Here is a 60,948-nt window from a genome sequence, read left to right on the forward strand (position 1 = left end):
ATGTGCTAGGAATTTTGAAATGCCCTCTGCGTAATTCTGTGATCTTAACCTAATAATTTCATTTGGATTTACCAGGTTTAGCAGCTGTTGTTTTCACCGACTATTGCTAAATTGCATTAATGTCTCAAATTGAAAAACTCTTTTTTTTTCCTACCTTGGCCCAAATTATTTGGTTTTATAAAATCTAAGCCTTTTCCCCAACCATTGTAATTTTCACGTATTTGCAAGAAAACTCACAATATTAAAATTCCAATGGACGGCTCAGCTAGGCTGCACATCTCTCCCAGGACACTAGTGCAGCTTGTAGTGTGGTGTGTAGAACAGTGTTTTCTTGATAAAGCCATCTATCCTCTTTTCTTCTGGGAGAACACAAGACCTCAGTTCCATTGTAATTTAAGTAGTCTTTGGTGTGATATGATAAATGCTTGCAGTTTGATATTAATGGTTATTCTTTGGCAAAGCAGACTGCAAAATTGAGAAGCCAGAGGCTTTGAAAATGTCCTCGGAGAGCATAAGCTTAGAATGACAACAACTTTGTTGGATAATTCTGCAGTTTCGTTTGGAGGGAATCAGATGGTGAATTTTGCCTTTCCATTTAATTATTTCATGTAACAGGATTTTTTTTTTTAATAGTTGACAATATATCTTGCTTCCTTTGCAATCTGTTTCTAGGGCTCCTTCAGTTTTTGTGGTTTAATTGCAAGGCAGTGGTTTCTGAAGTCTCAGAAAGAAAAGATATGCTCTTATATTCTTCCCAGGGTTAATTTTGTTGGTTCTGAATCCCATCTGATCTCTATGCTATCATATTCTCACTTTCCCTGTTTGGAGTGTAAATTTTCCTCCTGCATTCAGGATGTGAAGCAATAGTTTTCCTTGTTGTTGGGTCATATGGCCAAACATTTCTGTATCTACAGGTAATGATATGTATCAACAACATGGTCTATCAATTACAAAGGTATTTTTTACATGTGTAACAGCATCTGATTCTGACAATCTGGTGAGGGAAAAGGGGAGGTTGGCTGCAGTTAATTCCTATTATATGGATGGGCTCTGAAAAGTCACTCAAACCCAAAATAACACACAAACAGAAGGGCAAGGACAAGGACTCGGGCCTTTTAACACCATGTCCAGTGTTATTTCTGCCCTGTCATACTGTGCCAACATACCCTGGTCTGTGCATGACACATTTCTCATGTAAGGAATTTGGTCAATATACTATGTAAAATTGTTGGGCCAAATTTTCACACCCTTTATAAAACCAAAATATTATTCTTTAGTTCTTTCCCTACTCAGCATTTATTATTGCTCTATATGTGTAGTGAGAGAAGCTTCCTGCTTCCCAGGCTAAGGACATTGTAAGTGAACCATTTAATAAGGAACAACAGGATAGCAGTAAGAGCGATGTCCCAAGGTGACATGACTAAGTGACAAGTTCAGTGGAAGCAACGTAGGAGGTGAGACCTGAGCTGAGCCTTGCAGAATGACATAGAATTTAGAAAGATGGGTGGGGAGGAAATGTCTGAGCAGAGGTGTGCAGGAAAGAATGCATGTAATTCTGAAATAATTGTGGATGAAAGGGTATGTCCAGGATGCCTCAAGATAATCCTGAGCGTGGGTGTGACATGAATTGAGAATTGTTGAAACTGGGTGAAGGATACATGGAGCTTCCATATACTATTATTTATGCTTTTGTGTGTGTTTGGAATTGTGCTCCTGGAATAAAAGGGTTTGTTCAAAGGCATAGTGTGAAATGTTGTTGGAAAGGAGGTGGGGATGAGATTTGGTTAAGAGAGGGTGTTGGAGACTGTACCCTGTAGAGCCTGGGTGAGTACTGGTAGACACTGGTTCATTGACTGGACTACAGTCTTACTTACCGTGAGGCTAAGGCAGAGTTGGAGTGCAGTCTGGCATCCTTATCAGAGATGGAAGGATGGCCACAACCGCACTTACATCCGGGTAGGCACCACCACATCCGATGTGGCATATTGCGTTCTGGGAAGCACATTTAAAGAGGACTTTTTACAAACCCAAGTTTCCGTGGTGGGACGTCTCAGGCGCAGAAAAGCATCTCACATCTTCTTGGGAATCTTCCTGGCAGAACACTTCATTAACTTAAGGTTGTCTACCTGGTTAGGGACTTACTTTCCCTTCTGCCAAGTCCCTCTCCTCCTTCCCAAACTCTGTCTCTTGTGGGCCTAAGAATGGGCAGTTGAAGGGAAATAAAATCGTTACCATGATTCCCCAGTAATATGAAGGGACTTGTGTGTGACAGAAACTAACTTAATCTCCTGGAAACAGATTTTAACAGCCAAGTGGGTTATACACAGTGGCTCTGAACCATTTGGAAATCCAGACACTTTAGTGTAGCTTTCTGAAGCAAAGTTCCTCCTTCCTTCCTGTTTAAAATATTACTCTACTGCTGAGGAAAAAGAGGAAGGACATATCATAGAAATTTGGATAGTTGGTAGTATTAAGGAATTGTTAATTATTTGGATGTGATTCACTGGCATGCTAGAGTGGACAAGAGCTAATTGTTGTATTTTCAGGAACTTTCCAAGCCAACTGTTAAACACATCCATTAAATAATTAAATTATACAAACTTAAAGTATTAAAATAAAAGTGATACTCAAAACTGATCACTTCCTAATTATTTTACTATAATTTGCTATTATCCATGCTCCTAAGGTTACTTATGTGTCAGGTGTCTGCATAGTGGAAGTACTATATAACGGTGGCTACACATTTCTTCTCAGTCCCACGTTCAGCACCATCATGTTAGTAGCTTGAAATTGGCCATGGTGGAAACAGTTTTGCCATGCAAGTTAGCAAAGACTGTAAATCAGGACCTTTTTTCCCTCCTCGGAGAACTGGTTGTTGAATATCTACCTGCACACCATTGGGTATGATTATAGTATTCTGGTCTGTGTTTTAAAGATTTTTAAAGACTTTAAACCTTTTAGAGATATGTTCTAAAATAGGTCAGATAAAATATGATATCTAGAATTTATTTTAGGTAATCCAGTGGGGCTGGGTATTTTGATTGTTGTATCAGAGTGATGGGCACATGGGCTTCCTTACACTCCTCTCTTTCTTTTATGTATGTTTAAAATTTCCCATAACAAAAAGTTAACAATTAAGGAATGCTACAATGAAAATAAATAAGTTGCCTATACCCAGTAGATAGTCTGGTACCTGTAGGTACTTCAAACTTTGATGCCAACATCAAACATATAGAGTATTATACTCTATAGAGCCCTATTTGTAACCGGTTCACATAGACCATTGACTTTTTTTTTTTTATGTTTATTTATTTTTGAGAGACAGAGAGAGACAGAGCACAAGCGGGAGAAGAGCAGAGAGAGAGGAAGACCCAGAATCCGAAGCAGGCTCCAGGCTCTGAGCACAGGGCCCAATACAGGGCTCGAACTCACGAACCGTGAGATTATGACCTGAGTTGAAGTCAGAAGCTTAACCCACTGAGCCACCCAGGCACCCTTACACCATTGACTTTAAATGTCTGTTTCTTGTTAAATAAAATCAAGAGATCACTATGTGCGGTTTGCCATACCCATAAGGACGGAGGAATCCAGAAGAACCCTCCCTAGGACACTGAAAAGCTCTCTCTTCAAAGTGGGAGAAAAATGCATTTGTTGGATTGCAATCCTGTTTGCAGAACCAGTTGTACAAATAGGGAAAAAATGAATCAAGTTATTGCTCAGAGGGCTACTTCAGATTACATGACAGCTGTGTACCCTTTAGATTTATTTTCAGTCTAGCTGATTTGAGTCATTGCTCAAGAAAGGAGTGCTGTCAAGTGAATTGTCTTCTGTGCAGATGATGAGAGCCTTTCTAAACATTGCCTTGCTGATACAAGTGATGTGTTTAGAATTGTTGGCCTATGAATTAAATTAGATCCAATCCAGTGGCTTAAGAAGCAGAGAGTGTAGGTTATGTACTGACTGCATTTCACGAAGAGTACACAAACACGGTATTTTTTCCTAACACGTATCTAGACACCAAATGGAAAATGTATAGCACAAATTACATAGAATAGATCTCTCTTTCCCTATGTTTGAAGTCCCTTTCATTTCATTCTTTTTTTGTTGTTAATTTTTGAGAGAGAAAGACAGAATGCAAGCAGGGGAGGGGCAGAGAGAGAGGGAGGCACAGAATCTGAAGCAAGCTCCATGCTGTCAGCACAGAGCCCGATGCGGGACTCACACCCATGAACTGTGAAATCATGATCCGGGCTGAAGTTGGGCACTTAACTGACTGAGCCACTGACGCGCCCCCCCCCCCCCATTTCATTCTTAATAGGAACTTAGATTATGGTGATAGTTTCTTCTTGTCTTTGTGTAATAATTCATCCTAACTAAATCCAGTTGCCCAGAAAAAAAAAAAATTATGTTGAATAAGGGAATGCAAGTGGTCACTTTGATTGTCCCATCATCAGCATGGTGAGGATATTATTTGGCTTTATAATGGGGACAGGAAAGGACAGTAAGAACCTTGAGAAAGTAGTCTATAATATCTGTTTTGTAATTTTAACTTATGTGAGTCTCTGGTCTGTGTAGAAATACAAACTTAGACTGTTCTGTAGGTTTAACCACAAAAAAAAAAAAAAAATCAAAGTGTCAAGCAATGAAAACAACAGATGTCAAACTCAGGTAACCTGGGTCAGAATACCAGAAGGAAACCTAGACTGAAACAGGAATTGAGAGCAGGAAACCAGAAGTGAGAGTTGCACGGGTAGAACAAGAATCAGGACTCACCCTCCTAAGACGGAGCTAGACAGAGGAAACCCAGGAGAACCTGGGAGAAATTGAGACCTGGCTGCAATTTTCCCCATGTTAATTCCTTTGCAACCATAACGTTCCATGCCCTGCGTGGTCCCATCACAGTATAGGTCCTGAAAGAATTTCTTCAGAGTCTATAAATGGAAACCATGGTTCAAGATTAAGTTGAAGCATGCAGATGAGACATGATTACTAAGGAAAAACACATGTGAAATTCTTGAAGTATCACGATCACAGGACTATGACTGATTCACTCAGCTATTATTTATTAAGCTCTACTATCTGTGCTAAGTGCTGGGCATACATCGGTGCACCCTACAGGTAAAAGCCCTGTGTTCTCAGAGCTTACTGCCTAGTGGGTAGATCCAGACAATAGACTAAATAATTATATAGCACATCAAACAGAGATAAATTAGAGAAAAACAAACAGGAAATATTCTCCAGAATTAGATTCCCCAAGGATACATTTTCCAACTCTATCAAAGCTAGCAAAGAGAAGATTGAGAGTTATAAAAATACAAAACACATCACATCTGAAATTCCTTCATGTTACTATTAATTCTGTTGACAAACCAAATGTATTCACTGTTTTACAACCAGTAAGTTTAAAGCACAAATGTGAGTTGAAGTACCATGGGAGAGGTAGCAGCTTTTTTTTTTTTTTTAAACTAAAGTAAAATGAAATAGATACACTTACATATTTTGTGAGAGAGTTAGTAGTTCATGATCAGGAAGACAATGGGACACCTCCAACAATGAGGCTTTGATGGTGCCCAGGCATCTTTATGTCCTTCATCTCACCTTCATCAGCTTTCCTACTGGGTTCACTCTTGAGAGCAATACTGAGTCAAAACTTAGCTATGCCAAACACTTTATAAAGGTATGAAACCTTAGGTTAGCAAATTATCCTTGATTTAAAGCTAAAGAGCAAAATTCACGAGATTGCTCACTGGTCTTCCAGTGAATGTTGGCATATTAACTAACACTTTATGATAAAGCCTTTTAGCAGTCGAGCTTTATTCTTTCTTTTCCCCGTCTCTCCCAACAGCCAGTACTTACCAGGTTTTCCCTCATAATGCTACTTAAATTGCCTCATCCCTGGTCATTTTCACTGACACTCTCCTATTTGGGTCTTTGCTACTTAATTATTAAATTACTACTATAGGGGGAGCCTGGGTGGCTCAGTCGGTTGAGTGTCCAACTTCAGCTCAGGTCATGATCTCCCGGTCTGTGAGTTCGAGGCCACCTCGGGCTCTGTGCTGACAACACAGAGCCTGGACCCTGCTTCGGATTCTGTGTCTCCCACTCTCTCTGCCCCTCCCCCGCTCATGCGCGCGCTCTCTCTCTCTCTCTCTCTCTCTGTCAAAAATAAATAAACATTAAAAAAAATTTTTTTTAAATTACTACTGTAGGATCCTACCTGGTTCTCTTGCCTTCATTCCGTCTCTCTTCTCCTGCCCCATTTATCTCCCATGCCCCACCAGGTTAGTCTTCCTGAAACATGGCTGGCATTCTGTTTTAGAATCTCTCATGGTTCTCTTTTGTGAGTCAGGTGAAGCCATCCTCTTCATTCTGGAATCTTAACACTAAAAGTCTCACTAGGTCACTTATTTGTGAAGTCATCTCCCTCTGACTAGGAATAGTCTCTCCTCAGGGGACCTGCTACCTCATTGCTCTTCTTATCTCAAGACCTTTCTGTTCTTGCTCTACTGTGACTAGAGTGCTTTCTGATCCAGCTCCTGCATATCCCTACGGGCCCAGGCTGCTTTCTTTAGTCCCTGAACTATGACTTTGTTGACCTTTGTATGAGGCAAAGCTTTGTACAAGTTTTGGATGGTGAGAGGAACACGATGTTTGGTATCAGTTATGGGATCAAGCTCTTGTTCACAAAATGTGGCTGAGACTGCTTGTTTTTTCCTCTCTGGGCTGCTATAAAGCCAAGCAAATGATTTGAATGACTTATGGGGAAAAAATGCTCCCTAAACTTTAAAGCATTATGCAGCTGTATCTCATTTCAATCATACTGTGTTTCAACTGTATTGTTTAATTCTTGATAATATATTTTCTTGTTGCCTGATCACTTAGTGTATATTTCCCATCTTCCTAACTTTTATGTGTGTTTTAAGGGTAGATATAAGATGAAATACAAAATAAAATGAATTCTCATTGACAGATTATTATTCCTTTTTGTCTTGTTCATCTCACACCATAGCAAATGTTTAGTAAAATTTCCTGTGTCGGGAGAATCCAATGAATAAAAGTGTAAAGTTCCAGGTGCTAAAGGAAAGGATAGTATTTGATACAGGGAATGAGAGAGTAACAGGAAGAAAACAAGGTGACCAGAGAGAAAGAGCCCATCTAGGGAACTGGCCTGCCTCAATACTGACTTCTTTCATGGGTCCACTGACAAACTCAGGATTCAACTCCCAGGCAGTCTCTGCAACCTTTTCATACCACAACAGTAGAATTGCCTCGCTTTCTTTTTTTCCCACTTTCTAAAGTTTTTATTTAAATTCCAGTTAACATACAGTGCAATATTAGTTTCAAGTGTACAGTATAGTGAGTCATCAATTCTGTACATCACCCAGTGTTCATCACAACATGTGCACTCCTTAATTTCCATCACCTGTTTAACCAATCCCCCCAACCACCTCCCTTCTTGTAACCATCAATTTGTTCTCTATAGTTAAGAGTGGCTTTCTTGGTTTGCCTTTCTCTTTTTTCCCCCTATGACTGTTAGTTTTATTTCTTCAGTTCCACGTATGAGTGAAATCATGCGGTATTTGTCTTTCTCAGGCTGACTTATTTCACTTAGCCTATAGTCTCTAGCTCTAGTCACGGTTCCAAATGGCAAGATTTAATTCTTTTTCATGAATCTGTAAAAAATCTGTCCATCAGTTGATGGACACTTGGGCTGTTTCCATAATTTTTCTATTGTAGATAATGCCACTCTTAAGTATTGAGGTGCATGGATCCCTTTGAATTAGTATTTCTATATTCTTTGGGTAAATACCTAATAGAGTTGCCTCACTTTCTTAAGAATAACAGTTCTTGCACTGAGTAGGCTGTCAAATGTTTATTGAGTTCACCATGCACATAATTTTCCTACTGTTATGCATGTATACACACACAGTATGTTTATATGCCCACATATACATGCCAGTGGATTTGTCTGTCACTGCTTGTAATTATCCACATTTTTCTTCCCTTTTAAATTTCATTCTGACATGTAGCAGGAGTGTGTCTGCTTTGTCTGCAGAGTAGCACTGGTACATTTGAAAGGTGTTTGTGTGGTGATGGGGGTGCCTGATCACTTGATAAAGTCATAGGTATTTCCAGGAACTACCTGATGTATTTAAATCGCTAAAAAGTGTCCATAATAATATTGCATTATAATATTATAATTTACTCAAATCCTACTTAAAACTAATAAGAATAAATAATAATCAGCAAACCAGAATTCATTTTTGCATGGCTATCTTCTAACCCATCTCCCACAGGCAATTTCCTAGGAACAAGAGATACGGTAGTGGTGCGAGGAGTTATGATTCTGCTTAGTGTCCACCACTCAAAGAAAAATACAAACTGTGACAACTCTTGTTGGAAAACACTATCCTTGGACAATAAGAAGAACCATTAGATACTTATAACTCTTACTATGTCTGGGTCACTGAGTCTTAGTACTCATTTAAAAAACAAACTGATCAAGGGGTGCCTGGGTGGCTCAGTCTGTTGAACACCTGACTCTTGATTTTGGCTTAGGTTGTGATCCCAGGGTCATGAGATTGAGTTCCGTGTCAGGCTCCACACTGAGAATGGAACTTGCCTGAGATTCTCTCTCTCTCTCCCTACCTCTCTCCCTTCCTCACATGCTCTCTCTCTTTCTAAATTAAAAAATGTTTTAAACTAAAAAGAAAATGAATCAAACAGTAAAATATAGTCCCTATTTTCAGGGAATTCCTAATTTACAGCAGGATAAAGGGAACGATAGTGACCCCAGCAAAACAATTAAGAGAAGTGGGATTTGCTTGTCACATTAGAACCAAATGGCACATTTCTCCAAAGCAAGTCATTAAGGATTTGTGATTGTTTTGTTTCAGAGTAGGTTTAGTGACATGGAAAATGCTAGCTTAACCGTGTTCTCCACTCACCAGGCGGGCTGAGTGAGTGCTCACATTTCAGATGATCTAGCCTGGCTACAGGACAAGACATTTGCATAGCAGTTTGGGAAAATTGCCAAACAACAAAATGAAGACTTATGCTTTTGAAATTCCTCTTATTACTGCTTTAATTAAATTGAAGTTTCCAGAGGGATGGACTTTTAAATGAAATTTTAATAGTGCCTCAGCTAATTCCAGTATATTCTTTCATTTTACTCGGCTTTCACAATGTGATCATACTTGGTTTCACTTCCTGGTTTGTCCACACCAGTCTGTTGTTGCTGGGAAATATTTAAATAAAGCGTTTATGGGAGAAGCATATTGTTTTGCAATGGATGAAAGCATTTGGGTTTGATTTTGATTTAGTTCATGTAGTAGTTTTATAGAACTAAGATTTCTGACGCCTGAACTGGTAAATCGGTTGCCCAAAGAAAACTGTAGGAAAAAAAAAAAAAAAAAGAAAAACCTTTGGTGCTGAAGTTAATTAAGTTACCTTGTGGTGAAGTCGTCTACAGAACTGTTTGATTAGACACCAGTTGAGAAACAAATGAAATGTTGGCCCATAATTAGAGTAATTGTAACTTGATTTTAAGCAGAGGCTTGATTGCGTGGTGAGTGACATAATGCCTAAGGATTTTTCCAGAAGAGCCTGGTATATTCTTAAACTGATGGCCTGCTTATGGCGTGTTAAACATGGCCACTGGTCCATCTGGCACAATTTTGTGTTGTGTTTTTAAAAAGGCTGTGTGTGTTACAGCATTGCATCAAGTAGTGGGCTATTAATTCTAAAAGTGATATTTTTACCCCAAAACTTCTAATTTCATCAAAGTATTCAGGTACTGTCTAGTATAAAACAAAACAAAACAAAAAACTAATCAAATCAATTTCTCTTTTGAAAACACCAATTAAGCAGAAAAGGCTGCTCCCTCAAAATCGAATTGTTCTGTCCAGGTGTACCATTTGACTGGCTAATCTGAAAATTTAATTTTTTTAAGCATAACTATTTTTCTGCTTGAGATTTTAGTTTTGCAGCCCATTTATGTTTAATGAGGTGATCTGATATATACCTTAATATAGAATTAGGGCTCCTGCTCTTGTTGTCAAACCCCCTGCAATGAATTCTCCTGATGCTTTCAGATTAATTTCTCTAATATATACTAACATGCCCTTAAATGTATTTTTTCCATCATTCCCCTATTCAGACACCATCAGTGGTTCCCTACTGGTTATATGATCAAATGTAAATTACTTTCTGCTCTCATAAAAATATTTTGTTATTAATTCTAAAAGTAAAATTAAACTAATATAAAGTGATCCTAAAACAATAATTTCTCAGGCCTGAGCTGTGTCTTGAAAAGTTCTTAGCCTGACATTGGAGACTTTCTTTACTATCTGACCCTAATATACTTATGTCTGTTATTTCTGTCTCAAAAATTCTATTCCATCTGTATATGTCTCTTCACTAACTCCTAAAATTCACCTCAGAATCCTCCTACCTTCTTTGTTTGTTCCTTCATTCCTCCATATAAAATATGTGCTCTATTATTCTTACCCCTTCTACCTCTATCCCGAAGGATAAGATTTATGCATACATAAATCCTATGCATCTTTCGTGATCCACTCATAACTCCTCTGCCGTAAGTATTATTCCTTTGGTGTATATTGCCCTAAGATGCCACTAAGATGTCCTAAGATGTAATCCAGTTGAGCTTTCTTGTATTCATGCTTTATTTCACTAAAGCATGAGCTCCTCTCAAAGGTCAGGTCTGTGTTCGACACCCTTCTATTCCCTTCAACATTTGGGCTGATGCTTTGCACCTTTGTCGAAAATAGGTCACGATTGTTGAGGACACCTAGTGTGAGAGTGGATGCAGGATAGGACATCCTATCACACTCTCTGTTGAGGTCCCATCTCTGGCCATGACACAAGTTGGTGGTATATAGGGTCCTCTTTACTTCTACATCTGTTCAGCTAGCAGCAGCTAAGTTGTTGGCTTCCTTGAATGGGTAAGACTTTCCACAATCAAAACAGATGGTGTTGTCAAATATAAATGGAAAAATATTATTTCTTGTGGGTGGTAAGGGGGGAAAAAAAGGACACGGGAAAAAAAACCACACCATTAGCTTTCTTGGCACAGTCTTTCTGCCTTTCAAGTTTGGTTGCTAAGAAATGACCGAAGATTCATTTGCTGTGTACAAAGGAGAAACTTAGGTCACTAACCCGGAGATTATGCTTCTTGTGCAGCTGAATTTGTCACTGAGCCAGACAAAGCCCCACCCTGATTTAGAAGTCATGTGTTAAACTTCCAGATGGGGAATGTGACTTCTGTCTCCTGAGAAGCCATCAAAACTCTAAAATTCCCAGGTTCCTCTCCTTTGCTAACATCAAATGAAGCCTCAGAATCCTGCTGGCCTCTGAAGCCCAAAGCCAAACCTGTGTGCAGAAACTCCGCCTGTCACCTTTGCAATGTGGGGCATTCTCCCTGATTCCTAGTAGTTATATGTGGGTTCCTTTAGAAGCCTGACCTTGCTTTATCACTTCAGTATGCCCTGAGCTGCCTGAAATTATACTTAATGCCATGGCTGAGCTACACCTCTCTTCTCTGCCGATAGGTCTTGAATCTGCTAAATGTCTCAGGGGCTTCTGCATGTCAAGTGGAATTTGGAGAATTGAAGATGATGCGGTGGTTGTAGGAAGTTGTTGTGGTCTTTGCTCCAAGCAAGGAAGTCTAATTTTAACTCTTTTCTCCATTCACTTAATGTTTAATAGCAGCTTCTGCCTGTACGAATACAGGGCCATACAGTGATGAGCATGATACATGTAGACCAGACCTCATAGACCTTATAGTTTAGTGGGAGAGAAATAAACTTTTTTATTTTGAACAATTTTATTTGAACAATTGCATGAAGATGTGTGACCAGCACTATGAAAGCAAGGGAGAGAAAACTAAAAGAGCTCGTTGTGACAGGCCTGGTCAGAGTGGGCAGGGAAGGCTTCCCTTAGGAAGAAAGTCTGTAAGTCATTGACTCAGGAAGTCCGTGGCTTAATGACTGCTATTTGGGCCTTGAAGGTGAATTTGACCTTCTAAGTGTGCTGCTTTGCACTCTTCCAAATTGCAACTATTTTGAATAGGAATTAGCCCTCCTGTGACACTGTTCTTAGGCAGTGCTGTGCTACCAGTGGTACCATATGTATTTGGTCTTTGCTCCCGGCACAGAGCTAAAACCCTTGAAATTTCCTGATAGGAGCGCCTTTTGTTACTCATAATGAGCCCTTCTTAGCCACCTGAGTTTATGCTAATGAGGTGACTCTGGGCCCCTGGAGAATTTCAGGTTGGGGGCTGGTCACCAGGGGAACCAGCCTTGTGATTAGAGGGTTGGAACTTTTTTTTTTTAACGTTTTTTTTGTTTTTTGTTTTTTGTTTTTTTTGAGAGGGAGAGGGAGACAGAGCATGAGCAGGGGAGGGGCAGAGAGAGAGAGGGAGACACAGAATCTGAAGCAGGCTCCAGGCTCTGAGCTGTCAGCACAGAGCCCGATGTGGGGCTGGAACTCCAGAGCGAAAAGGTCATGACCTGAGCCAAAGTCGTACACAGACTGAGCCACCCTGGAGCCCCAAGGATTGGAACTTTAAATCCGACCTTGAGGGAGCAGGGAGGGGAGAGGGGTTGGAGATGTTTCATTGCCAGTGACCAGTGATTTACACAGGTCAACCATGTCTATGTCATGAAACGTCCATAAACACCCCTAAATGACAGGGTTTGGGGAGCTTCCCGATTGGTTCTTGGGAGGGTGGCACCTTCAGATTGGGCATAGAAGCTCCACACCCACCTCCCCTTCCCCCACCAAGACTACCACCAAATACCATGCGGTGTGCATCTCTTCCGTTTGATGTTCCTGAGTTGTATCCTTTAATAATAAACCTACTGCTTTGTGTTTTCCTGATTTCTGTGAGTCATTCAAATGAATTGCCAAACTTAAGGAGCGGGTTACAGGAACCCTTGGATCTATTACAAAGTCAGACAGAAGTGTGGGTTGTCTGGGTCCTGGGACTTGTGACTGGGTCTGACATGGGGGCAGTCTTGTGGGACTGAACCCTTAAACCTGTACAGTCTCACGCTATTTCGAGGTAGTGTCAGAATAGGACCGCACAGTAGGACACCCATACAATGTCAGAAAAAAGACATCTCGCCATGTTTACTCTAAATGTGAACCAGACATTTTTCTGCTCTGGCAGAGGATCAAGTGGAAACCAGTCATTTTGACTACCAGCAGCCATTATCCAAGTTGCACACATGAAGCATTAATTTAACACCAAGGTGAAAGTGGACTTTCTACCTGAAACATAGATGCCAGGAGGGCTTGTTCTTTCAAAACTGACCTCTCTCTCTGTTAATGCCCTTGCTGGATGCTTCAGTCTTCCACACCTTCTTGCAGGGAAGAGATAAGCAGTGTCAGCTGACTGGAATGCTGTAAAAGGCCTTCTCTGGGTTATACGTAGGTAGGCACGGCTGCACTTCATTGGCATTGTGAGCCAGAGGTTGTGGGTGTTAACGTTGTCTTTTCCTCTTTCTTCAACTGACAGAATATAAATGGTCCATTATCAGTCCATTTTTGCAAGGTTGCCTTGGGAAAGAATTTTCTACTTACATTGTTGTCTTCTCACTGTGCAGTTCTGTGTTTGGGCCACAAATTTCTACCTGGACCCCTGGGCCTTTCGGAAATATTCCTTTGACTTTGGTAGTGGGACTTCAATGATAGGAGGTGTCAGTGACCTTGTAACTCTCACTGTTTTGTTTCCTTGGAACCAAAGTGGTATAAGTAAAGTTCACTTCATGGGTTGTTTTGTTTCGATTTAAGATAATATTCCAAGGCCAAAGGCATCCAAGACCCATGGGGCCTGTATGATTGTCCATACTGTACAAGGAAGGCCTGGAAGTCCAGATTGGGTGCATTGATTTGCTAAGCCCATGTAGATGGTGGTGGAGGCAGGCCAGGGACTCATAGTGCACACTTTCCACACTACAGCCATGCAAAACAGCCCCTGCCTCTAATTCTTGCTTGTGGTGGGAATGGAGAAGTGAGGCTTCACTTGATCAGCAACAAGGCCCCAGGGTTGGGGCAACAAGAGGTATAAAAATAAACAAAAGTTGGACAGTTTGCACTTGCGTAAAGCTACTCCAGAATACGTACAGGGGGAGCAATCACTCTGTATTCCCAGAATTGACTACCATGGCAATGACTGCTGCTGTCCAGGGAGAAGCAAACTTCTGTAAAAATGCTCAGTATCTGGGAGCATAGACACTGATAACATGTAGATAGGAACAGAGGTAGAAGCTTTAAAAATCCCTTCTCCTCACAGTGATAGTCCAAAGTGTATCAGAATCCTCGGCACAGGCAGTGTGAGCTGGGGTTAGGAGAGCCATAGCTAACTTGTCAGGTTGAGTGAGTGCCCACAGTGAGCCACAGGGTGAAGCACCCTTTCTTCTGAGTCCAGCTATTCTCAAATGCGTGATGATCACCGAATATGTGACCCAGTCTGCCCAGTCTTTTGGAGTCAAGCCCTGGCATTCCTGGGAAGGAAACAGCAAAAGCCAGTAAAACACCAAGAGAAGCTGGATAACACTTGTTTCCATCACATTCCATTGTCAGGCCTCCCAACCCCTCCTTGTGATACTATTTTATCTTTATAATAACAACAAAAAAATCAGGAGGTGATATGTTTTAGAAAGAGCTCTCTGGCTGCAATGTGGAAATGGGACCAAGGAGGTCAAGAGAGGAAGACATTCAGTTGTCTTCACCAAAGATTCGATGGGCTTTACCCAAGACAGTGGTAGCAGGAATGCAGAAGGGGCTACTGTAAGAAAAGAACTTGTAGATTTGAGGGAATAGAGGGAAAGAAGGTTTTGGGGTAGATTCCTGAGCTCTTGATATTACTACCAACCTTCAGCATCATTCACCTGTCAGGCTGGATGTTGCTACCAATATTCAGGGATCCAAGAAGAGCAGGTTTGGTGTGGGTGTGAGCAGAAATGGTGGATTTAGTTTGGGATGTGTTGAGTGCGAGTTGTTCCCACACATCTCAGTGAATAGCCAGGAAGGTGTTAGGGAGATGATTTTTAGGCTCAGCGTTAGGAAGCAGGGTTCACCATATGGGTTTGGGGATCACATATGCAGAGGTGGTAGATGACGCTTTCAAGCAGAGGATGTCACCCGAGGAACACATATATGGCACAAGGACCAAATCATGGTGAACTCCGGTGCTTAAGGGAAGGGGTTGTATTAGGACCCTTGCATGGTTTCCAGTTACCTCTCTACCTTCAATTAAAATCAGTGTTTTTGTTAATATGCTTGACCCAATGACTTTCTTTTCTTGCTATGAACCACTTTTACTCTCTTTTTAGCAAGACTGATTTATTAGTTGCCAATTGTAGACCATTCATTGCTCTCTTTCTAAGAAAACCTACACTGTTGGTCTTTGAGTTCATGTTTTCTCTGGTGCTGTCACTGTTTTCTTTTAAAGACCTCAGTTTTCACCGCTCCAGAGGGGTCTTTTCAGATTAGGTGTCCCCTAACTCTAACTGCAATTAATTAACTCAGAGGACAGTGGAATACTGGAAGTGGAGGGTCTATCTATCATTTGGCTTTTCCTCCAACATGACAAGTAAGTAAAGTCAGGTCAAATGAGGTAAGGTAACTTACTTAACTTATACTGTCAGAGCAATGGAAAGCAGGAAGTAGAAACTGGGTCTCCTGACACCTGGTCAGGGGTTTTCTGATAAGCCATACTGCCTTGTGGTCTTGATTCTTCTCTATGCCACTGTGATGGTTACTTTCCTTTATTTAAATATCCAGTCTCATTCCTGCATTCCCTCATCCTCCTGCAGTATACCCCATACAGAGAGGCAGAGCAATGATTTCTCTTATTAAATTAGCTCTCATTTGATATGGATCATTACCTCTGTCCTCTTGGGCCTTAGATGGTCATTTCCATCCCACATATCCAGAGCCCAAGGAAGTAACAAGGCAACTGTACAAAAATGAGTTCATAATTATGAGAGTCTCAGGAACTGATTGATTGATGAGTGTAAGTGCCCAGTACGTATGTCTGCTATCACTAAAGCAAATCGTTATGATTACTCTTCTTTAACTACTTCCCAACACACAGTCTCTCCACATTACCACCAACCTCTCCCTCCACCCCAACTCCCACCCTGACCCTCCAAACCCCCATCTGCCTCTCTCCCCAGCCCTCCTTCACATTAGGCTATCCTTGTTGACACCTTCTGCTAGATTGACCTCTTAATAAAAGAAGATTAATAAGAGGCTCAAGTACTTTTCAAACCCATCTAAAGTTATTGGTGATTTTTGTAAACATATGGGTGCTTCAATGATTAGGGGGAAAAAAGATCTCATAGGCATGCTTACCTAGATAGTCACTGGAAGATTTTTGAATGTGTTAGCTTCATATATGGCTATTTATCTAGGATAAAAGAAAATCTATGCCTTTTCTGGCCAAATTAGTAGTATCATATTCTCTCACACAGCCAAATCCTAATTCAAGGTAACAAACAAAATTGATAATTAAATAGTATTTATTATAATCTATGGATTATGGCTAAAGCAAATTTGACACAGTAGACACTTTGTACGTATTGGTGTGCCTTCTAGGACATTGGGGCCCACACTATATTTAATTTGCATAATCCATTTTGTTAATTTAAAGCAGTCAGAACAGTTTTTATGTTTTACATGGTTATAGGTTTCTTTGTGGTAAAATATACATGACATAAGATGTGCATCGTTAACCATTTTTAAGTGTATAGTTCTATGACAGTAAGTTCATGCACATTGTTGTGCAACTATGGATTTTAAAACATGGCCTTTGCTTGGGTGACATTGGCTCTATCTGACTTGCCTGCAGCATGAATCTTGACTCGAAAGACAGGCACTGCATCAAAAAGTGGGGGTTCCTTGCCCAGGCTAACTTACTTTTGTATCAGCATGTATTGTTTTGTCTTCCCTCTGGGCCATATATTAAATAATTGAGGTAAGTTACATTTATATTTCACAACACTTTCTAATAACTGGAATCATGTGATATATTGCAAAATCCAACATCCAAATCACTCATTTAGGTGGAGAACGAAACCCCCTAACATCCAGTCTGGTTTCTCTTTACAGGATAAGACTTTAAAGCCAATCTTTAAAAGATTAATTTTGGATAAAGCTGCTACACTGTTAATAAATTACCACTTTTGAGTGCTTACTTTGTACCTGCTGCTGTGCTAAGCATTTGATTTATGGTTATCTCATTTAATTCTTAAAATAACTCCATTGTCCCTATTTTATAGATGAGAAAATTGATACTTAGCTTATCTAAGATCAAGCAGGTGGTAAATGACCAAGTCAAAGATGGATCTGACTTTCACCATTCTGCTGCAGCTCCCTTCCAGGTCTCTCAAACATTCATGAGAGTTTTATAATAAGAATTAGGCCTAACAAAGGCACTAACATACTAGAAAGTAACAAACATACTGAAGGCATGTGATACTTCTTTATTAAGTAATTCAGAAGGAATGTCATCTGTAGGGGATATGGTATTAATTTCTTGGAACTGCATTTTAATAGGAAAGCCAGGAAGAAAAGCCTCGTAAAATATCATTTAAATACAGATTCAACTTCAGTTAGTTATTCCTCTTGTCATAAAATTGATGGGGGAATGTTTCTTTGTAAGAAGCTGTGCCTGCAGGGTGCACCCTTGCTCTGGCTATCTGGCATGTCAGTCTTAATTAATTACATAATAGAGGCAGGCAGGATGCAGGGAGCTTTTGTTGATTCTGTATGGGGATGGAGTACTGAGTAATGAGCTGGGAAACCTGCAGAGATCGGATTTTTAGATTGTGTCTTTTGGTTCCTCTAAAAGATAGATTGTAATTTTTTTTTTTTACAGAGAGATGCCACGTTCTATATAAAACTCCTTTTTATATAGTTCATTGGAGAGGCGGTGTAGCAGATGGCTCATAGCGCTGGTTGGTGTGAATTTGGGGTTCGCTGTGTGAGCTTGAGCAAGTTTCTTCATGTCTCCAGTCCTCAACTTTCTCACCTTTAGAGCTAAGATCATAATACCTCCCTCACTGAATACATGGTAATGGTAGCCTTCCCTTTTCCATCTCCTACCTCTTAATTCAACAGCTAGTTATTACTAAGAATCTCTTGTGTGTTAGGTCCTGCCCAGGACACTGCACTCTTCAAAGAGCTCAAAGGGAGAGGCTGAAAGGCATCTAACCAGCTCTTTGTGATGCAGTTTAATGGCAGTGTAATAGAACTATCAGTACTCCCTAAATGCTGAAGAAGCCTGAGGAATGTTTTGAGTACTTATTCTGAGTGGGGGGAGAGTGGATAGCAGCATTCATTTTAAACATCTTTTGTGTTTAACGGTCATTTAGTACTTGGTGAACATTAACCCTTTTAGGATTAATTTTAGGGTCAGAAGTGAATTTGATCTAAATACCAGGGTGATTTGCAGTGCATGGCAATTGATATTTATCGTTGGGTTAAGAATATGTGGTAATGGATGTAACACTCTTTACAGCGATCCCTATGAGAAGTTACCAATTTTATGAGACTGAAACCATCCAAAAGACATACAGTATTTTGAGCTTGGCCATAGCTCACAGGAATTGTGGAATTACAATACTTACAGAGCATCTAAGATCTGGCAGACCCTGAGGAGATGAGAAATATTCTTGCCTTCCCAGGGCCTATGGTCTTGGGGATGGGTGGGAAGGGCAGGTAGGCACAAAACAGCATGATACACACCATCCTTGTTGGGGTGAAAACTCGATACTTCCACTGGTCTTGGTATTATTCCTGTTGCATTGTACTTTTCATTTGTACAAAAGAATTGTGAAATCTAACTTGATAAGATATTAAAGCCATTTAGGAATGCTGTGGCATTTATCCAGTGACCCATCACTGATTCAAAATGACTCACCATCATTATAATGCAGCCAGTCATGGTAAATTGACAGCGGTTCTCCGTTCAGGTTTGTGAGATGTCATGTTTGGTGGTGAAATTGGCAGGTGTAAATTTTTTTCCTTTCTTCCTGAAGAGTGAAGGCTTAGCCTCTGCTTCTGAATCTCTGGATGTATCATGGGGTGATGGAAATGCCAGAGGTTCTGTCCCCTCCCTCTGCTTTGCTTTCTCACCCTTTGAGACTCATCATGTGTGTGGTTGGGTTCATGGACCATTCACAGAGCTGGGCCTCTTCCTCTGTACTTGGTTCCTAACTGGGTGGTAAGACCTGACCTAGTATTATTTGTTCACTCAGTAATTATATACTAAATATTTATGGTGGGAATAGAGGCAAGACTGAAACATGGGGGAACAAGAGATAAACTAATAATTTGTTACCCTGGGCAGGCTAATGATTTGATGCCACTTCAGACTGTTATTCTTTATATATTTATTCACAACATTTTTTAAGAGGAAAAGCCAAGCCCTGTGTGAGAGGGAAAGGGTAGCCAAAGAACCCCTCAAGTTCCTAGCATCTCAACTGACCAGAAGTAAAATAGCAGACCCCTTCTTTTTCCTTGCAACCACACTCTGTACAATCCCTGAGAAAAGTTCTGGTGGATACTATTCTTATTTAATCTAGTTAAGTTTCCAGAGATGTTTTCAACACCCTGCTGATGAATCTGTACATGCAAGCTGCCGTAACATGCAGGCTTTTAATCTAGCACTGGAAAGAGATACCGAGAGCAGTCCTGGAGATGTAGATAATAAGATGCTGTCCCAGCACTCAAGGAACTTGAGGCAATAGCTTATTGTATATGATAAAACAGTGGGAGAGAACTGTTAGTGTCATAGGAACACAGATGGAGGTCAAGGTGGCTCATGGAAGTGATTCATGGAGGTGATCAGGATAGGACAGATGGTGAAAGGAAATGTCCCTCTTTTAAGTACATCTGATATTCATAGTTTGAACTTTTCAAACTGATGAAATAGGCCATTATATAACCTAAAGCCTTAAACTTACGGAATTGCCCAAGGCAGGATGAAGAAGTGTGATATTGCAGTGACTCTTGCCATATCTGACTTACAAAATGAGATCGGGTTACTATGCAGAGATTTTTGACTTCTTGCTAAACCTTAAAGGGAAAGATTTTATTTAGCCATCTAAAACACAAATTTGCCCAAATGGAAAGCCAATTTTCAGATCCCAAAGTTTTATAACCGTTCTTTGCTTAACTACAAAGGAGTTCATTTTGTCAGTCTCCCCTATCTCTACTGACCAGAAGGAAATCAGAGCATCCAGACTTCTCTGCTTTCAAAGTAAAAGGCTGGGGGCCTCCTGTTTTTCTGTCATAGTTGATCGTCCCCTATTGTTCTTTAATCCCCAGTCCTTGGGGGGGAGGGGCGGGTATTCCCTTATATGTCCCTCACTAGGAACCTCCCAGAGGGAGCTCTTATTTGAGAAAGGCAATTCTTTTTTTTTTTTTTTATATGAAATTTATTGACAAATTGGTTTCCATACAACACCCAGTGCTCATCCCAAAAGGTGCCCTCCTCAATACCCATCACCCACCCTCTCCTCCCTCCCACCCCCCATCAGCCCTCAGTTTGTTCTCAGTTTTTAAGGGTCTCTTATGCTTTGGCTCTCTCCCACTGTGACCTCTTTTTTTTTTTTTTCCCTTCCCCTCCCCCTAGAAAGGCAATTCTTAGTGTTGTGTGTCCTCTCCTAATCTTCCAGAATACGTGTTTTGAGATTATTTTGGAATTGACTTTGTAAGTGAAAGTGAACACGTCTTGTGTCCTGCCACTGGGGAGAGAAAATGTTTTTTTAGGGGGGGGGGGTAGGTGATGCCAGTTTTATAAAACCCATTAGCCTCGCAAGCTGGAGGAGCCACTGACCCCACAGCCCATGTCAGCACGGGTCGGTCAGCGTTACTCCGGCAATCAGAGTCCTGCCTGTTTTTAAGCTGCCTAATGTGGACTATTTATTCTGTTAGAACAAGCATTGTCATTTAGTATTTTCACATTTCATTTTTCTAACTGGTGCTTTTGTTTGGGGCTGAGGAGGAAGAAAGGCGATAACTTTTGCTGTAGTTTCTAAAATTAGTTTGAGTGATTTGGTTTTAGCCTCGGTACAGAAACCGAGCTACATTCTGTTGTTTTTTTTTTTTTTTACTTGGCAGCAGTCACTTCACTCGGAGATGACAAGCTGTCATTGTAAGAGCTGTCGTTACATTTCCGTCTTCTCAGCAAAATACTCCTCTGGTGTAGGTAAATAAATGTTAATGAAATTTGTTAATAAAACATGTTGAAAAGCGGTCACCTCCACTCCATCAAAGAAATGCAAAATAAAGAAACAATAAAATAACTTAGAATGGAATTAGCATAGTTTTGTGTTTTTGGTTTTGTTTTTGTTTTTTTAATGATGATAACCACATCTGGTGAGGGTGCTACTCATATATTGTTTATAGAAAAGAAAATCAGTGTATTTCTTGAGAAACAATTGGTTGTTATATATCAGAGGCCTTAAAATGTTTATGCCCTCTGGCCCATTACTCTCACTTTTAGAGATCTATGCAAAGGAAATCATATGAACAGAGTACAGGGATATTTGCAGTATTATTAGTAAAGGGGGAAAAAGGGAAAATCCAAGATTCAGTAAGGAAATATTTTTTTTAACTATGACATACATATGTACTATTACACTCCTAAGAAAAATGATGTTGGGCTCCTTGGGTGGTTCAGTCAGTTAAGTGTCTGACTCTTGATTTTGGCTCAGGTCATGATCTCAAGGTTCGTGAGATTAAGATTGAATCTCTCTGTCACCACAGACCTCTCTCTCTCTGCTACTCCCCTGAACGCTGTCTGTCTCTCAAAATAAATAGGGGCCACCTGCATGGCTCAGTCTGTTGGGTGTCTGACTTCAGCTCAGGTCATGAATGATCTCACGGTTCATGGGTTTAAGCCCTGCATCAGGCTCTGTGCAGCCTGCTTGGGATTCTCTCTCTCTCTCTCTCTCTCTCTCTCTCTCTCTCAATCTCTCCCCCCCCATTCACACTTTCTCTCTCAAAATAAATGAATAAGCTTAAAAATTTATAAATAAATAAACTTTATTATAAAAACAAAAACAAAAATGATGTTCAGGGACATGCCTGGCTGGCTCATTCGGTAAGAGCATGTGACTCTTGATCTTGGGGTTGTGAGATCAAGCCCCACATTGAGAATAGAGACAACTTCAAAATAAAATCTTTTTTTAAAATGCTGTTTAGAGAAACTGTGACAACACTGAGAAAGCCTATGATAAATAATAGGCAAAAATGTTGTGCCATTGAATTTTACAATGGCATAGTTTGTGTAAAACTAGCAGGCCAGCAAACAACAACAACAAAACAAAAACAGTGGCAACAAAAACTGGAGAGAGAAACTATCCCAAATATTGGCTCCCCCCACCCCACCATGTTTCCTCTTTTTTCTATAAGAAACATGGATATTTTCAATGGGTTTTTTCAATGGGATTTTTCTATTATTTATAAAGTGAGTGGTACCTGAGATATAATGCTTATCTCATTCTCAAGTAAACATTTAGTGTTCATATTTTATGCCTTGTAAATTGCTGTGGTGATGACATTAAATTGTAACTTGTGCTAGTCCCTGGGTCACTCCCTGGGTATTAGTCGATAACCTTCGCAAGAGATCAGAAGGTGATCTCTTTAACAACGCTCACTTTTTTAGTTACTTTTTGTATGTTTCATAAAGTTATTATAGATGTTGGAAATCTTAGAGCTGCATGAGCGGATAACTTGTCTTGCAGTCTGATGGGTAAAATGTAACAATATGTTTATGATTTCTCTTTAGGAATTTTTCAAATAGAAACTAATTGCAGAGTTTCCAGTTGACCACCATTCATAGGGTAAGACTAACATTCTGAATTGTGAACACATGGTAAAGATAATTACTCTTAACATTGGTAGCTTGGGGCAAATACTGACTACTTAGTATGTAAAAAGAGATTGTTATTTTGACCGACATTTTGAATAAAATCTTTTTTAGGTTTTTCAGCCAGTTAATAAACAGACAATTAAATCTCTGTACATTTCGGTAAAATGTCATCTTGCTATCCTTCGTTGGTCTTGTATGTTGCAAAATATATGTGTGTATGTTTGATATTTGTCATTTTTTTAAACCTTAAAGATCTGAGGAATTTAATGTCAATGACAGGCTTGGACTCTGTAACTCCATGTCTATAGTTTTCTGGGTTTTGTTCAAGGTAGGGTTTTTTATGCATGGAATCAATTTGCCATGTTTCCATAAGTAAACGATAGCCATGCTTTCCCAAATTACGTAAGTCAAAAATAAAAAAGTCCTATTCTCTGTTGCTTCCTAGAAACATCACTTATCTTTTATAATTGTGGCAAATTAATCTTAAATTAGTTCTGTGGCAGAGCTTTTGACTTTGACGTAATGACCAATGAATTTGTACACTGTATTAAGTAGCATGACTCTCTAGTATTGTGAATATGACAGATATCTTGAAAAGTGTATCGCCCAGCTCTGAACATATATAATCTAGGTTAAGGAGTGGTGAGGACAGTGCCTCTGTCCTCTAATGTATTGTGAACACCCTTCTTTTTATAGATGAAGGTATAGATCCTTTGATGTCTTCAGTATATCCGCATAGCCCTGCTGATCCGCTGAGTTGACTGTGAGTTTTTAAAAGCTAACATGAGATCAGCTACTTCTCTCCTTAAGGCTCTTCAGTGTCTTTCCCATCACTCCTGGGCTGTTTCTTATCCAAACTCTGTGTATTGTCTGCAGGCCCTCTCACTCCTCTGCTTTCCCCAGGTTCCTGACATTCCAGCCTGGGGCCTCCTTTCTGATCACCCATTCATAAGCTTCTTCCTCCTTTTTCTTGGAATGATCTTCCCCAATATCATTGCATGGCTGGCTCCATTCAGGTCTAAAGAGGCCTTCCCTGTCTGCCCACTCTAAAGGAGCTCTAGGAGCACCTGGGCAGCTCAGTCAGTTGAGCGTCCAACGTCATGACCCTCAGGTCACAATCTCACTGTTCATGAGTTTGAGCCCCATATCGGGCTCGGGTTCACTGCTGTCAGCGCAGAGCCCCCTTCATATCCTCTGTCTCTCTCTCTCTCTCTCTCTCTCAAAAATAAACAAATATTTAAAAATGCTTTAAAAATAAATAAAGGAGTTCTATATTCTTCATGGCATTTCTGATTTTATTATGGTTGTCTGTTTGGTTGCCTCTCTTCCCTTTTTCCTCAGTAAGGTCTCTGAGAGCAGGGATCTTTCTGTCTTGCATATCTATATTTCCTGAACCCTCTGAACTCCCCTGGGCACATAATAGGCATTCTACAGACTAAAACCCTGACCTCTCTTTGAGAAATGCTGCTGTTAAGATATTTCACCCATTCTCTTTGGGTATTTTCTTTATATAGAATCAGATGTAGTACGTACTAGGTTTAGCCGTCATCCCACCCATTTGATACTGGTGACAGCATGACATGGTGGTGCTGACTTTCAACTATGCGTGTCTTCTGTCCACAACAGGACTGTAAATCCCATGAAAGCAGAAACAAGGTCTCATATTTTCTCGGTATGCTTTTGTAGTCCTAGCCTCCATAACTGAGTGCATATAAATGTTAAGTTTAGAGAAAGGGTTAAGACTAGTGGCTTAATCATATTTTTAGCCTTTCTAGAGCACACTGGTTTGTCCCAAAGCAAAAAAAAAAAAAAAAAAAAAAAAATCATTTTGATTTATAGTTAAAAATATATATATAACAAAGAAATATTCTGGACTCCATTTGCAAATTCATGTTATGAAACCCTGTTTATTTTGTTAGGAAGAGCCTATTATTTAAATTTTTTTTTTCAACGTTTATTTATTTTTGGGACAGAGAGAGACAGAGCATGAATGGGGGAGGGGCAGAGAGAGAGGGAGACACAGAATCGGAAACAGGCTCCAGGCTCCGAGCCATCAGCCCAGAGCCTGACGCGGGGCTCGAACTCACGGACCGTGAGATCGTGACCTGGCTGAAGTCGGACGCTTAACCCACTGCGCCACCCAGGCGCCCCGGAAGAGCCTATTATTAATTAGGACAGGTGGCCAGAATCAATGCTCTCAACCTCCCAGCTCTTTTGAAATTAGGAAATGTGACCATAATTCCATGCCCTGGAGAAGCAATTTAAACACCTCTAAACTTTAGGTTTCTTACTTGTAAAGAGTTGCACTCTGATCTCCATGGTTTCCTCCTGGATTAAATAGCCCATGTGACTCAGCTCTTGTGAAAGTAAGTAACCAGTGGAAAAGCGATTGTAATGGTGATCTCAGCTATCAGCCAGACATTCGAAAGGAGAGCATGTAGATTCACAAGAGCCAAATTGCATGTTTACTGTGGGTGGTGGGAGGGGGAGGCAAGAAAACATTTTTATTAACAATGAAGATGGTGAAGAAAGGTCTGAGGTGGCCTTCTGTTTACACATCCTAAGAATTATGTAGCCACTGGTGGCTTATGTGCTAGTGTTAATATTATAATGTGACTGCAACTTCTTTCATTTTAAATGGATTCTAGAGAATTTGGTAGCTTACTGAACTCATCAAAGAATTGAGATGTCTTTTCCTAAAAGGACAGTCGCCATCTACGTTAAATAAATCATGTGTTCTGTAACTGTTAGAAACAAGGAAAAGTAAAGCCACGTTTTACTTTTTTAAGTTCAGAACAACTCAGATTTAATAAGGAGTTCTAGAGTTATTACCATGGTGTTGTCATATTCAGCAAGTGTCTTCTGGGGCTTCAGATGATTAATTTTCCTAGGATTTAGAATATTATTTACGATTGTTTCAGAGACCCATTGCCACTGTACAGCTTTTGGTAAGAAGCTGCAGAATGCTAGTTACGCAGCACATTTTTCCTTTGGTTTCTCTGTGTTATCAACCATGATGTCAGACTCTTTCCTTGAATTTCTGTGCTCCAGAAACACCACGTTTCTCTTTTATCTCACTGACCCTGCTTCTTTCTCCCCCTTTGTTCCTCTTGGTCTGAGAGTTCTTCCTCACGGGATTTATTATCTAGGAAAGAGATTTTGTTCTTCATTCACTCAATTCTTTCTCTCAAAGAGTTAATTCACTTCTATGGCATATCTACTACTTAAATATTCTTGAGTCCCTATGGTGAATTAAAGATGTCTGTAAATGCTCTAGTTGGGGTCTGTTACACTTCCCTTTAAAAATCTGGGCTGGCCCTGTTACCCTTTTTGAGCACTCAAACATGGCAGAGATGGTGTGGAGTTATTTCTAAGGCTGGAATTTAAGGAAGTGTGTAGCTTCTGCTATTGTGTGCTTGCAGTGTTCCTTAGAACTTAGCTGCCTTGCTGTGGGGCAGCCTAAACAGCCATATGGAGTAGTGGCCGGGCCTCTGGTCATTAGCCTAAGCTGAGCTGTAGACCAGCAGACAACCCAAATGCCAGTCCTGTGACTGAGGCGTTTTAGAACTTACAGCCCTCCCAGCATTCCAGTCAACACCATGTGAAACAGAAGAACTGCTTCATCATCCCACAGAATCATGAGAAATGATAAATGGTTGTTTTAGCCACGAAGTTTCGGATTTTTTTTTTTTTTTTTTTTTTGGCATAGCAGTAAAGAACTAAAACAAAAATTTGTACCCAGAAGTGAGGTGCTGCCGTGACAAAACATCTGGCATTGGCTTTGAGACCAGATGACGGTGAAGGTCTGAAGGGAAGTAAGACAACTATTAATGGTAGCTGGTAGGGCGATGAAGAAATTGCTTTTTGAGGATATAAAACAGTACCCTTGTTTCATACTGACAGGAAAACCGACAAGACTTGTATCTCCAATAACACGGAAGATGGAAAATGAACCCAATGGATTTGTATATCCAGCTTAGGGGATTTTCTAGCAGAATGTTGGAAGCGTCAAATGACTTTTTTAACCACTCATGACCAAAGTATTGCAAAAGAGAGATGAATTAAAGAAGAAACTGTTCAGATTTTAAGTAGACTTTAGAGGATGTGTTTCCAATCCAGAATTTTCTAGGGTTGTAAATAAAACTGTGTTTCTCATTCCCTGCTTCTCGACTCAGCAAAAAGGTACTCAAAGTAAGAAATGGCCTCAGGTGGAAAGAACAGATCCAGAGCAATACTGCCAATAAAACTTAATCTCAAGGTACAAATGAAAGCAAGGGCATAGCGGCAAGACCCTATATTATGACTTCAAAAAGATGTAAGTCTGTGCCTCCTGGGGCTTCTTAACTAGATAACAGGGCTTCCAAGGACCTTAAGAATGTTGTCCCACAGCCTCCTCTACTTAATTTAGACGACAAGATCCTGGACTTCAAGCCTGAACTCGATACCAGAGTTGGACGAAATTTTTAGGGGCTTGGAAGAGGGTGAGTGTGCTTTGCATGTAGGAGGACTTCACAACATTTGTGGGCAGAGAGACCAGGGAAGGTTAAGCAGAGCTGCCCATCCTTTGCCACCCCTCCCATTGAGAAGTGACGTTTCCCATTCCCTGGAATCTGGGCTGGATCTATGGCTCCTTTGGCTGATAGAATGGAGTGGATGTGACACCGTAGCTTTGAGAGCCAGACCATAAAAGAACTGCAATTTTTCACCTTCGTGCTTGGGATGCACCATCTTGGAACCCAACCACCGTCTATGTGAGGACCCTGAAACAGCCATTAGGAGTCTCACTGAAAGTGCCAGCCAGCAGGCATCTCCAGCTACCCGCCTGATGAATGAGAACATTCTGGACCTTCCAGCCACTTTGTGCCAGCCAGTACCATGAAGTGAAAGAACCACCCACAGAATCATGAGAAATAAAACACTATTGTTTTTTTAAGCTGTTAGGCTTTAGAATATGCAGAAGAGTTAGCCCAAATCCTTCCTGTCTACATGTGGCTGTATTCTAGTCTCTCTCAGGAAATGCCCAATTACCTTAGATATACCCTGCCTAACATCTGACCATATTATTTCCTGCCTTCTGATATGTTCAATTTTTTATTGTACAAATATTTGTCATACACCACATGCTAGAAACTGTGGAGGATACTGTAATATCATAGACTCAAAATGTGAATCCATTTGACTCCTGCTTCTCCATGGACCCCTCTGTTTGATGTTGCTAAATGGTGTTGAATTTTCATTTACAGTGACAATTTCATTCATTGCTTTCTTTCCAGTGCATTGCAAAATTTTCCCTCATTGCTTCCAGCCTACGCAATTTAAATACCTTTTGGCTGGGTTCTGTTGTTTCTGATTCCTCTTCAAATCCACCCTGCAAATCTCTATAGCTCAATGACTCTCTGACCTACTGCTTCACACACCTGGGGTCTCAGGTCTCTGAAGAGTTTGTGGAGTTGCTGGTAGCTGTTACTCGTAGTCTGCAGAGAGGGGGAGGCACTCTAGATACCTAGTGAAACTTCCAGGAAGGGTTAAAAGGACAGTACTTTCCCCAGGTATTTCATTGTCAGTCTGTCTTGTGAGCTTTCTCCTCCTGGGGAAATTTGGAGAAAACAAACAAACAAAAAGTACTGGTCTCAGCTAGACCAGTTGAATTGCTTGACCAATCATAGGAGAAGGGCTTGGATTTGAGTTTTTGTTTTTGTTTTACAGAGAGAGTGCACGCAAGTAGGGGAGAAGGGCAGAGGGAGAAAGACAGAGACAGAACCTCAAGCCAGCTTCACACTCAGAATGGACTCCCCCCCCCCCCCATCTCCTGCCAGGACTCAATCCCACCACCCTGGGATCATGACCTGAGCTGAAATCAGGAGTCAGATGCTCAACCGACTGAGACACCCAAGTGCCCCTGGATTTGAAGTTTTTTAAACTGCTCCAGGTTGTTCTAATGTGAAGCCAAAACTGAAAACCACTGTCTTAGATTCTCAAAAAATGGTTACTCTACCTACTGGAAGCATCGACATTAACTAGAAATTTGTTAGACACATTCTTGAGGACTACTTCAGACCTAATGAATCAGAAACTCTGAGGGTGGGACCTACCACTGCGATTTAATACGCTCTCCAATGATTTTTATGAACATTAATGTTGAAGATACACTTTACTATGTGAATCTTAATTCCTTCTAGGAAGTCTCAAAACTACAACTAAATTTGGAAAGGGTGTTTGTCACTTGAAAATTACTCCACTGACAAGATCTGAAGTAACTGGTAAGGGACATAAGCTGGCATATCATGTGTCTTGCTAGTGATCATTTAAGTACTTGAGAAATGCTGAACAATCATCAGATCTCTGAAGAACGGTTCAAGGGGTTATTTAGTCTGAAGAAATGGAACAAATTAATCGGGGGTACTGACACACTATTTCCCAGAGAGAGAGCTCCAAGAGGTGAATTTAAACTTCAGTTGGATATACGTTAGACCCAAGAAACCTCTTGTTGAGAAGTAGTACTAAACATTTTGAAGGGATATAAGGCAATCTCTAAATCAATTTGCAGTTAGAGCAGAGAGAAACCCCATTTTGAATTGTTTGGTTATATCCTGCCTGGGGTCAGAGACAGAGATCTTTGAAGTAGTGTCCAGTTCTCTGCATAGAATGACTCTAAATACCATCTGATCATCATTTGTTTATTTTTTCACTGGTTATTTTGGAAAAGCTTTCAAAGTAAAATAAGGACTAGTGGGAAGACAAGATGCCTAACTTGAGTGTTTTTGTTTCAATCCTAGAGACTTTGGGGTGAGATTGTCAAATGAATTCATGTGCTTTGAAAAGCTTTTATGATTTCTTAATGAGGTTTAAAAGCTAAAGGAATGGGATTAGGACCACAAAATCCTTTACTCTTAACATTGTGTCTTTGAACTGATTTAGTGCATTTGTATATTAGAAATAGAGATCTGATTTAGATTGAATCCTCATTGTTTGCAAAAATATGGTCTGGAAAAAATTTCCTAGACACACAAACAGTATTAAATTTTGTAATGACAAAGGACAGCTATGCTCTAGCTCTCGAGTTAAAAACTTCCGTTAGAAAAAGTTAACATCATTTAATATATAGGAATGCTTGAGACTTTTCATGCATCATTAGATTTGGATGCTATCTATTTATACATTGAATCTTAGTTCAGTGGAAAATGTTTGGTAGAAAAAGTTCAGCTGAAAAAGTAGATTATATATTATGTTATAGGGGACATTGCAGGAAACTGTACATTTACATCTTTTGTTTTTCAAAAGACTAAAATAGAACCAAGTTACAATGCAATTGTTGGGGTAAATTGATGTCTTAGTCTGTTCGGGCTGCTATAACAAATTACCATGGACTGGGTGACCTAAACAGCAGACATACTTATTTCTCAGTTCCTAGAGACTGGGAAGTTCAAGATCAAGGCACTGCTCTGGCAGATGTTTTTTTTGTTTTGTTTTGTTTTTCTTATTTTTTTAATGTTTATTCATTTTTGAGAGAGAGAGAGAGAGACAGAGCATGAGGGAGGGAGGGGCAGAGAGAAAGGGAGACAGAATCCAGAGCAGCTCCAAGCTCTGAGCTGTCAGCACAGAGCCCGATCGATGCAGGGCTTGAACCCACAGACTGTGAGATCATGACCTGAGCTGAAGTTGGCCGTTTAACCAACGGTGCATCCAGGTGCACCTAGGCACTGGCAGATTCTAATGAGATCTTACTTCCTAGTTAATAGGTGCCACCTTCTTGCTGTGTCCTCAGATGGTGGAAGGGGCAAGAGAGCCCTGTGGGGTCCATTTTATAAAGGCACTAATCCCACCCTCATGACCTAAGGGCTTCACCTCCTAATACTATCACTTTGGGGGTTAGGATTTCAAAATATGTATTTTAGGGTGACAAAATATTTAGTCCACTGCAATTGGGGAAAAGAGATAAATATTTAGCTATTTCTTTAAACTTTGAGAGAACTGAGTGGCACAGTTAATTGGATTTAATGACAATGTGATCTTGTTCCCAGTGTCGACAAGGCTTGAGATTTGAGTCTGAAGACCTCCATTCTAACTGGAACTATTTCTTGCCAGTTTTGTCGCTTTGGACAGGATAACTCCTCTGGGCCTGCTTTATTTCCATGTTTTAAAATGTGAAGAGTAATAATATATCTAATGGTTTATTATATGAAACAAATTAATGTAAATGAAAGTGCTTTGAAAGTAGAAAGACATGGGGCACCTGGGTGGCACAGTCAGTTAAGCGTCCGACTTCAGCCAGGTCACGATCTCACGGTCCGTTAGTTCGAGCCCCGGGTCAGGCTCTGGGCTGATGGCTCAGAGCCTGGAGCCTGTTTCCGATTCTGTGGCTCCCTCTCTCTCTGCCCCTCCCCCGTTCATGCTCTGTCTCTCTCTGTCCCAAAAATAAATAAAAACGTTGAAAAAAAAAATAAAAAAAAAAAGAAAGTAGAAAGACAGATATTAGATTTTAAACAGTATATTTTTATTTGCTCTTATTGACAAGGAAACCCTCAGTGAAAATCTGAGTTAGGTGATTAGAGGGAAAATTTATAGTTCTTAAAAAGGCAAACAGGAAAAAATTCTTTACTAATAAATTTAAGTTAGTATAAATATAGTAAACCTGTAGTTAGTTGTGGTTCTCTAATGGATTAGTTATAGTAGTTTCTCATATTGATTATTTTAAAATATGTGTTTTAAAATAGTACTATAGTTGGAGGTTTGTGACTCTGTTTCATAGAAATACTGTGTTTAAAGTAGAAAATGTGTTTACAATATTTAAAGGAAACTGTGTTGTATAATAAATATCGGGATGGCTGAGAAGCACTCTGGAATTATGTAATATATTCTTTCCGGATATATTATAGACCCAGTGCAATGGAAGAATATGTAAAATGTTTCACACCTCAAATATTTTATCATGCTTGCTGCACATAAATGCAGGTGTGTATCATATGTTGTAAGCCTTTTAAAAATGAATTGTGAATGAGAAACTCATACTCCGTTGGTCATATCTAATTATGAATTAGTCACAGCTAGATTGTCGTACACACTAACTCTGCTTTCTGGCCTGCAAAATAATTTGATACGGGATGGCAGTTATAAAGTAGGCTTTGCACATGGATTGGTAAATCCAAAGTAAATTTCAGACATGCTCAACTTTTTGATCTTTGAAAATGACGAGATCACAAGAGTATTACTAAAAATATCTTAAATGCAATTTGGGGTTAGTACACTGAGCTGGGTTTTAAGTACTCAATAAACCCAGAAAGGATTGTTGTATCTTTGGGGCAACTGTATAAACATTCCCAGCAGCTCTTCAGAAGTTCCATAGGCACTAAAAAATACAATTTTCATACCAAATTCAAATTTTTATATGTTTTAGAATATCCTCATATTTCAAACTGATCGATATATATGTAATTTAAATTATTGCAAGTGATTGTTTGAAGTAGATGCTAAGAATGGCTTTTATTAACCTACAAGGTTAAAAAAAGCTAATATAAAGGGTAGCTACATTTAATAATATAACTTCAGAGAATTTCAGCAAATTTCTGAGCTGTGTCTTCAAAAGTTATTAACTTGTGACTATTTCTAATGAAATCAGTAGGCTAAATTTGAAGAGCACCGAGTCTTATTTGGAGAGATGTGTGGTTTTAAATTAGGATGCAGAAACTACATGGTTTGACAGGCCATCTGATAAATGCAAATAAGACCAACTGTGTATGAGGACTGAATGAGAGAAATTAACATATGTAGGCTGCTTGGAAAAGCTAAGTGTTCATCTAAGTGATGTAAATATGGCATTTTAAAATACATTAACATCTAAGTTTCTGTGGAAACTTCTCTGTAACCTAAAGGAATTCAGGGGCTGAGTATGATCTCATATATGGGTGGGGTCCTGTCTATATATACCTTGCCAAAATGTCCTCTAGTGTGAAAAGTAAACTGATCTATGAAAATCTATTTGCCATATCGTGTCTTATGATGGAGAGGGTCTCTGAAGACAGTGTTTCCAATTTTGTTTGAAATACTGCAGCTATTATAAGATATCTGTGCTTTCTCACAGAATGAAGACAAACACAGAGATGGTGTGTCTAAGAAATTTCAAAAGGTGTCGGCCTCCTGATTGAAGCACAGTCAACTTATTGGATTCATTTTTTTTTTCATCCAGTAAGTGTAAATATTTAAAGTACTTTATTTTGGTCAATGTTGACTTGTGTTCTTTGTTCAATGAATAACCGCTGTCTGAATACCCTTATCTCTATTTGTGTTTATATTCTTTTGCAATTTCAGTCTCATGTCTTAAATGAATTTAACTTTCAGGACCTTTAAGGGGACAAATTCAGCCATAAACTTTGAGGCTGGCGGTGTCCTTAGAGATGATTTGGTTCATTCTCTTTATCCATTAAAAAACCATGCTGCTGTGATTTTTTTCTTCTTTTTTCTTACTAGATATGTTATTAGACCCAAACGTTTCCTTTTGTTTCTCGTACTCTGTGCCATTTTATAGGTTGTCCGGATTTTACTAATTAGCAATTTTTTAAACAATTGATTTATATAAGGTTGAACGTTACATAAATCATTTCTGCAAGGAACACTGCCTGAATACTTTTTAATGTGAAAATGGAAAATCTACCTCTTGTTTTTCTGAGGCAAAAAATAATTTAGTAATAGAGTATACTCTTACTTATTTATCCTATTAGTTACTTGCCATCAAAACATTAACCACGAGTGAGAATCCCCCCATAGTAGCATGTTCTGAGTTTTTCTTCCCTATCCCGTGTTAAGCCACTAGTGTTGCTTCATCAGCTTTTAAATACTCTAAGTTGGACATGAACTTAAGTTACAAAGCAAGAGCTTGGGGGGAAAGGAGATAATGCATTAACTTACAGTTTGTTTTGAATGTAGAACTGGTACATCCCTCTAATCCTAAGGGATAACTACGTAAAGCAGTGCTTGCTCAAAAGAGGTTCCCCATGGTGGTTGAAACACAACTCTTAGGCTGTAACTGATGCGTCAGGTGTGGGACAGGATGTGGAAAAGAGCTTACTCAGACCATTTGGAAGGCATAAAATATGGCTTCTGGTTTTTAATAGCTTGGGATGGAGTCAAGATCCAGGAGGAAACTAGATAGTTGCTTCACAATCTGCCCTAAATACCTTTATAGATCCAGTCTGGCTATCACCAAATGGTGTCTCATCTGAAGGACTTTATAGTGCACAGTTGGGATGGCCTAAGGTTTCAAATGAAACCAGAAGACATTTATATCCTTTGATCAGCCCTGCCTCCCAGATTTTGTCCCTGACCTAGATCGTACTTGGGTACCTACAAGCATTAGAGTTAAATGCTTATTTTGGATGCTCCCTTCAGTGGTTTTTCTTTTTATTTTCCTCTCCCAGTTTCCGTACTCCTACAAGGGAAAGTCATGATTACGCTAACAGAGCTGAAATGTTTAGCAGATGCCCAGTCATCTTATCACATCCTAAAACCATGGTGGGACGTCTTCTGGTATTACATTACCCTGATCATGCTGCTGGTGGCCGTGCTGGCCGGAGCTCTCCAGCTTACACAGAGCAGGGTTCTGTGCTGTCTTCCATGTAAGGTGGAATTTGACAATCACTGTGCCGTGCCTTGGGACCTCCTGAAAGCCAGCGCAAACACATCCTCTGATCCTGGGACACCGCTCCCACTTCCCCTCAGAATCCAGAATGACCTCCACCGACAGCAGTACTCCTACATCGATGCTGTCTGTTACGAGAAACAGCTCCATTGGTTCGCCAAGTTTTTCCCCTACCTGGTGCTCTTGCACACACTCATCTTTGCAGCCTGCAGCAACTTTTGGCTTCACTACCCGAGTACCAGCTCCAGGCTCGAGCATTTTGTGGCCATCCTTCACAAGTGCTTCGACTCCCCGTGGACCACGCGTGCCCTGTCCGAAACAGTGGCCGAGCAGTCGGTGAGGCCCCTGACACTCTCCAAGTCCAAGGTTCTGCTTTCGTCCTCAGGGTGTTCAGCCGACGTCGATTCCAGCAAGCAGTCATTGCCCTACCCACAGCCTGGCTTGGAGTCGGCCAGCATAGAAAGCCCAACTTCTAGCGTCCTGGACAAGAAGGAGGGCGAACAGGCCAAAGCCATCTTTGAAAAAGTGAAAAGGTTCCGCATGCACGTGGAGCAGAAGGACATCATTTATAGAGTGTATCTGAAGCAGATCATAGTGAAAGTCATTTTGTTCATCCTCATCATAACTTATGTTCCATATTTCCTAACCTACATCACTCTGGAAATCGACTGTTCCATTGACGTGCAGGCTTTTACGGGATACAAGCGCTACCAGTGTGTCTACTCCTTGGCAGAAATATTCAAGGTCCTGGCTTCATTTTATGTCATTTTGGTTATACTTTACGGTCTCACCTCCTCTTACAGCTTGTGGTGGATGCTGAGGAGTTCTCTGAAGCAATATTCCTTTGAGGCGTTGAGAGAGAAAAGCAACTACAGCGATATCCCTGACGTCAAGAATGACTTCGCCTTCATCCTCCATCTGGCCGATCAATATGATCCTCTTTATTCCAAACGCTTCTCCATATTCCTCTCGGAGGTCAGTGAGAACAAACTAAAACAGATCAACCTCAATAATGAATGGACGGTTGAGAAACTGAAAAGTAAGCTTGTGAAAAATTCCCAGGACAAGGTAGAACTGCACCTTTTTATGCTAAATGGTCTTCCAGACAACGTCTTTGAGCTGACAGAAATCGAAGTGCTCAGCCTGGAGCTTATCCCGGAGGTCAAGCTGCCCTCCACAGTCTCGCAGCTGGTCAACCTCAAGGAGCTTCATGTGTACCATTCATCCCTGGTGGTAGACCACCCAGCGCTGGGCTTTCTGGAGGAGAATTTAAAAATCCTCCGCCTGAAATTTACTGAAATGGGGAAGATCCCACGCTGGGTATTTCACCTGAGGAATCTCAAAGAACTTTATCTGTCGGGCTGTGTTCTACCTGAGCAGTTGAGTACCATGCAATTGGAGGGCTTTCAGGACTTAAAAAACCTGAGGACCCTCTACTTGAAGAGCAGCCTCTCCCGGATCCCTCAAGTCATTACAGACCTCCTGCCTTCTCTGCAGAAGTTATCCCTTGATAATGAGGGAAGCAAGCTGGTTGTGTTGAACAACTTGAAAAAGATGGTCAATCTGAAAAGCCTAGAGCTTATCAGCTGTGACCTGGAACGCATCCCACACTCCATTTTCAGTCTGAACAATTTGCATGAGTTAGACCTAAAAGAAAATAACCTTAAAACCGTGGAAGAGATCATTAGCTTTCAGCATCTCCAGAACCTTTCCTGCTTAAAGTTGTGGCACAATAACATTGCTTATATTCCTGCCCAGATTGGGGCACTATCTAATCTAGAGCAGCTCTCTTTGAACCATAATAATATTGAGAATCTGCCCCTACAGCTTTTCCTATGCACCAAACTACATTATTTGGATCTAAGCTATAACCATCTGACCTTCATTCCAGAAGAAATCCAGTATCTGAGTAATTTGCAGTACTTTGCCGTGACCAACAACAATGTAAGTATATCTGTTCTTGCCTTCATTTAGCTGGTGTTTTGAGCGTCTGTTGTAGCGTATAATGCGGGTAAAGAAAATGGACTTGTAGTCATACTAAGCATCCTCTGAGCCTGGCCTGTCTGCCACTTACCAGATATGTGACCGTGGGCAAATTACCAAAACACTGAGCATCAGTTTTTAATCTAACTGATAAGTTGTCATGGAGATTTTATAGAAGAAAAAATTATATTTATATTTATATTATTTATATTTATATTTATATTTATATTTATATTTATATTTATCTAGTTAAAGCACCAGTTCCTAGCACATAGTAATGCTCAACGAATGTTCTCTTCATTCTCTGTCCCCATTTTTCACATAAACATCACAGCTGAAGTATTTTAAACTAATTGTAACAGAGCTTACTTTTCATTCTGGAAAGATCTTAAGTATTTAGGAAGCTTCATAAAAGTTTTTAGCTTTCCAAATCTGTCACAGGAGAAGAACTTTTTGTTAAAAATATGGGATCATGAATTATTCATAAATCTTTTTTGTGATGCAGTAAGAAAAACTGGAAATCTACATGCATGTCTAGAAAGACAATTCAAAATGAAAGGCCTGGTTCTATAATGCAACACTAGGGCTTCTTAGAAGCTTTTTCCAGCATCCATACTTTAAAAATGAACCATAATTTGCAACAGTAAAGCCAAGTTAAGGAAAACTTGACTTCACTGAAACAAGAAAAAACAAAATAAATGACTAGTTTCCTAGGTTAAAATGTGAAGGAGGAAGAAAAAGAAAAAAAAAAAATCATGCTAGCCAAAAGGGCAAGAGAGTGATGGTAATGCCCCTATGGGAAGAAGAAAAATAATCTTTCAGAAATCAGGTCTGCCAAAAGACGAAAGTGCTCTTCCAGTAGTAGAAAATGGGAACTACTTCCTTCTACCCCACCCAAAAAATGTACTATCTCTTAGACTTTTTGTAATTCGCATTTCATGCTAAATATAGCTATGAGCATGCTGTTGGCTAATAAACATACTAATCACCAGACATTATTTTCAAAAACCATGGATTGGAAAAACACCAAAAAGTTGAGGAATGAGAGCAAAATTCATGTCAATTTTTAGAAAATTGATTTGACTCATATATGCAAAAAGCTAGAGCCCATTCTAAAATAAATGACAAATCTTCAGGTCTTTTTTTTTTTAATGTCTTTTTTTTTTTTTAAGTTTATTTTGAGAGAGAGAGTGAGAAGGAGAGGGGCAGAGAGAGAGGGAGAGAGAGGATTCCAAGCACACTCGAACTCACGAACCGTGAGATCATGACCTGAACTGAAACCAGGAGTCAGACGCTCCATTGACTGAGCCACCCAGGCGCCCCTGAGAAATCTTAAGGACTTAAAGGATTAGGAGGCTGTAAAACTCCTTGAGGGTTGATCTAGATTAGCAGTGTTCATCAGAATTACCTGAAGGGCTTGTTAAAACACCAATTGCTGGACCCCACTCCCAGAGTTTCTGATTCAGCAGGTTTGGTGTGTAGGGTCCAAGAGTTTGCATTTCTACAAAATCCCAGATGAAGCTGATGCTGCTGGTGTGGTGACCATACTTTGAAAACTACAGGTCTAGAGATTAATCATTAGTGTTGTTTAATTATGCAGTAGATTAATATTAATATTTTGGCTATACTTTTCCATTGTTAAATCAAAAATTAAAAAATTATTAATAATTATTTTGAAAGGCACTGGTTCCACTAGTTGTTGTATAGTTATATCACTACATGAATTTTTGAAAGTTGAAGCTGATTAAATTGTTAGCTGGCCATGAATTACTTAAATGTATAGGCAGGTTAATGTTTTTTCCTAGTTTAATGTAATAAAACCTTAAGACCATTGGTACTTTTGACACAAAGTTTATTGACTTCTTTACCATATGTGAAAGAGAAACTAGGTGTGAGTATCAGACACATTTTATTTTGAGTTAGGGAAGATACTTGGTTGACATGTAAAGTCCTATGGTGAAGGCAGTTTATGGCTAAAGTAGAATGATATCTTAGGCTGGGTTGTCTCAGAAGTCTAATAACCAGGGGCACCTGGGTGGCTCAGTCAGGTAAGCATCCAACTTTAGCTCAGGTCATGATCTCATGAGTTCAAGCTCCGCATCAGGCTCTGTGCTGACAGCTCAGAGCCTGGAGCCTGCTTCAGATTCTGTGTCTCCCTCTCTCTCTGCCCCTCCCCCACTCACACTCTGTCTCTCTCTCTCTCTCTCTCTCTCTCTCTCTCTCTCTCAAAAAAAAATTTTTTTTTAAAAGAAGTCTGATAATCAGCAATTGCTAAGCATCCCAGAGCCATAACAATGACCATGACACCTTTGAATGGTTGAAGGACACTGTCCTCAGAACTCTGAAGAGACTTATTTAATCAGGATATGGAGAAAGTGAAACTCACTCAGAAGACAGCAGCCAGAGAGATGAAAAGTTCTCTGATGGAACAGCCTAATAATAGGAAATATTGGGGAGGGAAGGGAAAAGAATAGTCCATGATATTGGTCTTTAAATATTTGGAACACTTAATAGAAAAGAAATCTTCTGGCAAGTAACCATGAGTGTTTGAACCAAGACAAGCAGGAAAAGATTTCTCATATTTCCCTAAATCTTGTCCAAAAATTGAACCTTTGAGAAGGGAGAAATGATTTTTATTTTCTTCTTTTTTTCTAAGTTTATTTATTTATTTTAAGAGAGACAGAGAGAGAGAGAGAGAGAATGAGTGGGGGAGGAGCAGAAATAGAGAGAGAAGGAATCACAAGCAGGCTCTGCACTGTCAGCACAGAGTCCAATGAGGGGCTCAGTCTCATGAACCATAAGGTCATGACCTGACCTGAAACCAAGAGTCAGATGCTTAACCAACTGAGCGACCCAGGTGCCCTGGTTTTCTTATGAATAAAACTGTCCAGATATGGGTCGTCAACTACTTGGTAGGAATATTGTTAAAGGGAATCAGGGATTCATGCTTCAGTTTCAAGTTTCCTTCTAACTTTGAAATTCTTAAGATTCTATGAGGTAGACCAAAATATTTATTAAAATTAGAAAATAAAACATCAAATTGGATGCATAAATATTTAGGTATGCATAGTCTCAGAAATGTAGTTGATCTCTCCATTTGGAATAGAAGTTAGTAAAGATTCCTGAAGGAAGAGGTTTTCAAATACTCTTCTAAAAAGTTGGGGAGTATACCAGGTTCATGGATGGAGGCAACAAATACTCTCTGTGGTTTAGTAGAAAAGACATTTATTGAAATGTCATATTATCACTGAAAAGGCTGAATAATTGAGCTTGGAAAGCAATCAAGCATAGAGTTAGATAGCCAAAAGGCCAAAATTATAGCACAAAAGCAAAATGGTGAGGATACCCTGCCATTGACCATACCAGCACTGGGCACAGCATTGCCCCTGAAAATTAGATGCTGCTGCTAATGCACCCCTTGCCCTCCCACAAAATAGGTTCTTCATGGTTTCTGCTGCTTTGTGACAGGAGCCCCAATTTAAAGTCCAAGTCTGAGAGCTTATGAACACCCACCCACACTCAAGCTGTAAGGGAGCTGGGAACACTAGAATCTGGTGTTGTCAGTCCCCCCAGTGGGAAGTGGACTCTGCTTCCCACCAAGATAAGGTAGGGAATTCTCCAGACATTGAAGATACTGGGCATCCCCCAAATGACAGACATTCCCAGAGAGGGCACTCTAGAGTTTCTTCCACAAGGTAGTAATCAGTGTTACCACACAGAACACTAAACACTTCTTTTTGTCATATTTTTTGCTGCAGGATTCCTCAGAGCCTTTAGAATTTGAATATGCATTGTACTTCTCTAAGAGAGACATGACATGCAACGTTTACCAAACGTATTTGAGCAAGATACGCTTAAATATTTTAGTTTTTTTTTTATTTTTTAATTTATTTCTTTTGAGAGAGAAGGAGGGAGCACAAGCAGGGGAGAGGCAGAGAGAGAGAGAGAGAGAGAGAGAGAGAGAGAGAGAGAGAGAGAGAGAAAGAAATCCAAAGTAGGCTCCACCCGGCCAGGGCACAGCCTAATGTGCAGCTCAAACCTGTGAACCATGAGATCATGACCTGAGCCAAAATCAGGAGTCAGATACTTAACCATCTGAGACACCCAGGCATCCCAAGATTTTATTTTGAAGTAATCTCTACACCCAGTGTAGGGCTCAAACTTCAACCCCAAGATCAAGAGTGCATGCTCTACTGACTGAATCAGCCAGGCGCCCCAAGATGTTCTTTTTTACAGTAACTCTTGAGAGGAGTGTTCCTGAGGACGGGGGGTGGGGGAAATGTAAAAGGACAGAGGTCATGTGCAGAGGATTACAACAGGCAGGCTCAGATGCAATAAGAGATGAGAGCATTTAGAAGGTGCGTCAGAACGGAGAATGCTTTTAAGTTTGCGAGTCAAGTTCAAGTTTGAGTTCATTGGATAGTAGCTGGGGTCAGACTTGAACTGGTTCCTTCAAAAGAGGCTCTGATTGCAGCATTTAGAAGGGTTGGGAGAGTACAATCAAGAAATAAAACCCCATGAAATGACTTAATCAGTTATGATTTAGAAGTAGGAATATAAATTAAACACAAGAAATGAAGATTTATATCTTAGAGGAACACCATGGGCCACCGAGTCGGCAAATTACAGCCTGGGACCAAAACCCACCCACCGCTTGAGCTAAGAATGCTTTTTAATTTTTTTTTAAGTTTATCTATTTATTTTGAGAGAGAAAGAGAGCACAAGCAGGGGGAGAGGCAGAGAGAAGAAGAGACAGAATCCTTAGCAGGCTCCACACTATCAGCGCAGAAGCAGACACAGGGCTCAAACTCACAAACTGTGAGATCATGACCTGAGCCAAGATCAAGAGTTAGACACAGGGTGCCTGGGTGGCTCAGTCGGTTAAGCCGCTGACTTTGGCTCAGGTCATGATCTCATGGTTTGTGGGTTTGAGGCCCGTTTTGGTCTCTGTGCTGACAGCTCAGAGCCTGGGGCCCCTGTTTTGGATTCTGTGTTTCCCTCCCTCTCTGCCCCTCCCCCACTCATGCTCTGTCTCTCTCTCCTTCAAAAATAAACATTAAAAAACAAAAGAGTCGGACGCTTAACCAGCTGTGCCACCCACGCAGGCCTGCTTTTTGAATTTTTATATAGCTTTGACCTACGTATGGTTTTTAAAATTTTTGAATGGTTGGGGGAAATTTTTTTTAAATAACATTTTGTCTCACATGAAAATTATATGAAATTCAAATGTCATATAATTTGTCCATATGAATAAATTCCATTTTTCTCATTCAGGGGCCTATACTACAAAAAATTTATACTCAGTTATTATATTTTGAATTTAATCACTGAAAAATGTATGAAATTTTTTCTGTCTTGTTGTAAAAGTATCTACATAATATTTTCAGTTTTGCCTTTTAACACAAAGCCTAAAATATTTACTGGCCTGCTCATGTAGAGAGAAACTTCTCCAACCTCTGCTCTAGTTATTACCCTCATTTTACCGAAACTGAAACTGACGCTCAGGATGATGTTCCTGAAGTCTGAAGCTCCTAGTGATGGACCTAGGGTGGAAGGCAGGTGTTCCAGCGCCCGCTCTGGCACATCACAGGTGCGTCAGACCAAATGCTGTTACTTGGGAAGCAGTGCTGTGTGGGCACGGGGGATGGGAGAAGGGGAGGCAGCATCTACCTCTAACCCAATGCCAAAGTGTGATTGCATTATCATGGTACCGAAGGTGATGGAGAAGCAAGGAAAAGGAGGACTTCATAGTTTCGCTCAAATCTTAAAAACCACTCCAATTTACACCCAGGTCTTCCAATTTCGACATTTGTGAATTTAATGCATGTCTTTTCTTAGTGCAAAGACTTCTGGCTGGCAGTAGAAATTCCTTCAGAAAATCGTTTATGCGGTAGTACTCGTTTTTGACATCACTCCTTAGAAATGGAAATATTTCATTTCTGTTTCCTGAAACAATTGGATTTTATGGATTTGGTTAGCATGTTCTGAGATGATGTGTCAATGGCCAGGGAAAAAAACGGGGGGGGGGGGGGAATCTGACATTGAGATGGATTCTGAAATAAGGTCTCAGCCTCTGGAAACAGGGGAGTACTCACTGTCCATGTCCACAATAGACACAGGAGGAGGACCTTCCTTCCCTGGATGTTCTGGGGGCTCCACTACATTTTGTTAAAGATACTTTGTTGCTGGAGAATTCTAGGATGTAGCTATTCACTTCTGTCTTTTTTTCAGTTGATTTCATAGCTGTGTGTGTGTGTGTGTGTGTGTGTGTGTGTGTGTGTGTGTATTATAGGTCTATAAAAACATTCTGTTTATGAAGTTTATCATCTCCCTGATACCCTGAAAACATTTCTTATGATCTTATAAAAGAAATCAGTAGTCCATTAGGGTAATTTTTTCATTTTTGGCTTGTGTATATTGTCTAGCAAAGAGCATGTTACATGAATTCAGTATAAAGAAAGGCTATCTAACATTTTTTTATAAAATGAATTGGCCCAGGAAAAATATTTTTGGTGTTTTTGTAAGTTTCAGGGCAAACTGTTTTTAAAGGTTTGTAAGTAGATTTTTTTTTCAGTATAAAATTGCTTAATTGAAAGAAAGTCTTGAGTCTCTAACACAGCTCCCCACCCTCCTTTAACACAATTCAAGTCAGGCAGGTGAATAAGGGTCTTGTGCCTCAGTTGGACGCTGACTCTGAGAGAAAGTCCCTGAGGTGGACACTTGGCACTCGGGAAGCAGCACCACTAACCACAGCTCTTGACTCACTTTCATGACAGCAGCACAGCTGAGGGGCCTCTGATGAGGGCCCGGCCCAGTAGCTCACTCCCATCACATTGTGAAATCCTCCTCCGGTCTTTGAGGGCTGAGAAGTCACTAAAAATGACAAATTTAGAGATTTGAATGTGTGTTTCTTTTGAGAGAGAGGGTGAGCAGGGGAGGGACAGAGAGTTAATCCCAAGCAGGCTCCATGCTCAACCCAGAGCCAGCCGCAAGGCTCGATCTCACAACTGTGAGATCGTGACAGCAAGATCATGACCTGAGCCAGTCTCGAGAGTCCGATGCTTAACCGAGCCACCCAGGTGCCCCACAAATTCAGAAATTTGAAAGAAGATTTGGTGAGAACATGGTAGTGTGCTGATAGCCAGGCAGGACAGTGATGGCAATGGCTTCAGGGTATTTATTCAGTGGAAAGGAATCCAACAAAACAAGGTACTTGCTGGGGATCTGGAAGCTGGCTGAAGAAGGGAGATGGGGGAGTCCCTGATACAGCCCTGAGCAGGACACTCCTTCCCAGCCGAGACTAATTATTCACAAAATTGTCTAGTATTTCCTACCTATTAGTCCAGTGCTACTCAAATGGGGGCACTTTGCCCCACAAGAGACTTTTGTCTGAAGACATTTTTTATTATCATGGCCGAGGAGGGGGATAGTCCTGGCATCTGTAGGCAGAGGCCCGGGATGCTGCTAAACAGTGTATAATACACAGGGCACCCCCCACAAAAGGAATTATCCCACCCAAATTGTCAACGTTGCAGGTTGAAAAACCCTGCATTAGACCAAGGTCCTTAAAGACTCATCTGTCTTCAGGGGCGCCTGGGTGGCGCAGTCGGTTAAGCGTCCGACTTCAGCCAGGTCACGATCTCGCGGTCCGGGAGTTCGAGCCCCGCGTCAGGCTCTGGGCTGATGGCTCGGAGCCTGGAGCCTGCTTCCGATTCTGTGTCTCCCTCTCTCTCTGCCCCTCCCCCCGTTCATGCTCTGTCTCTCTCTGTCCCAAAAATAAATAAAAACGTTGAAAAAAAAAAAATTAAAAAAAAAAAAAAAGACTCATCTGTCTTCTCAGCACTTTAACCCCAAGACCTAACTGGGAGCCTGGCACAAAAGGAGGATCTCTGCATGCATTTACTGAATACAAATGAGCCAAGCCTACCCTCTATTCAACTGGTTTGCCTAAGTCATTGTTTAGACACCAATGGACACTCTCAACTCTGAGCACATTGCAGAGGACAGATTGTTTCCTCTACTTATCCATTGCTGACCCTACTTCTGAGCTGCAGGTATATGACCAGAAGAGGTTGCATTAGAAAGGGGCTACATTTCCCCTGTCACTTATCCCTCTGCTACATGTCTACATTGAAATCCACGGATGTGGGGGTTTACATCTGCATTCTTGAAAGGGGAGTGAAATAGGAGGGAAGATATCTTTCCTTTGCTTATACCTAGTATTTTGACATACAATGATGAGTTATATTGAATGCCATTCTTAGCAATGGTGATCATTCGATCTGTTTTCTAGGATATCCAGCATTGAGTGTATGTGTGGGGAATGGAAGAGAGGGTAATTTCCAATACAATGAGCAGGTTTGAATGCAGTTTGACCATTTTTTAGTTTGTGTAGAGAGTATTTATCCTTCTAAGGAGATAGTTTTGGATGGTCCTGGAAATTCCAGCAGAGGGCTGGCTCGGTGGGGCTATGTTAGCCCAACACAGGAGCAGACTGAGCTCCTGAGTGCCCCTTTCATCCCTTGTCTAACAAAGCCACTTCCTGATCCAAGGAGCCTGCATTACTTCATAGTTGAAAAGATGCCCCATCCACAGGTACATAAATATGTGGAGTATTGTAGATTGCAGCGTGTGCTGTCCAGCGCTGCCTGGTGCAAACTCACATCTCTGTGGCATGCCAAGAATTGAGAATGCTTACTCTCAGTTCTTCTCTGGATGTCTTTTCCGATAAATTATCTTTCACGTATGCAATGGGGCTCCCTTAGAAATTCACGTGCAACCTACCCACCACGAGGGGGGGCAGCTCCCTTGAACAGCTGTAGGAGTTGACCTAATTTCGGGCTGTTTATCATATTTTAAGTTACTTCTTTGTGTTGCATGATTTAATTGAAACTGCCAGAGAGCAGGAAGAAGGGTAAATATTCACAACTGTGTATACAGAGGGGAAAGAAATGTGCATGAAATGATATATGATCATATCTTCCTGTTTCTGCTTCTGTTGACTTTTTTCTTTTAACAGAATAAAGTTTTCAGTCTGTAGTCTGAAACCCTGAGAAAGAGCCTTGTGTCTGTACTCACGATGTTTTTGAGGATGTTGCTCATTACATTACACAGTAACTCCGCCTCAAGAATAATTACGATTTTCCTGAAATACTGTTGTTGGTTTTTTTTTTCCTTGGGGACAATGAGTATGTGACTAATTAGATTTTATTTGAGACTGCTTGTTAGAATGCTTAGAATCAAGTCTTTTGCCCACCCATATGTACAGCAAGGGTTTGGAAGTTCACGGTAGGTCTCAGTGCTGACTTCATGTCAGGATGTTCTTACTTTTCCTTTATCTTTTCCATCTACTTCGAATGTATCGTCATTGTTCTGTGTATCCCTGTAAATGTCTAGAAGTGTTTTTGGGGAAAGGTAGGGGTATAAATAAATAAATGCGTTATCATAGGCCATGGAAAACCAGTTTCACTGGCTTCTTTTTTTCCCTTTCCAGATTGAGATGCTACCAGATGGGCTGTTTCAGTGCAAAAAGCTGCAGTGTTTACTTTTGGGGAAAAATAGCCTGATGAGTTTGTCCCCTCACGTGGGTGAGCTGTCGAACCTTACTCATCTGGAGCTCATTGGTAATTACCTGGAAACACTCCCTCCTGAACTAGAAGGGTGTCAGTCCCTAAAACGGAGCTGTCTGATTGTCGAGGAGAATTTGCTCAACACTCTTCCTCTCCCTGTAACAGAACGCTTGCAGACGTGCTTAGATAAATGTTGACCGAAAGGGGAAATACCTTTTAAATGTTTGCCCCAGGGCTTTAAACGAGAGCTAAAATTTCCTAAGTTATAACGATGAAAAATGGGTAATAATTATGACTAACTATAACCAGATGTCTTTAAAGCAACTCAGTGTCTAGCCCTACATTAAACAGGTAAAAAGTGTTAACACTGAACTAAAAGTTTTGTGAATCATTGACTTTTAACTTATTAAGATGTGAGAAGTACACTTGGAGGGTGGCATGGGGGACATGAAATTCCTGAGTCTCTCCCCTGCAGTTTTTACCTTGAAGCTTAGGCATTCTTTCATCTCCCTCCCCAATTCCCCACTACTTACTTATTTGCACACTTGTTTTAACTGACTTCCTGTTTGGGTATTTATCACCTCGCCCATAAATTCATCAATATAAATGTCCTTGGTGTACACTCCACACTCTATGATTTATTCTTAAATATTTTTAGGCAGGGTGTGCATTGTGCTTGGCAGAATTCCTTCTTGGCTTGATTTTTACTTCCTGTCCCAGCTTGCTCGAGTCTTACTCCATCTTGTTTTCTCTCAACAACGGTGAGCCCTAAAAAAAAAAAAAAAAAAACAAAACTGTGGTGAACCCTGAGAAAGTGCTTGCCTTTGGCCCTTGCATAGAAAAGGACAGGGTGCTTAGGGCATGTCCTCCTCAGGGTCTCCTAAAAATTCATGTATTCTCTAAAATCTCTTCTTGTGTATCATCAAAGCCTTTTTTATTTGCTAATAATTTTTATATTAAATGTAAAGCATATAAATATTTTCTATTGTATAATCTTGGATTCAAAATCTGTGAGAATAATTTTTGTAAGGTACAGAGAACACATGCATTTCTTTAAGAATTTACTATTAATGTGCTTGGTTTGGGCTACTTACACGTCTCCTACTCGTGTGCATTCTGCTCCAGAATGTTTTTGTACTCTGCAACTCATTACTTTTGGATAACAAAAGCCTTGTGTTTCATGCCCTAAAATATTTGGGGGGTTTCCTTATAAGAGGATGGCCACATCATCTACCTCTCTCTTCCCTAGTTGCTGTGCTATTGTACGGGTACAATTCTTAATTACTTCAAAAACTGTGATGGAGGGGAGAGGTACAGATTTGACTCCTTAAAACTGACTTCAAAACACTTGGAGAAATTACGACTTAAAGCAAAATACTTTTCTTCTCCAGCTGCATGATCTCTAGATATGATTATAATGTAAAACACTCGGCCTCTATTCAGTATTTAAGAAGAACTCTCAGAGCTCACAAAGAAGTAGATCCATTTAACTGAAATTCATCTCATGCCTTTGTCTGACTTTCCTGGAATACATTTTGCTCTTTTTTTTTTATAAAGAGCTTTGTGTTTAGCCTTTTATTATCATGCATATTGTAAAATGAATAAAATCAAGTGACTCATTTTTGGGAAAATGTACAGTTTTACTGTGTTTTTCTCCAGCGGGTCTAGGCATGATGATGCCTGTCTCATTTGGGGTGTTAATGATGAAGTAACCTACTAACTGCACCCAGACAAAACTGGAAAACACTATGGATAAAGAGTACTGTAAACATAGAACTGTGATGTATGGTATGTTGTGTCTTGCTTTGCCTGTTCCAGGAAGATGAAGATGAGTCTTGAAATTGTAGCAAAATCTGCAGCCCCCCTCACCCGCCACACACCCCTGAACTGCAGCTCAGAAAAAAGAATTGTCTGCATCAAATGTAATTTGAATAATATTATATAAATCTATTAACGCCAGAAGCTGCCTAAAAGGTTATTTTTATTCTGAACGAGACAGAGCAGTGTAAAAATGTTAATTCCTACCAAAACTTGCCTTTAGTCAGAACATTCAAGTTCTCAGGGACCCAGGCCTAACTGACGAAACTTTCTTTTATCTAGGACTTTAGAAAACAGATTCTGACTGTATCTAGGGTTTTTTGTTTTCTTTTTTTTAACGTAAGTTAATGGCCATTTTAATGTTTCACACTAAAATTGTCAGGCGTACTAATTCCAAAGTTGGATAGGATTTATCTTAAGTTTTGGCTGTGAATATGATACACGAAGAGGTATCTAAATGGTTTTGGCCATATAATTAGCCATAATATGAAAAATCCCACCCTCCTCCATAAAGAAGAGTTTTCGAAGCAAATTTCAGATTGGCTATCATTCTCACAAACTACATATAACTTCTCCTGCAAAAGTCATTGACTAAATCTTCCTCATCGCTTCTTTCAATTTCTGGAAGCACATTACTATCAGGGTCAATGATAAATATTGTAAGCTGCTTTCCAAACACTGGGGTACAGTTACTGGTGCACGCTTTGTTGTTTGATGCCATAGTTTTTAGATTTCTGTTTAATCCTACATACCAGTGTTGAGGTAGCTTTTCAATTCACACAGCACTGATGGAATGAACTGTGAGGCCACCACTTGACACATGAGGACGTGGTGTTTGATGTCACCTTTACTGCACTGTTGGAACAGGTGTTCATTTTGCAAGTGTTCAAATTCATTTCAGAGACTTTTCAATGAGGAAAATGCAGTTTGTCCCATTATGAGACTTTAGTTGGCATTTGACTTCCAAGAATGCACAGTGCATGTTCCAAAAAGTCAATGTGGATGTTATTCAGAACAAAGTTGATGGCTTATGCTAGCAATGGCATAGGTTCGTTTTATTTACAGACCTACCCAGACGCACATAGCTAAGCTTGTGCACACATAGGGACACACACACCAGAGCAGTTTTGAGCACTCCTGGTGAGGTATAGTGTTCTTTCCCTAACCTACATAAGTATATGTCTGTGTGGCACATAGATGTGTGTTTTCATTCTTCATCCTCAGTCTTAATTTTTCTCCCGGGATGTCACCGTATTTCACTGTCCCTTAACAAATGTTTGTGTTAAACAGGGTAAGTAGAGATCCGTAGGCTCTCAGCACTGTGGCGTAGCTCCAGTTTGTGTGGTAAGCTTACCACTGTGCTGTGGTAAGCTGCAGTGAGTTATCTGCGTAATTTTATTGTTTGAGAGTGACAATATTTGTTTCTGTTCTTCATGTGTTTCATGATGTAAATTTTGTATGTTTAAAATATTGCATACTGACGGGTTCAGAAACCATTAAAATAATCAAACAGTTATTCTGTGGATTTATAGCTTTATTTCCTTGTATTTCCAATAAAACCCTCCTTCCATCTTTACATTTTCTCTTCGTATTGTCCTAACTGCATAGGTATGTTGTTGTCCTTCTCCACTCACTCACCTCCTTAAATTTGGTCAGCACTTGTACATAACAGAATATATTTGTGCTAGAGAACTTGGAGTCGTACTTGAGCATGTATTTATTTGGGGGGAAGCCAAGGCCTATAATGATGCCTAATATAGAAGCCCCACTTTACCCATCCCTGCAGTATTTAGAGCTGATTCAATCAGTGATCTCTCATGCCTACCAAAAGCATGAGAATATAACTGTAAGTCCACTTGGTTTCCCAGAACTGTATATTGCATCAAAATCTGTGTTTATTTCTTTCTGGAAACAAGAGGAAGGCCGGTGGGAGGGGGAGGAGCTATTTTGTATCCTCACTTGAATTATGAAGACATTATATACATGAAATGGGATAAACTGATGACTGTTGGAAATGCCCTGGATATAATTATATCTTACGTTCAGTCGAATGTGAAAGCAGTGAAAACCTGCGGTCCTATTTAATTGGTTTCCTCTTGTTCCTGATCCATCACTTCTACATCCACTGGGAACTATCTCCTCAGTACCTTTGGTAATGGACTACGTTCTCTTCAACTTTTTATATATATATATATATATATATATATATATGAACAATTTCATCAACACTAAAGCATTAATGCAGAATATATGAGTTAACGTACTGAGTTGAGATGGGTTCCAGTTGACCTTCATTCATATTTCAGCTTTGCATTTGACTTGTAGAATACCCCACTGCTGAGAAAAACAATTATGAATGTCTCCTGCATGTTATATATTATCTCTAACAGAGATGGTGCAATTTAAAAAAATACAAAGGGGCGTAGAATTAGAATGGGTATGTTTGTGCATATGTGTTGTGTATAAGCCTAAATATTTATGTTTGAAATATTTTTAAAGCTCTTCAAATGTTTCACTCTGAGTGAAATAACGGGCCAATCTCGGGTGGAAACATTTGCTTAGGTTAGCTTCACGGTGAAAGCTAGCATTTATTATTTTATCTTTGTCACATATTTTCTCAAACACGTACGTGCTCGGGTTTTGCTTCTGGTAATGAATTATTAGAAAATATAAGGTCATGTTGTGAGTTGAATGTTTTTGGCCCTCAGGTTTACCATGTAGTAAATCTGCATTTTGGTGGTGAATCCCTTTGCCTGAGATTCAGTGGTTTTTGGTAAACTTTCCTGTTTTAAAGTAGCTTTTGTGTAAAGTAAAGATCCCGTTTTTATAACAAATGGCAAATAAAAAGAGATTAAATGTTGGAAGAAGTTCACTGTACTAATTTATCCCTGTGCAGCTGTACTGTTATATTGTTCACCAGGTGATGGATTTTAGATTTACGTGTGAATCTCCTAACAAGAGTAGGAGTTTTCAAAATATGCTACAACACTCACAAAATAACAAGCCCCTGAAAAGAGCCGGATTGATTCTAGAATATAATATGTTGGGGCAGGAAGCAGGGAGGGGTGAAATCTGTCACAATCCTAAATAGGTCCCTCTTTCCAGTGGTGCTCATCCTTGGGGACCCATGCCCACAAAGCAATCCAGGTCTCCCCCTCTCAGCTCTCATTTCTCCATTTACTGTTAGTTTAGTACTAACGCTGAACAGTGGACCAGAAAAATAAAAAGTAGAGAACTGCGAGGTGAAATTTTGAGATTTAGTAAAAGAGGAAAAATGGAATTCTTGGGTAGAATAAGCACATGATAGTTTGACCTTTTGGATACAAGACTTTCTGTCTCTCTTTCTCTCAAACTCCTACCTGCCGCCCCCGGCCCACCCACCCTACGCACACACTTTCAGGAACACATTAGATGCCTGATAAAAGTCTTTCCTCTGCTGGAAGACAGAACTCGACATATACTGAACAGATTATGAAGGAAAATGACTGCTGAAACCAGATGGCCACATTTTTCCCTGGAAATGAAGTACTTCAAGGGAGGCATTCACCCACCTGGAAGCGCTTGAGGAATGGGAGAGACACGGAGGAGAGGAAGCCAGTGTGTGATGTAAGGCATCAGCAGGCATTCAGGGACTGCTAGGAGCCTTGGGACACTGGGGTCCTGTGCTGACAGCCTACTGGGCACTGACCAGGCCCCCCAAGCATGCTTAAGTGTGGCTTCACATTCTCTGGCATTCCCTTCCACACTACAGAGTGGTTTTTCCAGAATGCAGTGAAGGCCTGATGGCACGGGAGAGGCTGCGCCCACCCATGCCTTTGTGGGCTCTCTCCCCTTCTCCTGAGAGCTGCAGGCTCAGTCCCTCTCCTCTCTGAGGTCTAGAGAAAAGCGGTTTCTCCAAAGGCACAGCGTTGCACCTTGAATTCAAGCCCCATGTTTACAGAAGAAAACAGATCTGTAAGCCAAAGGAGGATCAGAAAAAAAAGTCATTTTTAAAAAAGACGTAGTCTTTTTTAAATAACAAACCTCTTTTCGTCCTGTGTGGTCTCATCATCCTCTAGACTAGAATTAAGAGTCTTCCCTCCTAAATACCAATGATTCTAGAGAACTGCCTGTGTGCTACTCAGAAGCTTTTCAAATTCTTTCTCATAATAAATACCTTAAATTTTGTATGCCTTTTTACACATGCCTATTGTTTGTTTGTGTAGGGCTTGACCCACACCATTTTTTACTCTCTGCCTCCCTCTGCCGCTGAGATGAGAATAAATCAAATAACTTCAAATAGAAGTTGACCAGCATCTACTTCCTCCCCTGTTACTCCATTTCTCCTTGCCTTGCCTTGATCAAATGCAGCCCCCAAGATCTTGAGAATTCCATGGCCCCCCACTGAAGCTCAGTGACTCCATTTCAAATGAGATGTGCTCAGAAAGCCTCATGTAGCACAGGGCAGGTAAGAATTTGGCACCCCCTTTAAAAATATGCTTTGAGTATTTATATAATATGCATTTGGTAGAGATAGGGGACTTGGTCTCCTATTAATAAAAATCATGAACTTTTGGTTCAACTGTCTAATTATTCCTTTCTCCCAAAACAAAACTCCCAAGAATGAGCTAGAGACAGCTGGGGGCAGGAGCTATCGGGCAAATGAGAGCTCTCTGCTCATAGCTTTGCTGCTCTGAGTCTCTTCTCCCGGGACTCAGGAGCAGACCAGCCAGCCACTGGGGCTCACCTCTTTGTTCCCTTGGAAGTACAGAAATATCCCCTCTCCTGGCCCCCGTCCTCTCCCTCCCCACCCCTCTCTGCTTGTGCTATTTAGCATTTTCCTAATTACGTCCTCCCAAGTTCCATATCCTCACCCGTTACTAAATCCCATCTTTGAGAGTATTAAGTCATACTAAGGATGATGTTTTAGCTTGTACTCACCAAAATAAATCCCTTTCACTTATCAAGATGCTTCCTTCCTAGAATGGGGTTTCTTGTCACAATTTCAAATTCCAAATAAGAGACTTCTTCAATATACTGAATGGCAGTAGGACCAATTTGCATCCCTTAGGCTGGTGAACCTAAAGAATTACAAATGGAAACCTGAGTTGACTGGTCCCCTAATTCTAATTATTTCAATGACATTTGACGGTCCATGTAAATTAGTGCCCCAGGCAAATATTTAAACCCCAGGAAGACCGAATGCCACCCCTGTGAGGGGAGCCTCCTTCTAGTCTTTGCCTGAACTGGACTGGGATTCCCATCCTTGTCTTAGTGTCTCAGTAGTGCTTCCCAGAGAAACTACTTAGATCATTATGGAGGGAAGAGAACAGTTCTGTAACCCTCGTCATAATAGAGCCAGTATCCGGCAATTGATCTGTGAAAAGGGAAAGGCTGAAGAAGTAGCCAAGTGAAGGGAGAATTGATTAAGTCTGCTTGAAGAGGCTTGAGGAAAATTTACCGGGCTTGTGATACCTGGGCAGAATGATCCATCAGGAGCCTCATTCATGATTTCAAATTGAGATAAGATAAAAATCTAATCATTTGTCCCTGATCCTTCAGCTTGGTGCCCATCACCGAAGGGGGAATAGCATAATGGAATACAACAGTAATGTTACTGAACACCTGCCACACGCCAGGTGCTCTACGAGCTTGTTCATGTGCACCGGCTCAATCCAGCCAACAACCTTTTGGTGTGCTATTCCTATTTTACAGATGAGAAAACCAACTTGAAAAGTGTAACATTTGCCAAGGTCTCGTGACTGTTCAGAAGAGAAATCCTATTCAACTCACAGGTCTGCAAAGCCTATTTCTACAGAGGTGGAGGTAAAGAACACTTAACCTCAGCCCCACCTCCTCTCTCCCCACCTTGGAGTTTGAAGACTCACAGAGGACTCCGGTTTTCAGAGCTCACTGGTCTCTTCCCATTGCTTTTAGCCCAGTACCTCCTCCTGCTCCATATCTGTCCTAGTTTGTCCTCTCCTGAGCCAGTGAGTCACTTCCTGTCCATTTTATTTGCTCCCTCATTCCCGAATGCAATCCTAGAATTTTAGAACTTTCCAATTGGAAGGAACCATGTAGACTTTTCTGTAGAGGAAAGCCTAACTGGCTTTTTCAAGATCACAGACCCACCGTCAGAGGGAGCTGGCACCTATCTGCATGTCCCCCTGTTGAATACTCTCTGCACTCGCGCCGGCTGGCTCTCAGAAGCACAGCTAATCTATATTTAACCCAAGAGTGGAAGTGCCAAGATTAGCATGCAGGCCTCCTCCCTAACCCCAGTCCTGTGCATTCCCTAACGAGCCGCATTCATTTCAGCTGCATCTTACGTCTCAAGAACAATCCCTCCTGTGCACAGTGCATTACTGGACGCAAAGCACTTTAGGCTCCTGTCCCCATTTCACTTACAAGAAAACGAGGCTCTGAAAGAGACATCCTCAAGCGTTACCATTATTGAGCATCTGCCAGAGACTTCGTAAACTTTAAGGCTTAAAACATATTAAGGCAGGCATTATCTCCATTTATAGAAAAAGAAATCGGTCCAGGCAAGTCAAACAACTTATGTCATATATGAGGCTGTATGGTTGGTGGCAGAGCCAGGTTTTGAACTGGGGACTCTGTGGCACTAAATCTCCACTTCTTGTATCGTGCACACTGTGAAGGTCCTATGGCAAGTAAGTGATGGGGTTGCGAGGACAGCTGAGGAGTTCGGCATCTCATACGGTTTTCTGCCCTTTATGATGTGCAGACTCTGAATATTCTGGGAAAAAGATAATCTGCACACAGACACACACATATGCACAAACACAGTTTTAAACACCCTTTGGTGTAAATACAAAATTTCATCCAAAGGGCTAATGTATTTTTAAACTTGATGGGGTTTTTTGAAAATGCAGTTTTTATTTAAATGTCCTAACCTAAACTATGGTACCATTCTGAATTTTGAATCCTGTGGGAGATGTTGGATAAAGACCCTCATCTTGTTAAAAAAAAGAAAAGAGTTGTTAACATTTTGGTTTTCGTTTCGAGGTACAGATGAGGCTCGAAGCGAGTTTGGGTTTTACTACAGAACTGCAGTTTAGCTCCCTGAGAGTCCTGATTTATGATAGGGAAATGCTGGCAGGCATTTTAGACTTGCAAAAAGACTACAAATCACAGTTCAGGCTAAATTCGTTCTAAATTCATTCTGCTGATTTAGACATTTGGAGGAGCGGGTTCTGCTGCCCTTACTGAATTCGTGCCATGATCCAGATAAAAAGCTGTGTTCCTCACCCCAAGCTGATGGTGTGTCCCTCCCCAGCTTTGCCTTTTGGCTGAATGCGCTGCTAAGCATGGAAAAAGCCTGAACCCAAGTGAAGAACCCACTCCTTGAAGCACAGATTTCCTTGGCATTTGCTTCTTCAAAATGCCTGCCTTTTAAGGCAAGTGGCACGTCAGGCCCACTGTGAGTCACCCGGACCAGCTGTCTCCATACACACAGTGGGACTGCAGCTCTTGGATGCTGCCTGTGCCCCATCCACCATGGAGCTCTGCTGAGGAAGGGAACATGACTTACCAAATAACTTTGTGCAATCGCATTCGTTGTCTTTCTATTCTTCTAGAAGATGAAAGAAATTGGCCCTCTTCCCTTTTTCTTCTGGTGGTGAGTCTAATTCCTCCAGCTTAGAAAAGAGTGCCCATAGAGAATTTTTTTGCAAGGCTGGAAATGAGCCAGATGGCTTGGGTGCTGCCTTGGATAAGCAGCAAAGGCCCTGGCTAAGCCCGTGACTAGAAGGCCTGCAGGAAATTAACATGCATCTCTTGCAGTGGGAGCCGTGACTCAGGGAATTTAGTGGTGCTCAGGATGCTAGAGGCCAGCTCCTCAGGGGAAAGAGTATGGGGTCCTTGTGACTTCTGGAATTCAGCATCTACCCTTGCCATGTCATTTCCAGCATGATCTGCATATGTCAGCATGCTCAAGGGCGGGCCTACCTGAGCCTAATGGGAGGGTGAACTGAGGTGTTCTCTAGGGTGCCTGCAATTCTAATATTCTCATCTACATAAAATGCTCAGTGAGTGGGCTGATGTTAAGTCATTTTCTTAAGAGTTCGAGCACATCATACATTTATTTTTGAGCTTTTGAAACGACTCAGTTTTATGACTTTTTCTCACCAAAGAACCTAAAGCATAATGGCAAGTGGAGGAGGATGGGATTATTTTCCAGGGCTGTTCTGCCACGCCTCCACATCAGGAGAGCTGGGTGTATGATGAAGAGGAACTATCTAGGTCAGGGCAGATGGGACATTCCCATGAGGGCCTTCATCGTGCTCAGGTTACAGATCCCAATAATGAGAAATGTCCTGAGGTTGTGCAGGTAAAAAGGTGACCCGTGAGGTTCTTGACCCTCTTGGGCTTTAACACCAAAGCTTGCAATCTGAAGCTGATCCATCACCGCTGACATTGAGCCCAGAGTTTGACTTGGGGCTGATGGATGCCTCCAAGTTTTCAGTTCTCAGGTTTCTGTTGCTTGGGGCTCTGGGTCTAAGTGTCTGAGCGGCAAACAGGCTTCCAGTGGGAGAGACACACACACCCCAGTCTTAGGTGGACTGAGACATGTCCGCTTCTTCCTGCACTTAGGGTACAAATCCAGCTGGGTGCCAGCTGCCATGGCAGACTGTGTGCCCTTCAGGCTCACCTGACACATGGTGAGCTGCCCTGGAGCTGTGTGCTGTGCACCTCCTCTGTGCCCTGGTGCCCAGCCCTACACTCGGGCTCTCTTGTGTCTAGAAGACGAGAAAGCAAGATCTTTGCCCTACACAGAGCCAGACTGTGTGCCAGCCGCTGGGAAGGCACTCAGCTCCGCCCTTCAGGTGGGATTGGAGTCTCATCTCTACCAGTAACACTTGAATAGCCTTACCTCTCTGAGCCTCAGTTTCCTCTTCTATAAAATTTACACTCTATCCTACAGATATTAAGTGTTTGCTTCTAACCAGCTGCTGCCTTAGATATTGAGGATACAGTGAGATGACGGGGATGAGACAAACAGGGCCCCACCCTCGCGGCAATACGGTTTTAGGAGGATTCCATGAGGTTGTATAAAATGCTTAGCATCTTGTCTGACCCTGGTGGTACTCACTACTGGTTAGCTCTAATGTGGTAGAAAATCTTTTAAAACTTGCCCTTTCCCACCTCAGTCTCGCATATGTATTTCTCTTTGCCTAGAAGTTTCTTCCTTTCTCCCTTTGCCTAGTTAACTCCTGTTCATGCAGTTCTTGGGGTAAACGGTCACTTCCTCAGTGTAGTACCTCCCTGACCAGGTCCCCGTTCAGGTTCCCCTGTCGTGCGTTCTCATGGCAACTGGCACTCTGCTTTGAAGTATCCGTCACTTTGGTAACTACTATTTGTTTAATGTCCGTGTGCCTGACTAGGTTGTAAAACTGGTGTGGACAGCATCCATATCCACTGGAAGTCTCAGCTCCCAGCTTTGAGATTTTCCATAAGTATCTTCCCATCCAACTGGCTGCCATGTGAAGGCGATGTTCTCTTCCAAGTGAGAAAAGGATGCTGGACCAGAAAAAGGAGAATCAGGCCCACCAGGAGCACTGGGGCCCTTTATTTCCTCCCTCTTTTTTCTGGCCTCATATGAAGGGGAGGGACAGCCAAGAGATGGCTGAAAAAACAGGCCAGGCCCTTGGGCAGCACCTACATCTCCCTGGAGGCAATCAGGTAGCCAAGTCACAGTGCAGAGGATGGCATGCAGGGTTGTCCATTGGTAACAAGACTTACCCATCACCACTCAGAGCGCTGCCGAGAGCAGGGCAGTCTCCTTCATACCACAGTCACACCCTTACCTGCCCTCCCATAGCCGGGCAGTGTGATTTAAAGGAAAAGGCCTATCTCTTGTAAATAATAGAAGAATCTTGAAAAAATGAAATCCAATGCCACATGGCCAGAATGGCAGTCACAGAAATGTAACCGTGTTGACTTTTCACTCTCATGCAGCATGGAAGGTGCCCCCAGCCTCAGTACAGCAAACACTGTCATTTGCATGTGATTCAGTGCAAATGTTAATGTTCTTGCCCTTTGGGGCCCTGTGGGACTTAACAAAGCAGTGATGTGACCCGACCCCAATGTTTTTTTGTGGCTTTTTGGCCAGCATCCAAATCCTCTGGGCAGTGCTGGACTTCCCACATGCATTCCAGCAAGCCCACCATATGGAACTGCATGGCAGTCCTCTTTGCCAGGCATTTCTAAACTTCCATGTCTTTGTCCATGCTGTTCTTTCAGTCGGAAGTTCCTTCCTTCCATAGAAATATGGAATATTATGTATTATCTCTCTACCTGTCATCTATCTGTGTATCGGTCAAACCTCCATTCATGCTTTAAGACTAAGATGAAGTATCATTTTGTCTCCAACACCTTCTCTGACCACCTTCCTTCTCCAAAGTTGGAGTTAGGTGCTTTTATTCTTAATAACTATGTAGTGGAGCTTATTTATAGATTTCCTCCTCACTAAACTGATGACCAAAACCACATCTTGCTCATTTTTTTATGCCCTTTCAACCAGCAGAGTGCCCGGCATGTTGCAGAGGGAGAATGAGTAAAAGGCAGAAAGCCAGACATTGGCAGACTATGTCATGGGGCCACTGGGTCAGCCAGAATGCCTAACAGCAAGTGTATGTGCCAGAAACTACAAGGGGGAACCTTTGTGGACAGACCATGAAAATGAAGAGGAATCATTCAAGGCTCGAGGGCAAAGAAATAGCAGGAGGGAGTAGAACTGTGGGTACATTACCTGAAGGTATAATAGGTATGGTGAAATTAAAGCATGAACATCTTGTGCCCATTCTACAGATGGGAAAACTAAGGCTCAAGGAAGTTAGATGTCTTACCAAAGCACACAGAGCTAGTAAGCAAAGGAATCGGCTTCAGCACACCTGACTTCAGAGTTTGTGCTCTTAGATGCTATGCAAAAACACAACCAAATCTGCAAACACTACCTTGAACTTTTGTCCATCAGGACTTTGGGGAATGCTCTCTCAGCTGTGTTAAGTTAGACTCCAGAATGTAACTAACCCTCTCCGGGTACACTTTGGTTTCCTCCTCAATAAAATGAAAGACATTGAGCTAGGTGATCGTAAGGCCAATTTCAGTCTGCTCTGATTCTCCATAGAATCCAACGGACTTTCTCACCTGGAAATCAGCTTGGCCAAAATGCAAGCGCATTGGTGTATTGGCCCTAAAAACCTTCTTGTGGGCTGCAATCATGATCCCATAATACAACAAGCCTGTGAAATATTATCTTAAGGGTCTAACTATTCTTCCCAAATAGGCCTTTAAAATATACCCAGGCAACAACGTAACTGACAGAGAGTATCTTTATCTGAATAGTCATACCTAAGTCCAAGTTTCCACTCCCTCTCCACGGCCTTAGGGACTTCATTCTACCTGTAATTCTGTATCATACTGAAATCAAGTCCAGCAGCAGTCCCCAAACCTGTGACCCTCCCCCCCCCCCACACACACACACACACATCAATCTCAACCGGACATATGTGTAGTTCTCGGACTTCAGGCTGAATCTGAGGGTAGAACACATCTCAAAATGTGTGTGTGGTTCAGAATGACCTCTGACATGAAAAGTTCCCACCCACAGCACTGAATAACATCCTGTTATTTTCCTCAAATCTATGCAGTAACTCCTTTGATTGGGCTTTCATTTGGAATAATCTGTCCAATGCCATTTTTCGGAAACATGCAGAACAAGATACAATCTCATTATGGTCAGCTACATAGAGTGGACCTTTCAGAGCATAAAGAAACATCTGTCCTCCATCTGCAGTGCCTAGAAAATAGGGCTTTCAATAGAGTACATTGTAGGATGCTAGTGCTTCTAAAAGGGCAAGAAATCCATTTCTACTAAGATCTCAATAAGTATGTCTGACAGAAGATTTTCATCTTACATACCAAAGAGCATTTTCCAAAGAGCATTTCTCATCTGCAAAATGGGAAAGAGTTTTTCCAGAGAGCATTTCAAAGAGCAGAAGCTTTAAGAACATAATCTCTAGATTCAGCCAGACCCAGTTCAAATACTTGTTCTGCCACATAGTAGCTGTATGATCTGGAAAAGTGGCTTAAACCTGACAATTGTAAGTTTTTTCAGGGATGTAAACTAGAGAAAGTAATAATACCTACCCTAGGAGATAATGTTTTCAAAGAGACTGGCTCGAAATAAACATCAGTTCTTGTTTCTGCTTTGTTACCACTGTTGTTCATACCAGGGGCGGAATGGCCTGGTTCCTGCTGCAGCTGAAAGAACACGGGATTTGAAATGAGAAGCCCTGAATTTGCACTCCACTGCTGCCACTTACTAGATGTGTGACCTTGGGGAAATCACTGAATCTTTCTCAACTCAGCTTCCTCATCTGTAAAACAGGGAGACTAGGTAACTCACCTGTAACAATCATGAGGTGCAAATGAAGTGATTTATGTGCATGTACTTGGCCAGCTGCTGAACTCTGTGTGTATGGACTTATTTGTTATTGGTAGTATTATGAACTGAATGTTTGTGCCCCCCCCCCCCGTGCAAATGTGGAAACTCTAACCTCCAATGTGATGGTATTAGGAGGTGGGGACAAGCAAGGTCGTTAGGTGAGGTCACGAGGGTGGAGCCCCCATGATGGGATCAGTGTCCTTATAGGAAGAGGAAGAGGGGAGCCTGACTGACTCAGTTGGAGGAGTCTGTGACCCTTGATGTCGGGGTTGTGAGTTCAAGTCCCACGCTGGATGTAGAGATTACTTAAATAAATAAAAACTTGAAAAAGAACGAGAGGAAGAGTCCAGAGTGCTCTCTCTGCGTGTCTTGTGATGGCAAGAAGTCAGCTGTCTATAAGCCAGGAAGAGAGCCCTCACCAAGAACTAAATTGGTGATACCTTGATCTTGGGCTGCCAGCCTCTTGAATTGTGAGAAATGTGTATTGTTTAAGCCACTCAGTCTATGGTATTCTGTTAAAGCAGCCCAAACTGATTGTGACAATAACACTACCAGAACCGAAGAACATATCTAGTTTTGTTTT

The 60,948-nt window shown here is 41.0% G+C and overlaps 1 protein-coding gene and 2 long non-coding RNA genes across 5 annotated transcripts; 1 reads left to right on the plus strand and 2 right to left on the minus strand.

Annotated features, from left to right (window-relative positions):
- Window positions 1-22,826: 22,826 nt before the first annotated feature.
- LRRC8B (leucine rich repeat containing 8 VRAC subunit B) lies at window positions 22,827-60,392 on the plus strand. Of its 2 annotated transcripts, XM_032594335.1 has the most exons (7): window positions 22,827-22,883; window positions 23,609-23,675; window positions 29,092-29,172; window positions 32,991-33,094; window positions 34,324-36,488; window positions 46,021-46,150; window positions 60,154-60,392. In XM_032594335.1, the coding sequence occupies exons 5-7, from the start codon at window positions 34,350-34,352 to the stop codon at window positions 60,183-60,185; spliced, it is 2,301 nt and encodes a 766-aa protein (XP_032450226.1). In that variant the 5' UTR covers window positions 22,827-22,883; window positions 23,609-23,675; window positions 29,092-29,172; window positions 32,991-33,094; window positions 34,324-34,349; the 3' UTR covers window positions 60,186-60,392. The 2 variants fall into 2 exon arrangements, with proteins under 2 accessions (XP_032450226.1, XP_032450225.1); XM_032594334.1 differs by lacking the exon at window positions 60,154-60,392 and having other exon boundaries at window positions 46,021-46,468.
- LOC115520684 lies at window positions 42,337-46,027 on the minus strand. Its single transcript, XR_003970840.1, has 3 exons — window positions 45,784-46,027; window positions 43,293-43,400; window positions 42,337-42,473 (listed from the first exon to the last, which is right to left on the minus strand). It is a non-coding gene; the product is annotated as an uncharacterized LOC115520684 (long non-coding RNA).
- LOC115520683 lies at window positions 46,715-55,607 on the minus strand. 2 transcript variants are annotated; one of them, XR_003970839.1, is made up of 3 exons: window positions 55,449-55,607; window positions 52,835-52,974; window positions 46,715-46,864 (listed from the first exon to the last, which is right to left on the minus strand). It is a non-coding gene; the product is annotated as an uncharacterized LOC115520683 (long non-coding RNA). The 2 variants fall into 2 exon arrangements; XR_003970838.1 differs by lacking the exon at window positions 52,835-52,974 and having other exon boundaries at window positions 55,449-55,575.
- Window positions 60,393-60,948: the final 556 nt, after the last annotated feature.

The sequence above is a fragment of the Lynx canadensis genome, chromosome C1 (genome assembly GCF_007474595.2).
Source record: "Lynx canadensis isolate LIC74 chromosome C1, mLynCan4.pri.v2, whole genome shotgun sequence".
NCBI classification, from domain to species: domain Eukaryota; kingdom Metazoa; phylum Chordata; class Mammalia; order Carnivora; family Felidae; genus Lynx; species Lynx canadensis.

What these genes read in the sequence shown, in the direction of transcription:
- LRRC8B (XM_032594334.1), top strand. Translation starts at nt 34,350, where the DNA reads ATGATTACGCTAACAGAGCTGAAATGTTTAGCAGATGCCCAGTCATCT. An exon ending in TTGCCGTGACCAACAACAAT is followed by an intron (nt 36,489 to 46,020) that starts GTAAGTATATCT and finishes TTCCCTTTCCAG; the next exon opens with ATTGAGATGCTACCAGATGG.